Genomic DNA, 70,927 nt, shown 5'->3' on the forward strand with positions numbered 1-70,927 from the left:
GAAAGAGCTTGTTTCCTTCACTTCCACTAAGTTACAAAACTTGTTTTTCTCTTCTGAGAATCATCAGCACAAAGGGACCATAAAAAGTTTTAAAGGACTTCCCTTGGCTCACTTGGAAGGAAGCTCTTTGTGGTGAACTGGCAAATACCTGCTGGTGGCTGGCTGGGCTCCTCCCAGAGCTGGAGCAGGATCAGGTGAAGGTTTCCAGACCCCTTACCTGGTGTAAGAATTACTTTAGGGTGGTAATTTTCCTGGTCCTGACTTCCAGGATGAACAAACCCATGGGGACTTAGTGATCTTAAAGATCTTTTCCAACCTCAATGATTCTATGGCAGGCTTTGAGAACCACACAGACTTACAAGACACTGTAAAATGTTTTGGTTTTTTGTCCAAATGGGAGACTCTTACCCAAAAGGAATGACACCAAATAGTTACTTGCTCAAGAAGGTATGCTCAGAGTTGAACAGGCTAGACATGAATTACTGCTCTAAAGCAACCTCTTCTGCTACCCTTCACTCTCATGGAGCCTGACTGTGGCTTGTTGTGACAGTTTTGCTTATTCTTCATCCTCAGAAATGGCATTTTTATATGGATACATCCACAGATGATACGTTATGAAAAGAATTCCGCAGTGATAGCTCAGTGTTCTTTCTGCTTCTGATGGGGAAATTGCAGAGGGTGTTTTTGGCTGTAATTCCAGGAGATCAACACGTTAATGAAGTAGCCAATGAACTTTGGGTCGGATGTTGCAATGTCCTCGGGCTGTAGCACTTATCTGGATTACTCTTCAGAGGACCCATGTCCTGTCTGCTCCACAGGGAGGTTCACAGAACAGTCCATAAATCCTCTGCAATGCACACAATGGATTTTGTTTTAATTTATTATCCACCCCAAGCCACAGTTCGCTGCTAACTTGTTGTGGTGCCTGCTGTACTGACATAATCTGAGTGCAATGGACACTGGGACCTCTCCAGGCAATTGTGCTTCCCCTTCAACCTGAGCCCCTTCCCAGCAGCACAGCATCACAGCCTGACATGCCCAAGGACTGGAAATATTCGTGTTACAAGGACTCCTGGGCTGAGTGTGGCTGGTGTTTGTCCCTGTGTTTTGCACACCCTGCAACAGCAACAAACCAGGAATTTCAGGAGTGTCAATTCTGGGAGGAATCTGCAACCCTTCTGTTAACAAGCAAACTTCCACAATCACACTGACCCACTTTGTTCAGGGGGTTGCATTCTTTCTCTGAGGTGCTTTGGAGGCTCAGGGATAAGGAGCACTTGGCACTACAGCCAGAAGCTTGGGGGAGAACAGTGCTGGGAGGCCTGGATGAGAGCAAAGAGTTAACTTGCACCTCTGGTTGCATGACAGCCCCCAGCTGTCTGTGCCTTCCCCTCCAGCACTTTTCTCCATTATTTCATCAAAGCAACAGGCATGGTTTTAATTTTCCATGACTTGCTTATGAAATATGAGCCCCGCTGTAATAAAGCAATGATTTGGTTTGTAATGGATACATAAGAAATCAATTTCCTATTTTTAAATTAGGTGGGATTAACAATGAAGCAAACAATAAGTAGAGCAATGGGGGGAGAAGGATGGGAGCAGCCCCCAGTCAAGGACTGGCTGCACTTGGATGTGTTAAACTGCATTTGTTAATGGCTTCACCAAGGCAGTCACAGCTGTAAGGGTTCTTGCAGTGTATATTCACTTTATGCTTTAAAATAATGATGTTGGGAATATTGCTGGAGATTCATTACTTCCCTTCTGCCTGGTAGTGACATTTAGGGTGCAACATGATTTCTGTTCAAATTCATAGTTAAAAAAAACCTGGCAGCATCATAAATGTCTTGGGAGCAGGGCCCTCCTGCTGTGCAGCAGGGACAGCATCCAGCAAACACCCTCACCTGGAGCAGGAGATGGGAGATGCTCTCCAGCAACTGGAACCCAAGAAGCTCCCAGCTTCCACTGTCTGAGGTGCAGCTGTATGTGAGAGCTGCTCGTTTGGAGATGGAGCAGCGATGTGACACAGCCTGCAGGGAGGTTTGTAGCTGTCATTGCCAGAAACCATCTGGTCCCCCTCCTTTACCTTCCTCCTCCCAGGCCAGGCACTTGCCAGCAGTCCCACAGCCCTGCACAAGACTAATCAGTCCAGTCACCTTCCTGGCAGCTCTGTGCAAGTGCCCCTGGAAAGAAAGCACTTTCCAGTCCTTGCAGTAGAGAATACTCCCAGTGCCATGTGTGCCATGTGCTCCACCTCTGCTGGCAGAGCAGCCCAGCTGGTGAGGGCCACTGGAGGGTCTGAGGGGCACAGGGATTAACCTTCAGCCTCTGTGTTGTTCTATTCCCTGGGAAATTCACCTCCTGTGTAGCACAAAGCGGGCACAGTGACTGCAGGCCATGTGCAGGGAGCCTTTGGGCTGCCCAGTCACAGATATTTGCCCCAGGACAGAGATCCTTGGAGCTGCAGGAGTCTTGGAAGGCAGCTTGCCCTTTAGACCTTGGACTGCAGACGGCTGATCCAGCTCCTGCCAAGCCGCAGCGAGCGCTGCCGGCGTGTTCCCGTGCTGCTGACAGATGTGCTGTTCCTCTGCTTTCCTACAGTGCAGGGAGCTCAGGGATCACCGTGTCCCTGGAGCTGCCAGCTTGGGGGGTTTTGGGGGTGGGGAGTGGTCCTGAGGGTACTGAGCCTGTCTGAGTCTGTCCCCCTCAGCAGATCACCAAATTGCAGCGGGGACTTGCCAGAACTGCTCTTCTGGTGCCAGCGACTTCTCCTGGCCCAGCTCCACACTTGTGCTAAGTGGCTTTGGAGCTGCCCCAGGGGTCTGTCACGGGTTGGAATTAAGAGTTGCATTTGGCTGGCTGGTCTGTCTTTCCTTCCTGGATGCAGTTGCTTTTTTTAGCTTATCTTGGTTCTGCATGGGTTTGTGAGTTCCTGCTGAAGTCTCTAACAAGATTTGTATGGTGGCTTCTTTTTCCTCCAAGCAATCATAATTTGGCCAGAAATAAACGTCTGCAGAAATCTTTTTAAAGTCTCTCCCTCATGTAGGTTTCTGCAGCCTTCTTGAGAGACAAGCCGTAAAAACTGATGGGACTTTTGGAAATGCTTGGTGGGACTTCTAGGACTGGGCAGAAGTCCAAACAATTTCTTGTAATCTTCTCCACATAGATCTGTTATTGCTGGGGCAGGTACCAGATGCATTATCACTACTAATCTCCTTCAAGGGTGGAGGGGTGCCTGAGTGTAGATAACTATGATGAAATAGAGCCAGATTTCTGTCTTTATAGAATAAAGACTAAGAAAACACCACAGAATCCAAGGCTTGCTTCTACTTATTAGTGTCAGAAGGCTATTGTTTTAGTACTCTAAGACCACCACTCAACCCACGGTTCTCAAAGAGCCCTCCCTTTCCCAACTCTTGTCCTAGTTTAAATTATAGCTAATTTATAGGTTTTTTCCCCCCTGTTGGTTACCTCTGGAGCTTGACATAGCTGCTGGTAGTATCACTTTAATAGGCAAAACCAGGCTGAATGTGGGGTTTTTGATGGGGTTTGTTTTTGTGTAGGTTCTTTTAGTCACCACCAAAGCCAGCAGGAGTTCTGCTGTCCAGCTCCACTGTCCTGGCCATGGGGCTCTCCAGTTGTGATTTAAAGCAATCCAGGGATTGAAGAGCAACAAAAAGCCAGGCACATTTACCTTAGCCTGGGCAGACCCAAATGAGCTACAGGAAAAGAAACAGGGGAGTCAGGGTGCTCAGTGAGGGTCAAGCCAGAGGCTCCCCATGGGTCTCACCACCCTTCTGGCTCCTGCCAGCAGGAATAACTCCTGGGAGAGTTGTACCTCTCATGATCCCACATCATTCTAAGTCACCCCACTTCCACAGCATTACTGGACATGGATGGTGATGTGATGTTGTTCACCCCGTAGATGAGAATTTATCTCCCTGCCCCTTGCAAGGCTCTGCTGGGTTCCTAGACAGCTGAACTGCCATCATCTTGAAGCTTTAGGTTTCGGTCTCTTTCCAACCTTGGATAAATTTAAAGCCGCTATTCATAGCTGCTCTCAGGATCTGGAGCTCCAGAACACCACGGGAAGTTTCTCATCTGTTCAGGAAGACACAGATAAATATAGTGATGGTTTCCAGTGGGTAAAATGAGGTTTTGTTGTTCTATTCACGTTCAGAGCTGGCATTTCTGTTGTTGCTGTGCCAGCCTCCACCATGGTGACAGGCCCTTTCTAGGATTTCTGATGAGATGGGGAAGGATGACAAGTTCAGACTATCAGTTTAGTTTAAAGCCCACAAATCTATACACAGCAGGAGTAGGATCTATTTATTGTGAGCCTAGGAGCTATTTTCCATGGAGGATGAGCTTAGTTTGTGCTGGAAAACAGCTGTTTATCAGGATTAAATTTCTGGAAGGGATTGTTCCTTGGCCATCCCAAGCTGGGAAATGGCCTTGTGATGCTTTACAAGAAAAGGAACAAAATCCACATTCTTGGTTCAAAAAAGAACAAAACCAACAAAAATGAAATGCAACAGTTTACAAAGGGATTTTTTAGATGAATAAAAGGCATTAAGGCTGCATAAAAAACACCACAAAAACTTTGATATGGTCCTTCAGGAGGATTAAACCAGATGTTTTCCCTTTTCCAATGGCCAGCATCTGACATTTCCAAAGAAGACACAAAGAACATTTCTGAGATGTGTATTAGAAAAAGTTCTGCTTGCAGCTTATCAGCTTGAAGGAAAGCTGAAGGCAGAATCATCTCAGAACCTATGTCTGGTCACATTTACACTGGAGAAAAGGCAGGGCAAGAAGCACCAGTGTGAGGAGGAGCAAAACAAATTTCAAGGTGATTATCACTGATGGCATCAAAGGCAGAACAAAGCTCTCCACACTGGGAAAGGACAACTCAGAGGTCTTTTGATGACCATGTTTTTGTTCACAAGGATTAGACACAGCCTGAATTTTGCATATTAATATATGTGGATTTCTGCAATTCGCTCACAAAATCCTTCTCTGGTAAAGTTTTGCAGCCAACATATCTGGTGGCTGCAGAATGCAGTAAAGGAATACAATAGCAATTAGGGTTTTTTCTCTCTTGTTCTCCCCACCTAGCAGTTTTGCATAAGGACACACAGATGGGGCAGGACGTGGTTTGGAATATCGGTGAGGGGGATTTGCCAATCCTCATTTGACCAACGTGCCCTTTTGTACTACTGAGGTTAAACCTCTGCCAGAAACGTCCTCCACGATCAACACTAACAATTACTAATTTGGAGTTTAGAGTGCTCTGCTCTGCCATCCATAGCAGCATTCCCACAGTCTTCCAGCCAGGTACATCTCTAGTTACAATAATTGTCTTTCTGTTGGGGAGCTGAGTGACTATACTGCCGCAAGTATGGAATAAATCATGTTACTATGGTAGCCAAGGTTTTTGGAAAACAGCATTTCCCAGAGCACAAATGCCATTTCTCTGAATTTTGCTTCCTCTCCTGAAAATATCATCCCAAAATTGTAAGAGGTTTGAAGTTGGGTTTCACTGTTTTCCAACACGAGTTCTGCAGCAAGCTGGACACTGCTTTTCAGGTTTATTTATTTATTTGGTTTAACCTTCATGATGTTGACAGAATCCAGGTGCATGGATATCTTATATACTCAAGCTAATTACTGCTGAGACTGACATCTGAGAAGGGGATTTGAAGGAACAAGACAAAACACAGTCAAAACTTGACCTTGAAACATGAGAAATGAGTCCAAAGGAGAGCATCGGGCTTGGAGGCTTCTCAACCTGTTCAAGGGTTGGGCCAAGGTCTAGGTCTGAGCTCTGGATTTATCTGTGCTAACAGGAGCACTTGGCTCTGAGGCCAGACTTTTTACCCGAGGGACTGTGCTAAATTTCAGGTAGTTGAGCACAGCCTTCCTAGATGTGGTGCATCCATCTCAATGTTCTTGTCCAGTGAATCATGGCACAAACAAGGTACCAGAGATCTTATCCTCAAAACCAGTAATGGTTAAACTGTGATTTTCATTTTGTCTCTCTTCTTCTAAGCCACCGGTACATCCACAAGTGTTTTAATAAAGTATTTTGTTTCTCACTTCCCAGAATGCCAAGTGCATTTCATAACACAGCTGTTGCAAATGTTATGGCTCTGTACCCTTCATGTGTTAGTCTTGCCTGTGCTTCCCTTCTCTGAATCACTTTTAATAGGCCACATTTTATATTTCTCTACTAATTTGTTGAAATTTATTGCATTTGTTGCCTTCCCCTCTTTCTTTTGAAAATCAGGGGAACTTCCAAATTTCAATTTAAAAGCATTTTGTTTTTATGGAGCATATTATTTGTTGGAGGGAGAAGAGTTGAGATCATAATCTGGCACAGTTGACTAAGTTTCTAAATTTTAAACCACCACCTTCTCCCTTTTTAAACATTTTCTCTGCCAACACTAAACATTTTGATCATTCAAAATGTAAATTGTGCTCCCCATAGATGCTGATGGGTTGAGGATATATTTACATACAAAGGAGCTGTTGAATGACTCACACAAAAACTAATTTTCTTGTTCTCATTCTTAACAGTACAGCAGGTTTTTCCCCCCATTTTCTGGTTTCTGGAATGATCTGTGTGTCTGAGCAGTGTTTGAAAAGGTGCATGTGGTTAAAATGTGTGCAGTGGGAGAACTACAAATGGTTTAATTTTTTTTTTTTTTCCAGAGGAGCTCATGATAGGCACTGTCCATGTGTTTTGTTGTGTTATGTGTTAAAAAACACCCAGAACAGAACCTGAGGGCAGTGGTGGTCAAAGGGAGGGAAATTCCCTGATTTCTTGGGGTGAGGAGGAGAAAGCAGGGGTTTAGTCAGTGTGAGAGCCAGTGTTTTGGGCTGGGTAGGATGTTCTCAAGGGAGCCAGCACTTTATAACACCAGTGTTGCTAGAGCTGGGCGTGTGCTGTAGGACCTCAGTGATGGTTCTGTATCTCCTCACGGAGCAGCATTTTATGGGAGAAGTGTCACTTGGTTTTCCCATGCCCAGATGCCTGCTGGGCTTGGGCTCCTGGCACAGACCCCCCTGGCAGGAAGAAGGAGCCATTTCTTTGGAACACTCCTTTGAGCCTGGTTGTGCTTGGGAAGGCAGAGCAGCACACTGGAGTGCTCAGAGAGCTCTGGAGAGCCCCAAGCTTCTGTACATCTCCTGGGCAGCATTTCAAGCTGTGTCTGGAACACATTTGCACTGCTCAGGGCTGGGATCCTCTCAAGGCCCATAAGAAACCCTGAGGCTGTAACTGGCCATAACTCTCTGAGATCACCATGACAGATTTTCTCAGCTCTTCTTGCTTTTCCTTAGACACATCCAAATACCAGCACAGTACTGTCACACCAGTTGTGAATGGTCCAGGCTGTTCATCAGCTATTTATAGAATTGCTTTATTAACAGCTTTATTTTATACACTTGCTAGTAATGTTTGACTCTGAGGTGTGTGTATTCTAGTTTTACTTGACTCACTTCCTCTGACTTATTTACTGACTCCCACCTTGATTTTTCTGTTAATCTGGAGCCCACTTACAGGACACATATAGGTCACCCTATAGGAAATGCAGATGTGATTTTGATCATCTCCACAGAGGCTGCACCACTCTTCTCCACTTCCATCACAGCTTTCCATTGCCTGTTCTTTGTGTGACCTATGCATTGACTTGGGCTCTGTGATTCACTTCAGAACAGATAATGTTTGTGTTAAGTCTTAAACATGGGGTCGGGGGTTGTTTAAAGCCTCTTCAGATTATGTGACCTCTCCTAGCAAACTTTGAAGGGCAGTTGTTGACCAGCTCTGGCACTGTTTGCTCTGCAAGGAAGCAAGTCTGTAAAAAGGCTTATTACACAATGTAAGTGATTTTCTTTTTGCTAAGCAAATATTTGCAATATGTTTTGGGAGATCAAGCATTCAAAGTGAAAAAGCAGGATACCTGCCAGGGATGTGGGAAGCACATAAATGACACCTCTAATTGGGAGAACATGGGCTGGTTTTAGTGTCTTGGCTCTTCAAGGAGCCCGACACAGGTTCCTGCCCTGATTTTCATTGAGCTCTAAGGCTTTAGGCATCCTGACAAATCTGGAAAACTTCTCCCCAAATTGTCCTTACTTCAACAGCTTTGCTCATTATTCTTGCAAAAGCCAAGGTGCTGTGGAACAGGGACAAATCCTATGACTTTAACAAATGATCAAGGTCCTAATATGGGGCTTTCCTAGAGGGTAGTTTATTTTATAAATGCCTGCAGTAACTAACAATGCCCAGTTATGGAGAGTGTGTCACCATCTGGATGACTGCTCACAGCTGGTATCATAATTTTTGGATCATTCTTTTGGCTTGAATTGAAGTTGCAAAGATGTGGCTTAAACCAGTTGGCTCAGGAGTAGCAGATCAACTCCAGTCAACATCTAACTTCCACATGTGCATCTCTTCCTGTGCTGTGGTATTGACAGGAGCCTCAATTTATGTGCATGCAGTTTATAAACAGCAAGAATACTGGAAATGAGGTAATATTTTGTATAAACATTTATTTTATAGTTTAAGAACAAGCCATTCAAAACATCTGGAAATCACAGGAACATGAGTAATATATAATAGCAATATCTTAAATATGCATTAGTAATATAAAGTCATCTTTCACTCTGATAGAAGTTACAACTTCATTTTTCTAAAAAGTATTTAAGACATGAAATATGTTTAGGTAATACATATATACAGCATCTAATTTTCTCTTCTCTTTCGAGTGGAGTCTGAGACTCCAGAGGTTTCTGTGATGGAAACAATGTGCTACAACTTGAAGGCTGGATTGGTTTGGATTGTATATGCAGAACGAGGCAAATAATTTACACCCATCATGGCTCTGTGTGCATGTAAGTGACAGAACAGGGGTTTCAGACCCTGTGCACGTGCACTCCCACAGCTGCTCAGCTATTCACAACAACCGATGTAGTTATAAATCATTAGGTCTGGAGTTATTTCTAGAATGTGTCTATATCCTAACTAAGCTATGACCTACTTTCATTATAACCCCCTGCCCATCAGTGTGCTGTTAAGCTTCCAGTGGTGATTTGGTAAAATGTGTTTGCCTTGTCTTAGTATGTGCAAAATGATAATTGTGGGTTTGATCAGCTTACAGCTGTTTTATCCTCATCTCTAAGGCAAGCAATTCCCTTTCTATTTCATAGGGAAGGTCAGCATTAACTTGCACTTCAAAGTATTGCTTGATTTCTTCTACCTCCTTTTCCCAGAACTCTTTAGAGATCTCAAACAGTTTGGTCAGGTTGACATCTTCTAAACCCTTCAAGTTCAAAGCAGCATCAGTGGGGATGTAACCTATGGCAGTTGGTTTGGCAGAGGCTTTCCCTTCGATTCTGTTGAACATCCACTCCAGCACACGGGAATTCTCTCCGAAGCCAGGCCACAGGAATTTCCCTTGGCTGTCTTTCCGGAACCAATTAACGTGAAAGATCCTGGGTAGTTTTGCAGCTGGACGATGGGCCATGCTCAGCCAGTGGGCCAAGTATTTGCCAAAGTTGTAGCCAAAGAAAGGCCTCATGGCAAATGGATCGTGCATAATGATTTTGCCTGTTTGAAATACAGATGGAGAAGGTAAGGGAATAAATAGCACATTTATTCTAAAGCACAAAGATTCAGATCCTCCCAGGGTTTACCCATGATCCCTTCACCACCCTTGTGAGCTTTTAAGAAACTGCACAAGCATTATCCTTGATGCACAAAAGGTACAAATGAAATTAATTGTTGTTATTAAGTTTCTTAAATCTCAGGTCAAGCAGCTTAAATGAAGATTATCTAGCAACACATTTATGCTGAGCTCCAGCAGAAGAGAAAATTTAAATTTGTTTATCCCAGACTGTAACAAGAACTCCCTGTCAAGGCTTCTGGCAACCCTGTGCCTGCATCCTGTTCTGCATGCTTGCCACCTAAGGGATTATTTTTCTTAATTTGACTTTTACAGAGAATTTGGCTGTTAATTCCAGTACAAATATTTTCTATTGTGAAAATGCACAGGTTGCAAAATTAGCTGCCAAGACTGAAATGTGAAAGAGCAGGGGGAAGGAGAGGGCAGGCAGTCCAGAGGGGCCTCCTTTTAATGCAGGTAGGCAGATTAAATTTTGATTTACCTTTGTGCTCAGCAGCTGCTGTTGCTTCAGATCTCATGGCTGCTCCTACAAATACTCCATGCTTCCAGTTAAAGGCCTCATATACAAGAGGGACACCTATAAATAACAAAATGACTTTAGTAATTAGAGGTCCAGAAACATTTTTATGACAGGTTTTGCTATCTGAGGTAGTGCTGAATGCACGTTACTGGGTAATGTATTCTAAATTTTCCTGTTTTTTTCTTTTCTTTTTTTTTTTTATCAGTTCGTTTCCTGCTCTCTTACAGCAAAGAAGTTTAAATGAATGTTTTCAAAACTGGCTACTGATTACTGAACACATCTAGTGGGAGATATCTGGGACATCAGAATCTCCAGCAGATTTTAATGGAAATAGAATCTGGTCCTGTAGCCATATTAGACTCAGATCTAGCATTACTTCTATTTCTTTTCCAACTTTAGGTGACCTTTAGCAGACTAATTAATTTTACTTCCTTTTCTTTAAACTATCTAAAACTGATTCATTTCTCTAACCATTTGCTAACTGAACTACTTAAACTACAGGAAAATTGAGACCAATGCAGCAATTTTCTATGTGTCTGCTGCCCATATTAGTGGGTCCTGCTCTCCCTCCAGCCCTTTATTATTATTATTATCTGTTTTGTGTTAACATCAAACTATTCAGACACTGAAACTCCAGTGGCTGGAAGCGTGTGTGCCAAAGGCTAACACAGAGACATTGGACTAACGTGGTTATTTCCTTGCTTTTGCAGCTGTGCAAGCAAAACCTGTGGCTATGGCCAGCTGTGTGTCAACCCTTCTGTGGCCAACACTTCAGCCTGGAAAGGTGGCTGCTGCATCTCTTACCAGCTGGTCTGCGGCCTCCAAAAATGATCCCTTCGATGGGAACGCCTTCGGGTGATTCCCACGCAGGATCCATGATGGGGCACTGCCTGGCTGGGGAGCAGAACCTGGAGTTGGGGTGAGCACAAGGTTCTCCTGCACAGAACACAGCATAAAGGTTATGACGGCAGAGTTAACTTGAATTTGTTCATTAATTTCAAAGAAAGCCAAAGAGAGGGCTGTTGTGTGGGTCAGGTACCGTTGTCTGGGGTCCAATCCTTGTTCTTCCACGAGGTCACTGTCACTCCAGCTGGCAGGGGCTCATCAATGCCTTCCCAGTAAACCCCTCCATCACTGGTTTCTGCCACGTTGGTAAAGATGGTGTTCTTGAATATGGTTTTAATAGCATTGGGGTTTGTTTTGACTGAAGTTCCAGGGGCGACACCAAAAAAGCCATTTTCAGGATTGATTGCCCTTAAGTTGCCTGGAAGTTAAATGATAAAATATAAGTAAACCATACTGATTTAATTTTATCCAGAAGTTTGTAGCACATCTTACTGCACCTACAGCAACCTGCAAAACATTCCAATTTAATTTCCATACCTTGTTCATCAAATTTCATCCAGGCAATATCGTCACCCACACACTCAACTTTCCATCCTGGCAGGCTTGGATTCATCATAGCCAAGTTAGTTTTTCCACATGCACTAGGGAATGCTGCAGCAAAGTACTTCTTTTTACCTTCTGGGTTGGTAATTCCCAGGATCTATAGAAAAATTAATGCAACTGTTAAACACAGTCTTTTTTTCTTGCACTTTTCATTTAGGAGATTGTCTCCCAGCAAGTGGAAATGATAAAATATTTAATTATGCACATTTGTTCCTACAGAAGAAGTACTGCATAATATTGTTGACAAATAACTCAAGCTGTATTTTTAAAATCAGAGTCAACTCATCTTGCCATTAGAATATCTCTAAGAAATTATTCTATTTTTTTTTAATGTTAGGTCTGCATATAATAAACATTTATTTTTATTTTGCTGATTTATTTTGCTATGTTTCTCTCTCAATACAGAAGAAAAGCAGGAAATATTATTTTGGCTGTATATGAGTGGAATGAAAGCACTTTGTGCATGGATACTCCTGCTCTTCTCAACAACCACAGATATTTTTTTTCTAAGGCTGTTCTCCCATGCCCTTTGAAATTCTTTGTTTCAGTAGTATTTTATGGTGGTAGAATGTTTAAAGGATAGCAGAAATTAAAGCCAGGAAGGTTACACAGCAGAACACCCTTAGAAAATCTGGTATTTGCAGGTTTTTGAGTGCATAGACCCCTTTATAATTTGGCCCAGTGATGATGTTCAGGCTCTGCTCAAGTACACAAAGCTGCCTATAAGAAGTCACCCTCAGAATTTCCAAACCTTGCTTGTTCTATGCCATGACAGGTCCTATTTTCAATGTTTAGTACTTGGCCTTGCAAGCAGTTTTCTGTTCCTCAGGAGCCTGGCATGTGGCAGATTCCTATCTAAAGTTACAGGACTATCCATATGAGACTAATTCCATTGATGGCCAGACGGGTGACGGATTTATGTGGCTCTAATTTGAGGTTTTAAAGGCTGTTCAAACACACAAGATTTAACAGCATAGATTTTTACCAGCATGTGCTCTGCGAGCCAGCCCTCCTCCTTGGCCAGTCTGCTGGCAATCCGGAGAGCAAAGCATTTCTTCCCCAGCAAGGAGTTTCCTCCGTAGCCGCTGCCAAAGGAAATGATCTCCCTGCGATCCGGGAGATGAGCAATCAGCGTCAGCTCCGGGTTGCACGGCCAGTTGTTGATTAATGGCTCTGCAGAACAGAATGTTGCAGTCATGAATGCAGCAATTTCCATGCTTGATCACGCTGTTGTTTCATCAGCATCGAGCTTCTGACAGCAACCCAGAGCATATGCTTCAAGGAAATCCCTGGTAAGTACTAGGGATAATGATCTCCTTTCCATCAAACTCTCACTGAGCTTTGATTCTTTTAACTGAGTTTTGAACCTAGTGCTGTTACAGAATCAGCCTAGTCTTCTGTGGTGAGGGTGTCCCACATGCAGAGGACATGCACTCATCTCCAAAACACAGCCCTGGGAATTTCCTGGGGTTTTTAATGGCTTCTGGGGTTTTTAATGGCTCTTACCTTTTAGCGGCAGAGGGCATCCAACTGAGTGAAGGCATTTTACAAACTCCCCACTGCCCAGGGCTTTCAAAACATCTGTTCCTATCCGTGTCATGATCCTCATGCTGGCCACTACGTAGGGTGAATCTGTCAGCTCGATCCCAATCTTGGACAAAGGTGACCCAATAGGCCCCATGCTGAAGGGGATGACATACATCGTACGTCCTGGAAAACAGGGAGTAGCAAGATGTGACTAAGAGCAAAACAAGGAACATTTGAAGTAACCTTTATAAACATGGAGGCTGTTTCTCAGTTATTTAAAAGCTGTTTGTCTTGTGAGATGATGTTTAAAGAGCTGCAGCTTTCTGTTTGTCTAATTGTGTAGCAAGAAGTTCTATCTTAAATGATGAAAGCAGCAGTTCAGACAGATTGTCTAGCCAGGAGTAAGGGGAGGTGAAGGCCAAGTTCCCTGTTAGTGTAAATCCCTGAACCTGGAATTATTGCTATGGATGGGAGGCCCTTCATCCTCATCTCACTTCTTATCTGCTCCTCACTTGCTGTGTGACTTCCTGAACCAAGTCACACGAATTTTTGTACTTTGTCACTTTAGGAAAACAAGAGTGCTGGAAAGAAACTGAGGACTTTCCTTGCCCAGGTATTTGGGTCTATGGGAAAGATCTGCATGAAACCTGTGGAGTGACTATTGGGGGCGTAAAGCTAAATCTTCAGCTCAAATTGTCCCTTAAAGATTACAGTAACTTGCAGCAGTAAGTGTCTCAGCATTGCTGAAAGTTCAGTGTCAATTATCTTCTTCTTGCCTACCTTGCATGCAGCCTGGGAACCTGGTGTTGAAGGCTTTCTCAAAATCTTCCTCAGACATCCAGCGCCCCAGTTGGCTTGCTCCAGTTTTAGGAATTGGAATGGTATCTCTCTGCTCTTGAGTGATGATGACAGTTTTGCTCTCAATTCTTGCCACATCTCTTGGATCAGTGAGAGCCAACCAGCTGCATTTCACCAAAAATCAGGAAATTAGACTTTTATTATCAATATAGCCTTTTTACCCTTCTGTGGGTCCACTTTAGCACAAAAAGCTACTAAAACAATGCTTTGTAAGACAAAAATTAGTGAAAAAGCAGTATAACAGATAATCTCAAAAATCAGTCAGATATATTATCTCAAAAAATTGCTTTAAGACTTTCCAGAAATCATAAAAAATTATATGGCCAAGGAAATTTTTGTTACATGTTTAATACTTCTTTGCTTCTTATCTCAGCCTTATTGTCTGTTGTTAACTTTCAGGGAAAAGTTAATCTTGTTTAATTTTCATTCTCATCAGTGTGAAGTTGTTTTGTATGGGGACCACAAAATGATGCTTCAAGCTAAGTGGATGCCAAGGAAAGTAGTTTAAGTGTTGGTATAAGTGCCAAAGGGATCAGAACCCAGCTTAGTGGATTGGCATAGTCCCTTAAATTAGAGGCATCACAAAGCAAATACTGAGTATAAGCACGATCATTAAAAGTGAAGGAGTTCATTAAAGGGGATTCTTTTTCCCCTCAGAGGAATTTTTTGCCATCTATTTACGATAGAGGGGATTGTTTTACATTTTCACCTCTCTGCATCGAAATTTTCCACGAGTATAAAAATGTTCTAGTTGTGCTGTCATAACCATCATCACTACAGCTAAGCATATAATTAACAATGAATAATTTATCTGGTGAATCTTGCCCTTTTCTCTCCCAAATAGTCTGCAAACAGATTGCCAAATTCCTGCACTTAGTTATTCAAAAGTCTTTGCAGATTTCTCCCATGAAGATCTCGTGGTTGGCAAGTAATTCTCGAGTATGCACTTGTTGTTAATATTCTCTTTTCATGTTCAGTTTGTTGGGAGAAATTATGAAATATTTGAAAAAAGTATTTGCAGAATACATTAGAGTCAAAGCTCATTGGCACGATATGAATAATGCCTGTACTGAATAATATTTGAACACCCACAGACCTATTTGAATGCCACAAAAAAGATGTGATGAATAAACTAATTGGCTAAAATAGTAGAATTCTTCAAAAGAAGATTTGCTCAATAATATTTAGCCATTGTTAATGATAAGTTGCGTAAGTCTCATGACATTATTCCAGTTCCCTGATGTAACTAATCAACAGAGAAAATGTACAGTTGATAGTCCAACTGAATAATATGCTTTATGCTAATTTTTAGAGGAAAAAGTTTGCTTTTCCTGAGTATTTCACTATGTAAGCAAAAGTTCCAAAATGTTCATGGAAAGCAAATATTGGAGAGTTATAAGAAGTTTTTTAAGTAAACAGGATAGAAAATGAATTTTCCAATTCTGAGATGATACTTGACTTCGTTTAGGCTACTCACCAGTTCTCATACTTTCTCAGCTTCTTGATCATGCCTTGTTGTACCATGATGTCCAGAAGTTTTCTGTTCTCTTCTTCTGAGCCATCACAGATGTGAATGCACTCAGGCTGGCACAGCTTGGCACTGGTCTCGATGAAATCCCTCGCTTCTGGAGGCAGACTCTCCCAATCCCCCTGGACAACCTTGGGCATGACGCTCATGTCAGTTTTCAACTGTGGGGGCATTATTGAAGCTGTTGTGGATCTCGTTGATGGCTGTAAAATACTGATCACAATCAAAAATCAAATAGATTAGGTGTGTTAGCTTACTGTACGAAATCAAATAATTAGGTGTGTTAGCTTACTGTACGTTCTAACCAGCATCACAAAGCCTAACAGCATATAACTCGAAGAATTTGCAATGGACTTGATTATGTACTGCTTTAAAATCAAGGTAGGGAATTTGCTAATTTCAACGTGGAAAAAATAGAGGCCATTCTACTAATTTAACATGGGAAAAATAGAGACCATTCTACTAATTTAACATGGGAAAAATAGAGGCCATTCTACTTACTGTCTATGGAAGCTGGAGCTGGATGCCAGAGAGAATTTTGCTGTAGCTTTCAGTTGAGCCCGTTTCGCTTGCTTTGGAGCTCTCTTGCAATTGCTGGTTCCAAGGATGGACCTCCTCCCTTAAATATTCTTCATGGTAGTGTCCATCCCACCAGTTGGGGTGAAGGAGGCTTGTCCTTTACATCATCACTGCATGTGTCTTGGGACAGTGCCACTGACATTGTCATCATGCAGAGTTGTCAACAAAGCAGCCCTGGCGGGGTAATCATTTAACAGGCTTGATTAATGAATGTTGAAAGCGGAGGTTCTTAGCCCCTGGATTTGCTGTTTTGAAGCACTTACAAAATTTAGCAGTTTAACCAAACTTTGATCCATTTTGGCTTTGAAATCAAAGACGTCATAACTTCTTGGTGTGTGTGGGAAAGGTTGAGTACAAAGAGTTTCTGGAACCAGGAACACGGAGGTCATGCACAGAGGCAAAGTACAGCTGGCACATTTTGTAGGCAGATGGTCACTAGCTGGCTGTGAAGTGGAGGCTCGTCCAAGAAGTGTTTACTCACATTGGGAACATTACCTGATCTGGGTATAAAGTTCATCAGTGAGCACCGACAGGCCTGAATAACCACTACATAGGGCCCACAGCTCTTATTTGTGTCTATGCAGTTCTAAAAAAATCCCTAGCAACATAAATCTAAGTGTTGGGGTTCCTTCAGTGCAGGCAAGGAAGTTTTTCTTTATGGCTTGTTTTAGGCTCTTGCAAACGGAACAGTTATTTCCTATTGCTACAACTGCAGAAGAGGCAGAACAGCAATAATTAACCTCCTCTTTCAAATATTGTGCTTTATTTTACCTGGAGTTTTATGGGGGGAAGTATCATAAAATATAAACCCATCCCTAAATTAGTACTCGGAGCAAAAACACAGACCTGCTGTGGAGTGGGGCTGCACACTGTTGTTCTGTGGGTGAAGGTGCACATACACAGAGCTGAGTCTGTATCTGTGTCAGTCGTGGCAGTATCTGATATCAACAGCCACTACTACTCATAATTCTGAATTCTCAGTGTGATATCAGACACTTGAGTGTGATCTCAGACACTTTGAGCTCTTGTCTCTGTTTCTGCAGGCCTGTCTTTAGCTTCCCCTATTCCATTTTAGACAATTGTTTGTCCATGCAGTCTGGGTGTGTGAAGACTGAAGTATTTCAGACAAACAGAACTGTAGAAATAACCCTGCTGCCATTTCCTCTCCTTCTATTTAGACCCAGGCTTAGCAAAGCATCTGGAGCCTGGATAAGGTGATGCTTTTGTGCCAACTTGTCACTTTTTTGTATTGATGGGGTTTTTACCATGCTTGTCATTGGTAGTTTGCAGAAGAGGGAAATCTGGGATTCCCAGCTAAGTTTAAGGAAGCTCTGAAAAGCAACAAAATTGACTTATCTTGTATAAAGGGTGTTCACAACGCTGCTGTTGCTCAGGTTTGTGAGGCAGTTGGATGTTCCCAGCAAGGTTCTTGATGGGGCAGCCAGCAGTGACTTACAACCCACAAAAGGCCAGGCTGGCAGAGCAGCAGGGATCAGGATTGTAGCTCACCTTCCCACCTGCAAGTCTAAAATACTGCAGATCTGACTCTCCTACTGCAGGGACATCCCCTGGGACTGTACCCTCTATCTTCCCTGCAAAGCCTTTTATTATGTTTTGTAAATAAGGGAAGAAAATAGTGAAGTAAGAGGGGCTGTCCTTGCTGCATGGCAAGACCAAACATTCCTGAAAAGGAAAACAAAAATCTGGTGGGATTAGAGCTGTTAAAGCCTGCTTCAGATAGGGCTGTGATATAAGCAAAGATAAAATCCAAAGCCAATTTAATAATGGCAAAGCTGGTGTTCGTCTTCAGAGTCCACATACTGTGTCACTGGTGGAGCTGATGAGAAATATTTTCCTTTTAAAACATGTCATAAAGTACCTTCATTAAAAATATAATGGAGCATTATCTTTAATAATACTAGGCAGAGCTCTTTTTTAGAGAAGTAAAAAAAAATGGAATGCTTTTTGCTGGCTAGGTAAGTCAGTGTACATATAAATAACTGAGAGTAAGCCAGCAATGCCCAGTTGTCAGGAAGACAGTAGAGCAGGAAATTATCATATTGCAGCACAAATAAAATCAGAAGAAAAGCTTACATACAACAGTGTAATACAGCAGAATTAGTCCTAGTGTCTCTAGGTTTTGAGAGAAGGAAAAAATTCCCAAACCCAGAGCATTAATTTCTGCCAATTAAATTACAGTCAGGCAGGTGTTGTGCAAATTTTCTAACACTGCAATCCTAACCTCCCACAATCTTGCTATACAAACTGTGGGCTTCTCTTGAGAAGACACTAAACATGCCAAATTGGTGGCACTGTGTTATGAACATATGTCCATTAAAAATCACATTAAGGATTCCAAATGTTTTTCATTTGTGATGGCAGCAGGGCTCGAGTACAGATGTCCACTGGGAATTCTAGACACTTCAGCATCAAATTACTTGTATTTAGGTAACACCTCCCATCAGAGGATCTCAAAGCATATCACAAACACACAGTAAGCCTCAAGCCCCTATATAAAACACACATAGTATTTGGTGCAATGAAATAACTGGAGCATATGCAAATCAAGGCCAGGATATTTTTTCAAGAATCTTCTCATTTAGCGATTCAGCTTTTCGAAAGCCAACAGAAGGCATTAAAGGTTTTATGTGAAGATAGTGAATTCTCATAACACCCACTGTTTCCCACATAAAAACCCAGATGTAGCACTTCCAATGGCTCAGTTACAGTGGTCTTGAGGTGTCACCCAGTACCAGTGGGTGCTGCTGTCTGGATTCAGTTTCTGGAAGATTTCACAAATGGCAAACGTGAGAGGTAGTATGGGGAAATGTAAAGCCTTTAAAAAAAGAGTTTACTTTAATGTAAAGTTTATTTTCCATTTAAATGAGAAGCCTTTTTTAGTAATAACTGCATTATAATGCTCATCTAATAGCTGATACGATTTCTTCTGATTGAACTTTTTTTGGCACTTTTTCTCTGTGCTTCTTGACACTTGAATGTGATGCTTATCAGGTGCCTTCTTGGAAGCTGTCAAATCATTTAAATGTGTGTGAATCTGACATTTCAAGATGACAGCGTTCAACAAGTGCCTTGAAAGGAGGGGGTTTAGGATGTTTGCTTTGATGGACACTATTCAGGTTGCTCAAAACAAGTTTTTGAGCACTTCAGGTTTCACATATTTACTAGGACTCAAAAAATGTAAAGGTTTTAAATGCTCAGAAAAAGTGTCATTAGGAAGCTTAACTCATCACTACAAAGCAAAGTGCAACAAAGCTCTCACAGTGAGATCTGAAAGTTGTTAATGGCATATAATAATACTCAGAAATTCTACTTCCCTCCCATTGCTAATTCTAGTACATATTGTCACCTCCAAGGAGTTTGTCACTTGGGTATTTTGCTATAAAATTGTAGGTTTTTTAAAGATTCTCTGAGCTGCTCTACTAACGGAAGAGCACTGCCTCTGGATTGCTATTTCTGTGGTGTTTTGCTCAGATGACACCGAGCACCCTCTGACAGCTGCTGGACTGGATGCCACAGAGTCCAGACCCAAGGGCAGCCCTTGCAATCTCAGAGAGAGCAGGGCAGGGATCATTCTCTCAACTTCCAAAAGAAAACGTGAACCGTGCAAATTGTCTGCAGTTGCAAAAGAGTCTGTGAGCGAGCCAAGTGCTTGTTCCAGACCCTGCGCAGCGCCGGGCGATATTTCCGCCCCACAGCCCCGCTCCTGCAGGCGGCTCTGAGGCACTGACCCACTGCAGTGGGCAGGGGGCCCTGGGCATTGACCCACTGCAGCGGGCTGGGGGCCCTGGGCACTGACCCACTGCAGGAGGGCTGGGAGCCCTGGGCACTGACCCACTGCAGTGGGCTGGGGGCCCTGGGCATTGACCCACTGCAGTGGGCTGGGGGCCCTGGGCATTGACCCACTGCAGGAGGGCTGGGGGCCCTGGGCACTGACCCACTGCAGTGGGCTGGGGGCCCTGGGCACTGACCCACTGCAGGAGGGCTGGGGGCCCTGGGCACTGACCCACTGCAGTGGGCTGAGGGCCCTGGGCATTGACCCACTGCAGTGGGCTGGGGGCCCTGGGCATTGACCCACTGCAGTGGGCTGGGGGCCCTGGGCACTGACCCACTGCAGGAGGGCTGGGGGCCCTGGGCATTGACCCACTGCAGTGGGCTGGGGGCCCTGGGCACTGACCCACTGCAGTGGGCTGGGGGCCCTGGGCACTGACCCACTGCAGGAGGGCTGGGGGCCCTGGGCACTGACCCACTGCAGCGGGCTGGGGGCCTGCTGCATGTGCTGTGCACTCTTCTCCACATGTGCTGTGCACTCTTCTCCACATGTGCTGTGCACCCTTCTTCACATGTGCTGTGCACTCTTCTCCACATGTGCTGTGCACTCTTCTTCACATGTGCTGTGCACCCTTCTCCACATGTGCTGTGCACCCTTCTTCACATGTGCTGTGCACTCTTCTCCACATGTGCTGTGCACTCTTCTCCACATGTGCTGTGCACCCTTCTCCACATGTGCTGTACACTCTTCTCCACATGTGCTGTGCACTCCACGTGTGCTGTGCACTCTTCTCCACATGTGCTGTGCACCCTTCTTCACATGTACTGTGCACTCTTCTCCACGTGTGCTGCGTGAACCGTGAGACCGAGCCCCTGCCACCAGCCACAACAGGTAGCAGCAAACTGGGGACACAGTGCTTCACCTCCTGCTCACCTCCGTTCCAGCCCTAACCCACACAGGATTGGGCAGATTGTAAGCTATGCTGTTTGTGGATCCCTACAAAATGTCATTTTTTTTGCACATGTTCAAAATGAAGTGGCTTGTTCTGATGGTGGAGGAGTGGGAAAAAATACACAGATTTATCACGATTAGACTGTACTTCCATTAACCTGCCCAACATTTTCAGCTTGACAACAGACATTTCTCAAAATACATGGAAGCAAATTTCAGCAGCCAGGAAGATGCACTGGTGCATTTTAAAGTCTCTAAACAAAGTCACCAACCTTTGATGCTTCATTTAGTAACAGCTCAAGTGCTCAATCCTGAGTTATATTTTAGGGAAAGTCCTGATTGTGACACAGTGCATGCCAAGGCTGACATTACACCATGGGCACACTGGTTTCTTGTTTGTTGTTCTTCTTTGGCAGATGAAATAGTTATTATTGTTATTATTATTACTTTATTTTTAAACTCACTTTTACAGGTTCAGCTCTGGAGATGGGATTGAGACATGTAATTTCAATTTTGATAAGCCGTCATCCCTCTAGAACTATTTCTTGAGGTGTGAATCTAATCTGGGGACTCTTCCTAAAGGAACATTGTCATAAAAAAAACCAAAAAAAAACCCCTGTCAAGTTTCAGTGTGACTATGTGAGTAATGGGCTCTGTAGCCACTGGTACCTGACCAGTGGCCAGGTATGTGTAATTCTGTTCACTTAGGAGCTCTTCTCATCTGCTTTAGGTCTCAGTCATTTCGAGAGTTTGGGCCCACCAAGTCTTTGATTGATTTTACCCAAGCCACAACAGAATTATGATTTTTGCATGGTTACTGCAGGGTTTTTTTGCTGGATGAACAGCAGAACCACAGCCAGGAGAGAAGGGGACAAACTGTACTACCCAGAGTGAAAACCAGTCAGCAAAAGATTAGTGTTTCCCTTTGCCTTTCAGCACCTGCTCTGCTCAGTGCCACAAAGCCCAGATGGCTCCAAATCCAGTTTGCAAATAAAAATGGTTACCCTTTCTGGAGTGAAATCCCTTTACCACAGAGGTGTGTGTTTGCAGCTGTCAAGGACTTCCTGCTTCCTACTTGGGTAGGGAACAGACAAATCCTTGTACATGAGTTCAAGTGCCTCTTGTTCAAGAGTGTCTGCTTCCTGTGGATGACTGGTGCTCTGCTAACTGTGCCCTTTTGCAGAGACTTCACCTCCTCAGGCCTAAAGAAATGACATGGAAGCACCTTTTTACATTCTAAATTTGTTTTTTTTCTCTAGGATGGGACAATCCTGGCTCCCCTGGCTCCTTTCTCTTGCATGCTGTTCATTGTTTCTCTGTGGTGCTTTGTCTGCTGGCAGCACTGTACTGGCAGTTGTCCTTTCAGGGTTACCCAGCTCTACCTGTGCAATGGACTTTTTCTCTTTTCTTTAAATTCTCCCATATACCTTTGCTCTCCTTTTTCTTTTTACTTCAGTCCCTTTTTACATGCAGTCTGACCCACTGGTCACAGTTCTGTACATCCTTCTTGAGTCGACTCCTTTGAAGAAGGATGACTTTAGCCATTAAGAGTGGGGCAGATTTTGAAGGTTTAGGTTCTGTTTCTTCCTCTGCTATGGGTTTCCCATTTGACTTTGGACATGTAACTACATCCCCAAGCCTTTATTATTCCTAGGAAGGGGGTTGGGAGGTGACAATTCCAATTTATCCCTGCTATGAATTCTGCTAGTTTGGTTGATACTTCCCAGCTAGAGAAGTTTAAAACCTAATTAAACATGATCATTATCTCTTCTCATTTTTGTCTGTGCCACAGACAGTCCCTGCTGGGTTCTCTCTAGGTTACTGTAATGCAAATAGTAAGTTCTTACTTGAAACTAAAAGCATTTACTATAAACTGTTTTCTCATTCAATAGCAAAAAGCAACAACTTGGGTTAAACCATGTTTTTCTGTTTCAAGTGAGATTTGTTCCATACTTTTTCCCCAGGAAAACAGCTTTGATTAATATTTCAAGCATTTTAGAACACTAAAAGCCAAACAACAGGATAGAAAAGCTGATTATGCAGAAATGAAAACCAAGCTACATCTAAAGGTCAGAAGGCAAATATGCCTATGTCAAGCACTACATGCCTTTTGGTTCTTGAACCTGGCAGCTGGAGGAAAATCAACATTGCACAAAAACCAATAATCCTTGTAACAAATCTTCTGTTTACTGGAAAACTCTTATGTAAGTGTTAACAGGTCAGGTGAAATCCTATATACTGTACACTTCTGCTTAGCACCATTCTAAGAGGCAGAAGACAACACCAGTGGACAACAATGGGATTTTTTCAATGTAAAAGGCACTTTTGTTTGGTCAGTGTAAATGGTTCCTACCAGACAAATGCCACAATTATGATTATTTCTACAAACACTCAGTAAGGAGACCAGGAGATCAACTGGACCCTGGAAATCATGCTTTTTTTCCTTATGCTTTTAGGAAGACAGAAGTCTAACTGCTATATGTGCATCTTTGACTGACCATCTGTAACTGTCTCTAAATTTACTGATTCAGGATGATATACGTGCATATGAATATTGTTTATGTAAAGAGAAGTTTCTTGCATGTGTGCTTAAACCACGATGTACAAATGAATGGCAATCAACTTGCATTCTACAAATAAAATCAAAAACCCCGTGCACTTGCTAACCTTGCAGAGTTCAGTTATTTGCTCTTAATAGCACTAAGTACCTTTTTATTTTAGGTGGAGCATAGATGTTCTCTGCCCAGAAAACCTTAAACAAAAGGCAGATATGAATGACAGATCAAGAGAGTTTCAGTTTGTAGAGGCAGCTCTGAATGGAGTAATAACCATGATTCACAAAACGTGTCACCCAGGTATTCTCATCTGCTTTCTAGACACTGCCTTGTCTTGATGTTTTAAGTTACAAGAACGATAAAATTGACTTTGTTTCTTACAGGAGCAGAAAAGATGTACAACTTAGCCTACTATACCATATTTCTATTACCAATTTCTGATGGAGAGGACCGGGGCTATCAGGTTGTGGACTTTAAGTGATGGTTTAAGACTGTAGCAGTGCTGAAAACTAAGATTTAAGGTATTTCTGTGGATAAATATCATGGACTACACTGCCTGCTGTTCAGTGACATGACACACTAATATACAAGTTGTTAAATACACCCTTAAATTTTCTTGATTTCTTTAGATTTTTGAATTAAGAAGTTGATTTGGAGTCCTCAGGAAGTTTAATGCCCAAGAGGATTTGTCAACTGAGCTGGAAAAATGTGCACAGGAGCCCACTGCTCTTCTGAATGCACCACCTGCCTCCTTACTGCTGATTTTGCAAGGTTTAACGTGTACTTGGTGCACTTGGAAGCAGAATTTGAACTCCTCTGGGTTTCTACATCTCACTCACAGATTTATTAGAACAATCATTTAATAGTCTCATTCTTCAGTGATCCTATTAACTTCCAAGTTTTGGTGTCTGTTCAGCTGTGCACAAAGAGCTGTTCTCAGAACTGTTTTCCTGATTAAAGATTAACAGTGTGATAAAAGAAGGAAACATGGGCATCCTTGGAGTTTGTTTCTTACATCAGCAGGGTTAAACCTTTACTATCTTTTCTCACTGTGTATCTTCTATCTGTGTTTGGCAATCAAATTCTGCACAGCTCCAGCACGTTTCCCCCAGTTTAGTCAAAACAAGAGGAAAACTTTCTGCCTTTTCAACTTTTAACTCTTCCACCCCTGCACAAAGAGCAACAGAAACCTGTAATAACTAACTAAGGCGAGTTGTATTAAAAACTTTCTTTGCTCTCTGTTGGATTAAAGAGTATTCTGTAAAAACAGTGGAAATCACTGAGGTGTAGTTAACTGTATAACCACACTAATGTCTTTTGAAATGGAATAAGTGATCTGCTTCTCAACAAACATCCTTCTTCCAAACAGATCCAGGCACGCAGCTCTGCTGTTTGCCACAAGGAGCAAATTGTGTATTAGTGGATGGCAGGATTGTTTCTAAATATATCATAATGTTAGATGAAACAGTTAATAGACAAATTGCAATTATGGTTAATAATTTTTAGACCACTTCCCTGACTTGTGTCTAGGCAATCAATCATCCCTGGTACTTTCAGGGCCAATAAGCTTATGTTAAATACTTTCCCATTTATATATCCCACATTTGTACTCTATTAGGTCTTGTTTTTTTGTCATGCTATATAATTATAATAATTTACAGTATGGAGCAGGATTTTAAAAGCATAGACAATACTTGAAATCATTAAGTCTTTTAACTTAATAGGAGTTGCTTTTGTACTGCTGAAAGAATCACTCATATTTGCAGAAATTATTTGTCTCCTCCAAGTCAAGATGAGCACTGGAGAGAGAAAAGCCTGGCTTTCCCCATGCCTTAGGCACAACCCAAATTTAGCTGATCCTGCATGAACAGCACAGTCCAAGCACTGTGCCCTGAGACAGCTCTGCAGCTCTGCTCACCCTCCTCTTTGCATGAGAAGTGGTAATTTATAGCCTGCCTAGACACTAGTCAATCAATACCCTCCAGCATGATTTCCATCTGGCTTTGCTTTGCTGTGCTCCCATCTTCTCTCTGCTTCAGGGATTCAGCAAGGAAACAAGGAGGACTGTATGTTCTGATGTTCTTGGGTCTGAAGTCTAACTAGTTTTTTTATATGACTGTAGCAATAGGGAGCAGAGAATTGTGTTCTTTGGGGCAGGCAAGAAATCCAAATCAGATTTAAATCCTAAGTGATGTCTGCTAAAACAAACTGTAGCTTTCACCTCTGGACCAGAGGTCTGGAGAAAAAAATAAAAATTAATAATATTCTTCTTTGAGTGATCAAACTCTATATTTTCTCCTGAGAATATTCCAGGCCAGCACTGAAGCGCTGACTTAATTCTGAATCTGCAAGATTCAGTTGCTTAGAACAGCATCAAAAAGAACATAACTTTTTATCTCACTCATTAGCTGATAGGCTTCCTTTTTTTTTTTTTAAATTAAGGTTTTTGGTGGTCTCTGAAGAAATGCTTCCTATTTGTGAAAGTGGGACACTAAAGGAACAAGGAGCACCAGAAAATACAGCAAAAAGACTTCAACAACTTAGTGATAGCTTCAAGACCTGGGCAACATTTAAAGGAGCCAGATGAATTAGAAGATTGTAGAAGTATCTCCGCTCTCTCTGAAGCAGGTGACGGTGCTGAAGGAGGTTATCTGGTGCTGTCATTATTAAGAGGGGCAATATCTCACTGCAAAAGAGGTGCTGAAGGTAGCGATTGTCCCCGGGGTAGGAGGACAGGGAAGGCGTGCACGCTTGCAGCCCGGCGCTAAGGCGCACACACCGCTGACAGGTGCGGTGTGAACGCGACACTTACTTGGAAACAAAAGTGAGACATTGGTGGAAAGTGAAAATGGAAAACGTTCCAGATGCCAAGTGGAAAATGATATTAAAGCTGTCAAAATAAGTCACAACAAAGACTGGGTTTTCTTCTAGACTAACAGGAGTCATGTTCTGGAGAAGAATGGAGGTTTCAGCTACAAGGTGGAGTGTCAAACAATTATGAGCATTGGAGGTTAAATGTGAACCTATTTGTTTTGGGGTTTTATGCTTTGGTCTCTTTATTTTTCCTTTTTCTCTTTCAAGTGCACTGCAGCATTCCTGATTTACTCTACAGTTTGTGGACAGGTCAAAAATGTGTGAATAAATCCTACTGTCACTGTGTCACATAGTTATCTATTCTGGGCCTAATTCCAAGCCCTGTTAAGTTGATGGCAATCCTTCCATTGGCATCAGAGTACTGCAGTTTAGAACCTGTGATGGAGGTGCAAAGCATCACTAGAGATAGCCTCTGCAGTCATCCAAAGTGAGTTTCTGAAACACAGTAAGGGAAGCAAACCTTGAACTACATTCAAGGTCAAATATGCTTTATGTGTATGGTAATGGAGCTTTTAAAATAGACAGCTCCACCTAGCATGCATTAAATATCTTAAATATTATAAAAGACATTATTCAGATTTAAGACTGACAATCTGAACAGATAACCCAGTATTTTACTTTAAAAAATCAGCTGCACTGTTTATACTTGGGTGGAAAACCACAGATCAGAATAAAGTTTGCTGTGTTTCCTTAGTGCAGCCAAGGAAATTTATTCTGCTGATTGAGGATTTTACTTGTCCATGTATTCACTTCCATGCACTGGTAGATTCTTATCAGCAATTTATCTGCAATTTTTGTGGCTTTATGTAATGTTACTTAAGCACAAGAAAATGTGCCTACATTAAATTCCTTATGCTCCTTATGAAATACTCCTAACAAACAATAATTCATTTTGAGTGTTTACCCCCCAAAGTATAATTATTACTTAAAATATAAAATACATCTGTATTCTTTCGTGATAGACTTTTCATGCAGGCTGTTGATGTGTTAGAAAGAACCAGACTCCCAGAGGAGTGGATAGAAGCTTGATTGCAGCTAGAGATAGACAATGCAGCAGCAGCAGTAACTGGAGACTGTTCACACAACACACCATAATGGCCATTATGGATCTGTTAACCTCTAGTGTGTCAAAACCTACTCAGAAACTGGCTGAATTCGTAAATTGCTGATCCAAGTGGTTCCTTTAAATTCAGCAAAAACTGAACTGAAGGGCTGTTCTGCATTTGAGCTATAAATCCTTGGAAATATCGGTTAATAATGGAAATAATGACAGACCTTTACTGTAGCTGCATGGATGGTGCTGGTATTAATAATGCAGAAGTTCAAGGCAGGACAACTCTTAGAAGTTGATGACTGCTGAAGTGCAGAAAACCTCATTAAAGCAACCTAAATGATGGTGTATTATTATAAAAACTTTTTTCCTACAGTGCCCTTCAACTATCATAATTGCACAGTATATGGAGCAACTTGAAAAGATTTAGAAATCTGTAAGAAGTAAAATCTCTGGCCACAGTTACTGGCAGCCTAATTATGTAAATACATTGTGTACTCTGCATCCTGTTCTTTAGTTTTGAGAGCCCGTGCATTTGTGGATGATGAATAATGTGGTGTCTAACCAAAATATCAGCACTAAATTGCTGGAATAGATATTCAGCCTTAAATAATTGCTTTGGATTTGTGTTGATTTCAAGCAGTAGAATAGTTATGACTAACTTGCAGTTGTTAAATGTAAACATGTTTTATTATTTTTGCATTTAAGATTTTACAGAACTGTGGATAGGAGTGGTTGTTGTCAAGGATTTGGGATTTTCACTTGATGTCTCTGAGGATGAGGTCTAATTACTCCACCTCATCTGAGGGTACTGTTCAAAGTCCAGTGGAGTGGGTTGCCATTTGTGCTACAGATATTTCATAAATACCAGTTGTACTGGGTTACTTCCACAGACAAGGAAAGCCACCACTTGGTTTGGGGGTTTGGTTAGTGTTTGATAATTCAGTTTAACAGGATCCAGACCACACTGGGCTGCAGTCCCTGTGCAATGTACTGTACCCTGCAATGCAACGAGCTAATATTTAGAGGTAAAGCTCCAAATTTAACGTCTGCACTGGCATGTAATAGAGTATTCAAAGTAAGTGGGTTTTATAAAACATTTGATGGCTGGAAATTACTAGTCTAGAAGGGTACACAAGATTAAATGTTAAGTCACTCAAACAGTGCAAGTTTACCTCAAAGACATTTTCACAATGCCTTTGGAGAAAGAAGTATTTCAGCTTGTTCTCACTGAATAACCAATCCTGGCCTAAGGTACAGTGTAATGATGCTTATACATCGCTCCACTGCCTCTGCAAAGCCACTTGAGCCAATTTTGTACAACACTTGTGTGGCGGCAGCATCAGGCGGCCCTTCAGTGGCACTCCAGCACAGGGCTCCCGGCTGGAGGCTTTCCGTCGCAGACACACAGCGAGTGCTTCAGACATTTCCCAAGTGGAGAAACCAATTGAGCTCAGCCCCGTGGTCTCCAGCCAAGTGGGAGCAGAAGGTTAAGAGCCTACAATTAAGGCCGAGAGATCTTCGTCTTCGCTCAGGGGGTGAGAAAACGGCAGATGCTCTGACAGGGCTTGCCATGCGTGGAGACCGAGGAGCGCCTGGTGCATTTGGAGGGAAACCTGCGCAGGTTCGGGGCTTTGTGTTTTGTAGGGAATTAACAGGTGAGAAGCAGCTGTTCCCCAAAAGCTGCTACCCACGAGTGGGCTCCCACAGCAGCACAGGGAGGCAGAGGACGGCCGTGCCGAGGTGCACGGCAGGCGCTGAGCCCCTTCCCTGCCACCTCCCCTTGCGGGCAGCACGGGCCTGGCCCAACAGCCCGGGGGACCGGCCAGGAGCAGGGCTGGGGCTGCTCCTGAATGCCTGTGGTGTGCCCTCGTGTTTGACCTCGAACAGCATGGCTCCACAGGCTGCGGGGCCTTAGGGCTGCAGGAGAACCAAGGCACGAAAGGGTCACATTTAACCTCGAACAGCATGGCTCCACAGCCTGTGGGGCCTTAGGGCTGCAGGAGAGCCAAGGCACAAAAGGGTCACGTTTAACCTCAAACAGCATGGCTCCGCAGCCTGTGGAGCCTTAGGGCTGCAGGAGAGCCAAGGCACGAAAGGGTCACATTTAACCTCGAACAGCATGGCTCCGCAGCCTGTGGAGCCTTAGGGCTGCAGGAGAGCCAAGGCACGAAAGGGTCACGTTTAACCTCAAACAGCATGGCTCCACAGCCTGTGGAGCCTTAGGGCTGCAGGAGAGCCAAGGCACGAAAGGGAGGCGAGGCCAGGCTGACCCGAGCGGGCCGGGAGCGCAGTGTGGACGGACATGCAGGAGTGGCCCTGTGTGCCCAGGAGGGGAAGAACACCGAGCCCACAGCCGGGTGTGTGTGCAGGGAGCCTGCAGGGCCTTGAGCTGTGTCCCTGTGTGTGCAGGGAACCCTGATCTGTGTCCCTGTGTGTAAAAGGAACCTGCAGAGCCCTGATCCGTGTCCCTGTGTGTGCAGGGAGCCCTGATCCGTGTCCCTGTGTGTGAAAGGAGCCTGCAGAGCCCTGATCCATGTCCCTGTGTGTGCAGGGAACCCTGATCCGTGTCCCTGTATGTGCAGGGAGCCCTGATCTGGTCCCTGTGTGTGCAGGGAGCCCTGATCCATGTCCCTGTGTGTAAAAGGAACCTGCAGACCCCTGATCCATGTCCCTGCATGTGCAGGGAACCCTGATCCGTGTCCCTGTGTGTGCAGGGAGCCCTGATCCGTGTCCCTGTGTGTGCAGGGAACCTGCAGACCCCTGATCCGTGTCCCTGTGTGTGTGCAGGGAGCCCTGATCCATGTCCCTGTGTGTGAAAGGAACCTGCAGAGCCCTGATCCATGTCCCTGTGTGTGCAGGGAACCCTGATCCGTGTCCCTGTGTGTGCAGAGAACCCTGATCCATGTCCCTGTGTGTGCATGGAGCCCTGATCCGTGTCCCTGTGTGTGCAGGGAGCCCTGATCCATGTCCCTGTGTGTGAAAGGAACCTGCAGACCCCTGATCCATGTCCCTGCATGTGCAGGGAACCCGCAGAGCCCTGATCCGTGTCCATGTATGTGCAAGGAGCCAGCAGGGTCCTGATCCGTGTTCCTGTGTGTGCAGGGAGCCTGCAGGGCCCTGCCCAGGCCGGGGCACTGCCCGGGCTCAGCCCGGTACCATGACATGCATGGCGTTCCATGACTGGGAGCTGCTGCAGATCTGTCTATTGCAAAAAGAAGGACAAGAAATGAGTGCAGGAAGCCAGGCGACAGAGAAACCACCAGACACGCTCCTGATGGAGGTACAAGTTCTGGATAAGGTGGAATTAGAGATATGTTGTTCCCTGGTAGCTTCTACTATCACACTGATTTGTTCTGGTTTAAGCATTAATATTATTTTTTGTGATTAAGTATCCAGTCCCCTGTACATATTTTTAGAATTTAATCTCATTTTTAAAAGGACAAACTAGAAGTTTAGACTTTCTAATTTCAGAGAATATTCTAAATTGGAAGACCCAGATTATCAAGAAGATACTGAGATGATATTTAACTGTTGAAATTCAGACAAGTTTTTAATTTAATTCGTCATATTGGCACTATTTGTTTGATAGCCTCCGTCTCTTAAGTGGCATTACAGGATTTCCCTTTTTCTCCTTAATTCAATTAAGTTCAATCCTTCAGTCATTGTTAAAGCTGGTTATGTAATACAGTCCAATTTGAAATTAATTTTATTAAAAAGGACATGCAACACTTCTCTTTTGTTCTGTGCTAGCTATTATATTGGTTTTACAATTAAATGCTACATTTTTTTCTTATAAAATTCATGCATCACTAGATAATTTCTGAGGTAGGTCATATTGCCATATTTGAGTCAAGCTAATGCAAGAAGTATCACAACCTGGTTAATTGCTATATGACAAAGAAGGCATTACAATTAGCCTGCAGAAGTCCTAAATTTGTTAAAAACTGGGGTATACACCTCATTTTCTTTTAAGTACTGAAATGAAATTTAAAATCTTTTCAAATATAAAGATATGTGTTTCTGTGTTCTTAGTGCTGCAGTCTTAAAATGATTCTCTGAAATTTTATATAAAATTTTGAAGAGGGAGAGCATAATTTTAGTAATTATTCTTACTTAATTGTAACTTGCCAGTTAGGCTGCTGTATGCTAAATGCAAATTTTGTCCATCACATGTAAGACTGAAAATCAGAACGAATTGGTGGCTTGCATTTTGTTGACTGCTCAGTTGATTTGCCGCTAGCAATTGCCTTTAATTGAGAAAGTTGTAAAACATATTCCTTTTTAAAATAGATTGACAGAGATAATGATGCCATTGCATTTGAAAATAACATCCAGCAACTGAGCCCATCTGAAGAGGGGGAAGGAAAGGAATTTTTTTCCACTGTTGAGGAAACAGAGAGTCAGAGCTGCAAAGGGGGTGATGATTTGTCAGACTTATTCAATGAAAGTGAAGAGCAGGAATATCCAACTGCATCAGAACAAACAGTTGTAATAAATCTCAGGAATCTAAAATTTGAGGCTTGTGCTCCAAATCAGGAAAAAGGTAAAAAGTTAATAATCTTTGTAGTTAAGTTTTAGATAAGCCATGTTAAATAAGATATTGAACTGAGGTTGAAGTTTTGCATTAAATACTCACAGTGGTAATTGTTTAGATTAGGTTAAGTCTTAACATTCTGTGGAAAATTGAAGAAGATACCTTCATCCCTAAGTGCTCAAAGATCTTGTTCAGGCTGATGTCATCTGCCCTGTGTTCAGGAGAGACATTTTGGATGGCATTTAGAAATTAATGGTCTTTTGAACAGCGTGCGGTATTTGAAACCTCCAGGGAGATTTCAAAGTTAATATTGTATAAATGCCTTTGAATAAACCTAGTAATTTATTTAGTGTCTTGATCCACTCATTCAGCTTCAAAATGTGCTTGTTTGAGGGTTTATGGTTGAGCTTAGAGTGATTCCACATTGCTAGCAGAGGGTGGTGGGCACTTACCAATCAATCAATACCTGTCAGCAAAGCCTTTCCCAGAGCCTAAATAAGAGTAACAGAAAATGGCTGATTTAAGATGTTAGAAATCTGAAAGTATGTTACAGAAGTTAAGGACTGACTCAGAAGAGAACAGATAAGCATCTGTTTCCCTAGAAACTGTGTGTGTACTGTAAAAATTGGATGACATCAATGATGTTGAGTCTGTAAATGTGTGTGTTGTATCTGGAAGTTAAGGTATCTTGGCTGGGGTTCTCTATGGATACTGTACAAATTGCTAATGTCCCCTGTTTCAGTTACAGCTTTTAGAGGAAGAACATTTGAGCAGTTTTAACAAAGCTAACAATGTTCCTTTGTGTGGGCATGAATCCGTAATGAGTAAATGACAATAAAGTGGTTTTGTTTGCTTTTACTGAAGTGAAGTGTTATCTGCACATCTCTGTGTGGTATAAAGCATTGTATAAAATGCATTTTGGTCTCAGCATGAAAATCATTACAGAGAGCACACTTGGGAGCTGAGACAACTGTTCTGGAAAGACTCTTCAAATATGACGTATTTGCCATTTCACAGTTTCAAATCTTCTTCATAACTGGAAGTGTTGCACGTTTAATCTTAACTTGTTAGTCTCGAAAGAAATTCATTACTCTTGTGCCCCGAACTTTATCCTATGATTTCTCCAAAGAACTGATTTTTTCCTTTCAAATTCAACCCGTAATCTTAAAGAGGCTTTCCCATCACGATTTTTTTATATGCACTTTATAGATTCAGGAGCACCAGAAAGCTGGGAATAGCTTAACCTGCCATTTCCAAATCTTTGCATAAACTTACTTAGTGCTAATTATACAGTTGTTATCAAGAAATTTGTTGCACAGGTTGTAAGTCTTAAAGATGGTACTGAGAGAGGAAATCTCATCCTGTCATGGTGGTGAGGGCAAGGGTAGGAGTTAGTTTTCCTGGGATTAGATTCTAAACTGTATCACTAACAATTAATACAATTTTGGGGGCAAATCACTTAAGTCTTAATGAATCCTTTGATGCAGAATTTTGAAATAGTTTTACCCAGGCTAAAGGGACTCTTTGGAAATCATTACCATTTTTTGAAAAAGTAAAGTCATTGTTTTGTGGCACGTACAGTGTAAATGTATCTTTGTTTCAACTGTTTTTTCTGCACATTTTCTGCACATACCTCAGCCAAGCTATCAAGGTGTCATTTGAGAACCCATTCGGATGAGAAACGTCACGTGTGTCACCTCTGCCCGAAGGCCTTCCAAAGAGCAGCTCTGCTGCATAACCATGTGAATGCACATACAGGTACCTGAGGCTTGAAAATACTTTGTGCTACTTACTGTCTTCAAAACTGAATTAGGAGGCAAGTGGCTTTGCCTTAGAGCTGTGTTCTTTGATCATTTTATGCTCAGAATTTCCTCTGATTTTCTGTGGTGTTCCACACTGAAAAGACATGGTCTGTAGTTAGGAACTCTGTGTGTGTATTTGTTTATTTTGTTAAGTACCATTCTTACAATTCTTGTCAGCTGTGCTTCAGTACTACATGCAGAATAGAATTTTCTGTGATGTTTTCATTTGCTATATAAACATATGAAGCAAAGTGATAAATTGTGTTTATAATAAATTTACTGTGTACATATATATGGAAGAAATTCTTTACTGGGAGGGTGGTGAGGCACTGGCACAAGTTGCCCAGAGAATCTGTGGTTGCCCCATTCTTGGAAGAGTCCAGGGCCATGCTGGCCAGGGCTTGAAGCAACCTGGCATAGAGGAAGGTGTACCTGCCCATGGCAGGGGGTGGAAAAAAATGAGCTTTAAGGCCCCTTCCAACCCAAATCATTCTATGATTTTTTGTATGTAAAAAATCAGAATATCAGAAAATGTTCTATTAAAAAATTCTGCATGTTGATGTAAGGCAGGCAAATCACATTGCTGTAGTGTTGAATAAAAGTCTCATGTGTATTGTTGCAGGGAACAAGCCCCATAAATGCAGTGAGTGTGACGCAGCCTTTGTGACCCGAGGGGAGCTTTCAAGACACAGGAGGTACAAACACACTTTGGAGAAGCCTTTCAAGTGCACAATATGTGAATACTCTAGTGTAGAAGTAAGTACAGCCTTACTGAAACTTTTGGGAGGGTGTGAAGGTTTTCATGTGCCAAGATTTTGATGTACATACAATTTTTTGCCCAGATTTTTAACCATGAGAAGTCCAGGCTCTGCTGATGGCCTTGGACACCCTGATGGATTGTGTTTATCTGTTATGGTGCTGCAGCATTACTGCTAGGTGGCTGATGGCTACAACTGTGTGGTGCCATGCATTTATTTCATTACATTACATTTAATTTAATTTAATTTAATTTAATTTCATTACATTATATTACATTGCATTACATTTAATTTGTGTGCACATCTTTTCAACCCCATCATCCTACAAAAAAGGAACAAGTAACCTGAATTCCTGGAACCCTTACTTTGTCCATGTAGTATTTGCAAATGTTCCAAATTAATATTCATACAATTATTTAAGGGTTTTTTTAACTAGTTGCATTAGAAGAGATTTTTCCTCTTTTGTTATTCTAAAATTGCTGCTGGACAATGTGTTTGTGTGATTTTGGTCCCACAAAAGCAATTTTGGTCCCCATTTACACTAAGTTCCATGTCCTGTAGGACAATACTAGCTAATGCCTAAAAAGAAGTTCATGAATTGTGTTTATATACTTGATGATGTATGGGTTTTTCCAGGGCTAGAATTTTCTTCATCAAGAATAAAATATCTTAGAGCCTGCTTAAGGGTGCACTTGGAAATTGCAATTGAATTGGGTGCACAGGCTTTCATAAATTCACCTGTGATTGAATCACTGTCACAGTTTAGTGGGTGTTCAGTATCTGAATTTGTGCTGTGTCCAGATCTAAAGCTGTAAGCAATCCTGAACTTTATTCCATGCACCTTATCTTAATAATTAGATTTTTGATAGCTTGCATCTTTAAAAAGCCTGACAGCTGATAGTAAATTACCTTATTCTTTCCCTTGTTTCAATAAGGAGCTATTCAGCATTCACTGCTCTTACAGAACTCACAGTTCTGTAAGTTTTACCTGAATGAAGACAGCTGAAAGAGCTCTCCAGTGCTGCCATGCAAATTACTTGACTTTTTTGTATCAAAGGTTGGCAGTCATATTTAATTTTATATAAGTGAATAGTAGTGTAGATTTAAAGGAATCTAGCAGTGAATTCATTAATTGCGTCCATAAATGGAGGAACTGAACACTTGATAACTCCTAATCACATACCTACAATATTTATGTAGAATGTATCTGAAAAACAGCATTAAAAAAGTAGAATTGAATTAAACTTTGTAACTAAGGTACTTCATTGGTACTTGAAGGTGAATAGACTCTGAATAATGAGTTTGGTCTTCCATTTCTTTTCCTGAGTATTTTCAAATAATTTTATGTTTGGTATATCCAAGTAGCCTGACAGTAGTAGGCATCCTCTTTTTAAAATTTTATCTTTTTTGTTTCTATTATAAAATTTCCTGTTTTGCTAATGTGGACACTAAATATGAAAGTAAGATAATATGGGAAAAGAGTGCAGAAGTGTCCTAAAACCACAACAGGCTGATAGTGCAGGGAAAAACACGGACGTGAGAGTGCTAATTCTGGGATTCATGCAATGTTTTCAATTGCAGTAGGCACAGTATGTAAAATTGCTTACCTTTTAATGAAATATATGGCTAATGTAGATGTTACTTTAGAAAATCTCTCATTCTTGTCTGAGGCCAGCAAGATGAGGCGCCACGTTCGCTCGCACACGGGAGAGCGGCCCTACCCCTGTCACCTGTGCAGCTATGCCAGCAAAGATGCCTACAAGCTGAAAAGGCACATGTTAACTCACACAGGTAGGATTCTGGGCTAATGATCAGGTCCAGGGCCTCAGCTCCTTAATATTCATAGGGTTAGAGCAATCTCATTTCAGCCTCAAAATTAGCCCTTTTTTAATTGGTGATTTGGAGTAAAAACGTGTTCTCTTTCAGTGTTCTAGATTTGGCTGTTGGAATCACATGAGTTAGTCTTGATGTTCCTCCTAAATTTCTTTTACATTAGAAAAAGATTTCATTTTCTTTGGGTCAAGTTGTCACTTAATTCTCAATTAGTTGATTTTACATGGAGAGGTATCTATGAGAGATTTTAAAATATATGTTCAGAACATGGATATTGTTGTGACTCCAGATTGCCAGCAACTGATCTGGTCAACAAAGAATTAAATTGCTTTAATGTTGAAAGCAGTGTGTTCTTGTCATAACTCTGTAACAAGGAAGTCATCTCAGAGGCAGTGGGTATCAATCCTGTACTTCAGGGTTTTATTTGGCTTAATTATGATATGTAATTTGTGCTCTCATTAATATTTTAGGTTAAATCAGAGTGTGACAGCATGGTTTGAATCAAATTTTCCAAATATCCCCACTTGTCATGCATTGGTTCATATCTTGAGACAGTTTGCTGCAATTAAACGGAATTATTTTTTATGAGAATCAACCACAAGAGTCCAACTGGAAGAATTCAAGAGTGTTACCCACTCCTGGCAGGGACTTCTTTCACAGAACCAGTCTGGAGTTGGTTCAAAGCTGTACCAGTTTCCAATTTTTAATGCTAGTCACATCTGATGTGACTTTTTGGGGAAAAATGCAGGAAAATAACTTCCTAATTTCTGTTACCACCAATATCAATGGCTGATGGTGTGTCACTCTTATCATGATATTTTACTGCTGTTGACTTTCTTTCCTTGCAAATTTGAAGATAATTCTGCATTTGTGTACATGAAGTGTTCAAGGAAGAATAGATGATAATTTAAAATAATCCCTGATTCCTAGTTTAGAATTACATGGATGGCTTTATGCTTCAGCAGTTTGACTTGTGGACTCAGAAAGCCAAGATTTTGTATTGCAATCAGTTATGTAAAATTCTGGAGACTTGTTTGGCCTTTTGTGCACCATCAACCAATATTAACTTTTGGTTGATCTGGAGACTGTTGCTGTTAGAACATGGATGTTGAACCCCGTATGAATTTGAATTTATGTCAAATAAGTAGAATTTCTAAGCATATGTTGTTTTAATTTCTTTTTAATAGGTGAAAAACGCTATGAATGTTACATTTGCCAAGCCAGATTCACTCAAAGTGGTACAATGAAAATCCATGTGTTACAGAAGCATGGAGAAAATGTGCCAAAACACCAATGTCCACATTGTAGTACTTTACTTTCCCGAAAAAGTGATTTGGGTGAGTTTAAAGGAAAACACTGAAAACAAAATGTAAAGATAAGTAGTAGTGAAATCTATAATTTTCAGAAAATTTCACCAAATATGTTGTAGCTGACTTCATATTATCACAGAATACATTTCAAGTAAAATGCATTTGTAGTTTTACAGGTAAATTCCTCCTGCAAGGAGATGTGGTGACACCTTGTGGTTGATGTTTTAATTTGTTTAAAATGCAAACTAGCAAACATTTAGCTTTTTCTTTTTTATTATTTGCTTGATACCTGTGGCACTGTGACCTTCTCTTTTATCAGAAGTGTTGGTGGCAGTAGAGCTGATCAGTAACAAAAAAAACCTATATAGAATTTTAAGTTTCCAGAAATACATGAAAATTCTTTGTTAAAACTGGATATTTTTTTTTAAGTATTTGATTTGTTAAGCGCTTTCCACTGAAGCCAGTAAGATTCAGGCTTATAACTGCTTGATTTCTTTGGGAAGATACAGCATCTTGCTGCAGCTTTTGTTTAATCTTAAACTAATTTTTCTATTTTAGACAACTAAAATCAGACACTGCAGAGGGCATGGAAGGTTATTTTTTGCTTTCCTCTGCAAGATCTACATTACTCAGGGCTAAACACTATTGTAAATGCAGGCAAACCCAGTGGGAAGAAATGACGATGTCTGACTCAATTCAGAAGGCTCAATGATTTCTGTATTATAACTATAAAATATATTAATATACTACATAAAAGGAAGATACTAAACTACATACTACTTTCTCTGACTCTAACTCTCCCACGACTCGTGACCCTCTCTGAGAGCCCAGCCCAAGGTGGGTTGGGTTGGATTGGCCATCAGGCTCAAACAATCCTCACCAGAATCCAACCAAGCTGTCACCCCAGGGAAACAATTCTCCAAACACATTCCACATAGGAAAAAACAAGGAGCAGAAATAGAATTTTTTTTCTCTTTCATTTCTCTCTGTGCACCTCTATGAAAAATCCTGAGAGTGTGAGAAATGTGCTGCCACAACACACAGCCCGACTCTTGTTCAAAACTCCGAAAATAAAAACCTTGCCATTAAAATGAGTTGTTTTGAATAACTGTCCAGGTGTCCACCTGAGGAATCTGCATTCCTACATGGAAGAGGCAGTGAAGTGCAGGGACTGTGGGGCAGCTTTCCACGAGCGCTACGCTTTCCTTCAGCACAGGAAGAGTCACAGGAGTGAGGAAAGATTCAGGTGTGCTCAGTGCAGCTGCACGTGTAACCAGGTATTTCAGTTCCTGGGAGAACACTGCTCGCTCTGGTGGTGATGTTGTGAGACACAGTTGGCTTTGGGGTTATATTTATATTAAGAAAATAAAAATTTTTGTGACTGTAGTCCAACTAAAATAGCGCAGATGTGCTTATTTCCAGGGTAAATCTTTCACAAATGGAAATTTATACTCTGGAAAGATGAGTCTATCTTCTTGATAAATCTTTTGTACATGGACTGCTTGGAAGTGTGAAGTAAGAGCAGTCACTTTCAGGGATGTTGTGATAAAGAACAAAATGTGGCATTTGAGCCTGAAATGTGATTTTCAGTAGTGATGCAGAATAAATTCAGTCTGAAGTGAAAAATTTATTTTAAAGAGTACTTTCAGGATAAATAGGACCTGTTCAGCAAGGAAAGTAAGAAATTATTGCTCGCTCCAAAACCATATGAAATGAGAAAATATTCTCTTTTTGGGTTACCCGTGCACACTTAAAAGTAAATGTGACCCTTTTTCTACGTACAGATTTTACATGTGAGACTTTATTGCTTATCCAGGAACCAGAAGATGATAAATTTTATTTTATACCCACCAAATGGCATTGTTCTTTTAAAGCAGAATTTTAATATATATTCTGGAAAATCTTCAGGAGTTTTATGGAAGTTGTTAACTAAGTCAGTCTTCCACTAAGTGTTCCAGAATTTGTCTGTCAGAGCCATATTTGCTTTGTGTCTGTTAAATTGCTTACATAGATTAATATTTGATTGATATATTTGTTCTTCATTATGCTAACAGAGTAATATGTGTAAGCGTGCTGAAAATTGTGGATTGGTGAGGGCAAAAACTGCTACACCCAGAAAAGGAAGCAAAGGCAAAAATAAAATCCCTGAGAACCCGAAGCATGCTAAACCAGAAGGTAATCAGTGACTAAGTTAGAATTTAATCATGTAAATTAGAATCAAGACTAAAAGGCTAAGGCATTGAATCTTCCCTGCTGCTTAATTGCTGTTTCAGAGTGAAGCTAATAATGGAAGAATACTTGTGAATAGGCTTTACTGTGTGTCAGAAATTCTTGTCATGTGAGTTGGGTCTCTGCACAGGTACCAACCTGGGCTATTCCCTGCTCGAGTTCCTAAATCCCTTTTTTAGCAATGCTTTCAGATTATTTTTGTGGAGTGAGAGACAAGAATGGAGATACACCTTAGGCCTAGGTGTCCCTAAACCTCACACTTTGTATTAGATTGTATCTGCACTGAGAAAATTTGATGTGGTGAGAGGAAAAAATGTTGGAGCTTTTCTGAATCTAATGAATATATATCAGCAGCTGAGTTTACATTAGCATTGACACTTCTGTTTTCACTGGTGAGGCTGTAATGGTATGGTTAGACAGAAGTGTTACAGCTGCAGTGTTTATGTTCTTGCAGTAATTAGATTTTGCTGCTTATTAATGTTTTCCTACATGCAAACAATTTCTTTTTGGTATCTTGTAAATACCTTCATCTGAAAGCTTGATTTTCTAGAGCTGTGCTTATGTATCTTCAGATGTTGTTCATTCAAATATTCAATTATTAATTGACTCACACAAAACCTAGAAATTTCTGTGTTGTTCCAAAACTTTTTTTGCAAGTATTTATACATCACTGTCCATTTCTTGCACAACTTGAAGAGGCCTGTGGGATCCTCAGTGTGGCTTTGCAGATGATGACTTTTGAGACTGGGGGCTGTCAGTGATTTGCTGTTGCTAATAATTAAAAAAGAAAAAGGATGCATATGATAATTAAATTTCCAGTAGAAAAATGCTTAGTTTTCCTCTGATGAGAATACCAAACTCAGTAACATGGCTTGTAATGTAATATTCAACAGAAGATATATTAATTTCCCCAAGTAAAGTTCAAGATAAAAGATGTGCTGTAGTTGCATATTGGCAGCATTTTCTCCACTAAATTAAATTGCATACTTGTTCAATTTATTGAAATATTTACTTGTCTTTCTGGTTAATCCTCCCAATATTTAACATTTTTTTTTTCAAAGTTACCCTGAAATTATTCCCAGATGACTCTACTGTGAAAAATGAACATTGTGCCAGTGAGATCATTCCTGGTTTAGATGGGACAGAAACAGCCACGCCGAGAGAACACAGAACAGAAACAACTCATTAAATGGATCCTCAACATGATGGACAAATAATGCACAAACAGACTGGTCTTCCTTGTTCTCAGTAGCTGTAACTGGGCAGTTAAAAGTGTGGGACTACCTCCAATTGGAAAGGTTGAAAAGATGCTGGTTGGAAGCTGTTGGAGCCCTTCTGTGCTCACGTTTCTTCTTGCTGCAGTTTCTACTGTGTAACCTAAATACCACAGCAAAGGGTGAAAGTTACAGGCAACTTTCACCTGATTTATTACATACAGGTAATAACAGAGTGGCAAAAATCAGCTAATTTCAGAGTTATTTATTAAAGAATGGATGTCTTGTTTCCCCTTGCATTTGTTTTTTCCAGCTTTACTCACAGAATTGCAGACTGATCTGAGGCAAGTTTATCCCTCAGTATCACTGAGAGCTGCCTGAATTTCAGTGTTTATAATTTGCTGAGGTGAGCAGATGAAAGGCAATGATTTTTTAGGACAAGGTACATAGACTAAATCTCCTTTCTGCAAACACTTTAGTTTCTAATCAAATTCATGATGCAATAGAAAGCATGACGCAATTTGGTGGAAAAGCACAAATTTTTATGCCTCATACTACTGGTAATTAGAAACTGATTTTTTGTCTGAGTTTTTCTCAGCTCAGTTAGCTGGGCAGACAGAACAGCATGACAAGAATGAAGCAGGAGCAGGGTGGCAGAGAAGTGTGAAGGACCCCACCTTCTGACAATGTAAAACCTTCTGTGACCTTAAGCTGATTCTTTTTTGAATGCTGGTGGGATCTGTTTTCTTTAACCAGCTTTGCAGGTGTTCCCATGGAAGTTTGTGATCCTCCATTTAGCACCACATCCAAGCTACACTCACGACTTGGATTTTATTTAGATCTTCAATAAAGCACAACTTAGGAAAGTTCATGTTTGTAGAGTACTTAAAAATCAGAAAAAAATTAACTGTCAAACACATTTCTCTTAACTTTCCTTAGGTTATAAGAACTATTTGGCTTAATTCTTAATAATTACTAGAGTCATTACAGTAAGTACTATTAATTTTTATGATTCATTACAATGATCACAGTTGCCATTTATGCACTGCTCACACTTTTTTTGTCATTTATAATTAATACTTGGAAGCCTCATAAAAACTTAAATACTTTTAAAATATTTATCTTTAATGCAGCTATTCTTTTGTTACATTTCATTATAAATAAGTACCAGCTTAACTAACAAATATTAATAATATTTGGCCATCTAAGAACTGAATTTAATTGAAATGCCAAACCCTCATCCCAATTTCAAGATTAACATTTGACCAGTATTAAATGGTTTGGGTTTGCAGGTTGGGCAGGCTGCAGTTGCAGGTTCTGCTGATGTGGTCAGGGACAGAGAATTCCTGTGCTGTGCACCCCAGCCGAGCTGCAGGCTCACAGTAACTTCTAACCTTTTTTACTTTGAAAAATGAAAAAAAATGGAACTTTAAGTTTTTGCCAGTCAGTTTATTAGCACAGCATCTTTATCCTGTACTTGGTAACATGTCTGCATGCCTGTTCTAGGGTAACTTGTTTAATTCAGCAGCTGTTCTGTGACCCAGAGCAGTGCCAGGAGCTTTGTGCCACGCAGTGTCCCCAGTATCTCCCTGCTCACGGTGAGCAGATAAGGGAGGATTAGCAGGGGATAATTGCAGTCCTACAGTAAATAATCCCATTTATAGAGACCACACCAAAGGCCTTCATCAGTCATCTCAGTCAAACACATGAACAGGAATTACCACTTTGGTAACAGAAACCTGCTTCAGTTTTGTAGCAAATCCTGAAAAGTCAGAGGGCTTGAGTTAATTTAGATTCCTTACTGATTTTGTCCCTCCATTACAGATCTGTTACTTCTATAAAGTTTCATATTGATTGCTCTGTGTCTGTTTTCATGCAGGTAAAATTTTAGGAAGTTAATTTGTTCTTGCAAGTGACAGGACTTAAGAATACTTTTGTTCATTATAATTGCTTAAATAATATTGTTAACTTCGTTCTTGTTGAGCTGTTTCCCTTTGTGTTATAAATTCTAAGCAGCAGATTGCTTGGTTAAAATTAATTTTAGAAGTTGTTTACATTCCTTGATCAATTTGCTGAATATATATTGTGCATTTGAATTGTTAATAACAAAGCTGACTCATTCTGTGCTGACATCTAAAAATCAGACTACATAGAGTGGAATGTGAATATAATAATAAAAGATATTTTTATCTCTGAACTTTCAAATGATTATTTCAGTACTTAGAAGCGATAAATGTGTCATTTTGGAAATCAAGAAAGAATGATTTGACCTCCTCAGGAGCCATTCCTAGTGGCCTCATGCTTTTTAACAGCAGTGATTGTTCTTCATGATTAAGAGTTTGCATAACTATGCAAATGCAAATATTTGCATCACTATTCTGATTTATATTGTACAAAGATAATTTAATTTCATTATGCTACTCACATATTTTAGACCCGCAGATATGTATTAATATATTTTAAAGCAATACGTATTCTGAACAGATGCCAAATTTAAAATATTTTAATTTACTAATTGTGGAGGAGTTATTAAATGCACAGGGATTATTCATATCTGAAACAGGCAATACTGGAGCATTCTGTAACATTATGTAACAATGTTCTGAGATAATTCAGTTATTTGGGAAAGAAGAGAAAACTTGCATTCTGACCTTCCTCTGCAAGCTGAAATTGTCTATGCTTTAAATAGTTAATGTGTGGGGAAATACAGTTTTGCACAGACCCAGCTGATAAAATGCAGAGAAAGACTAAAACCAGGCCTTTGGATGCATTTTTTTTACTATTTAGGCCCTGTAATAAAACAGACTTGACACAGGAGTAGCTTCAATGATGCTAAAATGTGATGTGACCTTGTGGAAGCGATGGGTCAATTAGAATGAATGGCATGCTGAAATTTGGAAGAATTGACCTCAAAAGAATCCTGGACTCTGCCAAAGGGATGAGAAGAAGGAGCCGAGACTGGAAATTGGCTCTGGTGTTCCTGCAGGAGCTCCTGCAGGATTTCAGGGCAGTGCTGGTCCGGGAGCGGTCACTGCTGGCCATGCTCATTCCTGGTGCTGGTGCTGGAGTGGTCACTCCTGGCTGTGGTCATTCCTGGTGGGGGTCTGACAGTGGTCACTCCTGACCACGATCATTCCTGGTGTTGGATCTGGTATCGGTCATTCCCGGCCGTGGTCATTCCCGGTGTTGGATCCGGTATTGGTCATTCCTGGCCGTGGTCATTCCCGGTGTTGGATCCGGTATTGGTCATTCCTGGCTGTGGACATTCCCGGTGTTGGATCCGGTATCGGTCATTCCTGGCCATGGTCATTCCCGGTGTTGGAACCGGTATTGGTCATTCCTGGCTGTGGTCATTCCTGGTGTTGGATCTGGTATTGGTCATTCCTGGCCGTGGACATTCCCGGTGTTGGATCCGGTACCGGTCATTCCCGGTGTTGGATCATTCCCGGTGTTGTATCATTCCCGGTGTCGGATCATTCCCGGTTGGATCATTCCCAGTGTTGTATCATTCCCGGTGTCGGATCATTCCCGGTTGGATCATTCCCGGTGTTGTATCATTCCCGGTGTTGTATCATTCCCGGTGTCGGATCATTCCCAGTTGGATCATTCCCGGTTGGATCATTCCCGGTGTTGGATCATTCCCTGTTGGATCATTCCCGGTTGGATCATTCCCGGTGTCGGATCATTCCCGGTTGGATCATTCCCGGTGTTGGATCATTCCCGGTTGGATCATTACCAGCCGTGGCCATTCCCGGTTGGATCATTCCCGGTGTCGGATCATTCCCGGTGTCGGATCATTCCCGGTTGGATCATTCCCGGTTGGATCATTCCCGGTGTTGGATCATTCCCGGTTGGATCATTACCGGCCGTGGCCATTCCCGGTTGGATCATTCCCGGTGTCGGATCATTCCCGGTGTCGGATCATTTCCGGTGTTGGATCATTCCCAGTTGGATCATTCCCGGTTGGATCATTCCCGGTTGGATCATTCCCAGCCACGGCCATTCCCTGTTGGATCATTCCCGGTTGGATCATTCCCGGTGTCGGATCATTCCCAGCTGGATCATTCCCGGTGTCGGATCATTCCCGGTTGGATCATTCCCGGCGCTGCCCGCAGGTGGCAGCACGGGGCCGCCGCCGCGGGAGCTCCGGAGGATCCGGAGGTGCTGGAATTGCTGCCTCAGTTTCCCTCGGCCCGTCCCTCCGTGGCTTTGGCCGTGTCCAGGCGATACACAAAGAGCTCTTCATTCCCCTTAGCACGTTCCCGAGCCCTGATGTCCCCACAAAGTGTTGTCACCCCAGCCAGGAGAGAGGATGGGGAGTGCACTGCTGCCTTGTCTGGGATGGGCTGGAGCTGCTTTGTTGTGCCTGGAATGGGAATTTTCTGCCGGTCCCTGCACCTTCATGGGCTGTGACAGCTCCTCAGCCCTGCTCGTGCCTTTGTTTGTGTTTCCCTTTGGCTGAGTTGGCTCCATGGCAGCTCAGGTCAGTGGCACCAGTGCAAGGCAGGTGCAGGGAGCCTGCTCTAGACCATGTTAATATATTTTCTGTTGCTGATAAATCTTTTTAACATACCAAGAAAGTTACTGTTTGTTGATAATTTAAGCAGCTTATCTAAGAAATCTTTACTTAAAGAGATGCTAGAACTTTTAACAAGCAACACATTTGTTAGGTGAATTTTAGAAAGTCCTTTAAGGAGAGATGAAGTGGGCAGGGGCCATCAGGAGTGACCTGGCTCTTTGATAAAGGAGGAACTTGTCAAGTCCAGTAGATTTCTTTTAAACGTTCTCCGAGGTAAGTGTTGACACAACGATGTGGAAATGGTGCACAGTCAGCATCACCACAAGGACTGGGACTTCTTATGCTGTGATGTAAAATTTTACCATGAAATGGTCTTTACTCACTGTCTAAGCATTATTCTTGTACAGTATACAAGGAAATGATGGATTTCCAGCTGATTTCCATTTTTGTGACCGTTCCAAGAAATTTTCTTGAATTGTCATCTTAACGTTCCTGCCATCCTCTCCTTTGTATCCAAACTAATCTCTTTCCTGTCTTTCAAATCTTTTTGCTGACTGCTGAGTCTGGATCAGGGAAAGATGTCTGCTGTGTGTCGGCACGTTCCTGGAGATCTTTGCCATGATTACTTTTTTATTAGTTACACGAATTTGGTTATTTAACAATCTCACAACTATACTGCAAAGAGAACTGACAAAAAATTAACAGATGGGAGTGTAATTGTTGTTGTGAGGAAGCCTCTCTGTCTCTCAGCCATAGCTGTGTTGTCTCCATTGTACAGATGAGAAAGATGACACACGGAACAAAATGAATCTCTGATTTAATCCTCTTGCTTTCAGGAGCAATGAAACCCACAGTGTGCTCTGCTTATTACTACTTCAGTCTCACTGAACCAGAAATAGAAACCTGGGGTGCTGCAGCATGTGATGATTAAGTTACATTAGCAGAAGGTGGTGAGCAAATAGGCAAGGACCTAAAGACATAATGCTAGTGCTGTTAATCACTTCCAGAGACATTAAAATCAGAATATTAAAGCTGAAATAACATTTATAACTTCTTAAAGGTCAGTGCTTAAGCTGGTAGGAAGGCACTGTGGCAGCATGGCTAACAGCATGGACACAAGTGGTGTGCAGCATCCTGGACAAGCAATCTGGTGGTAATTGGAAGGCCCAAAAAGGAGACACAGACTCTAATCTCAAGGCCTTTCTGAAGTAGGAAGAGGAAATGAAAAACATTTTCCTTTGATACAAACCTTAGAGGCCCCTTTTGCTGTGTTTCTCCCTGAATGCAAGCTCTCTCCTAAAGGGTGACTGAATTATGGCTGGCAGGTTGTGTATGGCTCCAGCAGGAACTTCCACTCGGTTTAAAATCTCGGGTTTGTTTTGCTTTAGAAACTGGATGTGCATTTGAAAGCAATTTGCATTAATAAAGTATGTCTTCAGGCAAACATCATTCCCTGTTTTAAACAGCTTTTAAACTTTTAAACAGCCCAGCTATTGTTTGAAGTCAGTCTCAGAAACAGCTGGGCTCTGTCTGGCGTTAGGGGTGTGAGCATTACAAAATGGGAAAGCATTTTTGGACAGTTTTGGTTCAATCTGTTTTCACTTTGAATTGGCACTTGGCAATGAAGAATTTAGTTTCTATCTCCTTTGGTAGCTGACTGTTTGAGTTGCCTCTCTAAATTATTTTATTTTTTACTTTTGGGGTTGGTTTTTTTTTTTTCCCAAATTGAACTATTATTTGTTCTATCCCTGTCCTGTCCACATAACAACATTTGCAGGTAATGGGAGAAATGCAAAGGAGTGACACTGCTGGTTGCTTTGATAAGAAAGAGACTTGCTTTTGTTACCAACTAATTAAATGGTAGGTAGCAGCTAATGGTGATTATAATTAAGCCTGGAACTGACATCTTTTTCTGGAAGAGCTGTAAGCTGAGAGAACTAAAGTCCCTTTATGGAAAAGGTGATTTTTTGTTCTGTTATAGGAGCTCATCAGCTGTTTCACTGCAAAGTGAAAGTTGTGAAGCTGTTTATAGTTGGTATTTGCCAATCCCATTTTAAAAGTCCTGCTGCTTGAAGGGAGTTGTTTATTCTTTCATCATTTAGCTTTACTGACTGTGAATTGAAATAGTTTAATTTTACATGAGCTGTACCCTCCAGGCCATGTCCTCTGACAAAATTTTGCAGTTTTGCTCCAGTAAAATTTGTGGGGGTAATAAATGTCACAATAGTGTTAGGGTAAGACTGTGCTCCATTTTTGCAGAGGTGTAAGTTTATAGTAAATTCAGATAGTAAATTCATTCTTGTTTGGTGCAAAGTGAGACAGCTGTGTGTTCTTTTGGGACAAACTTCCAAGAAGTGATGCACAGCCAACAAACCCCACCTTTCAACATTAGGCAGTGCCCCTGTACTTTGGACACAGGGTGATAATTCTGTGTTTTCCTCGCTATATCTGAGGGATGCAGGAGTGCAGGGCTCACCCTGCCAGGAGGGAGCTGCAGCTCCTGCCAGGGCTGCCCCAGTGCAGGGCTGTGCCTCGGGCTGCAGGAGCAGCTGATGGTGGAAACTATAAAACTGCTTTGCCCATCTGTGATGAAGAATGATGGTTCCGTTCTAGGGGATGAGTCAAAGGTCGCTGATGAGAAGATCCATCCAGCTAATTGCTGTAATTGCACCCTGAGGACGCAGCTCCTCTCGTGGAGAATCAGGCAGTGACTGCTGGTGAATCTGTACTTGGCAGTGAACTTCATCCTATGCCTTAAATCAAAAAAGTTCCTTCAAGAGATAGAAATGGAGAAAGATATTTTGATTTTTTTCCCCCTCAATCCAACCATGTTTTCTCCTGTTGGCAGGTGATTAGGAAATTGTTGCATTCTGAAACAGGGAAGTAATTGTGATTTAAACATAAAATTGCCATTTAGTGTTAAACTCTTTGATGAATACACAAGCTGTTGTTACTTCACAACAAATATCAATAAGCAGCATGAATGAGTATACATAATTCATAATATTTAACTTGAAAGTGTATTTTTTCTTATTCATTTTATTCATTTTTTCTAGAGTTTGTCCAGTGACTTTATCACAGTTTAATACAAAAAGCTTTTCTGTTGGAGAGTGAACAGTAACAGGACACAAGCAACAACCCTGCCACAAAATCAGCTTTTTTCATACCCCTTCACAAGGCCTAGAAATCCAAAAGCTTTGTGGTTGCATTGCTGAATGAAACTAGGGAAATAGCACCATTATCAATCAGTCAGCCCTTAGCACTTAGGGGACTTTATTATGTGAAGAATAAGAAATATTCAATAGAGGTTATGCTCAGTAAGAAGGAATTGAAAAGGCAGGAACTACCTCAAACACAACAAACAGATTGTGTTTTTTACCTCAAACTGTTTGAATGTTGTGTATAACACACAACACTTCCTATTTTAATCGACTGTTTCTTTGCCCATAGGGGAATTTTTCTTTTACCAAGGGATGAGAAGCGAAATATTTGTTTTTGCAAGAAGCTGCAGAGGTTTTCTGACCAAGCTGCACAAAGGGTGGCGATTACCCAGCTGCTGCTGGGGAAGGTGGGTGAGCACCCAGCACTGCAGGAGCAGCATCTCCACTGCCACGCCAGGCTCTGCGTGCCCTGATCAGCTTTCTGTGCTTCCAGGAGCTGACAGGATGAAGAAGGGCAGGGGCAGCCCGGCGCTGCTCTGAACAAAGGCTGGTTCCCCTCTGATGCTCCCTGGGGCCACTCTGCAGGTGCAGGCATGTCCCTTAGACCCACGCTGACACAAAGGCAGGGGCAGAAGAACATTTGCTGGAAGCTGCTTTAGTGGTTTTTAATCTGCTGTTATTTCCTCCTTCCTGGATTTTTTTTTTCTGTCACGATTCCAAGCAAGTGTGATAGGGAAGAGCTGTCTCTAAACTACACCCCAGTGTAGGGATAGCAACAGAGCTTTGCTCTCCTGTTTCAATTTATCCACTCAGGTTTCTTTTTTATTCAGTGAAATTGCTGGGATTTTCCACACTGATGAAAGTGCTGTCAGAGACATAATGGTTTTACATCATATACCTCTCCTACAAGTATTAATTTAAACTTGGCTTTACTCTTATGAAATAAGTAGGTAGCAGCATGGTCTTGTGCCAACACAAATTAGTGCATTTATAATTAGATTAGTACATATTGTTTATAGGTTTCAGACTCCACTTAGCCCAGCAGAATATGCATGAAGTTTGAAAAATTGCTTTCTTTGTTGGAAATTCCTTGGAAATAACAAATGTGTGGTTCAGAATAGAATTTTACATTTTTTACATTAGTTCAATAACAACTATAGTCTGATACTATGGTCGTGCGGTTTATGACTTTTGCCACTTATTCATCAAAACAGAAAACAGTATTTTGTGCCTCCCAGAGATCTTGGTATTTATCTATGATTCATTCAGTGTCTATAATTCAAATATACTCTTGAATTTCCCCCAAAGCTTTTGCTCGTGGGAAACCAACAGGCTTACACCAAACATATCTGTCACTACTAAAAGCTATTTGATAAGGGACTTGGGAAAAAAATCTTCTTAAAATACAGCAGAAGAGAACTGCAAAAAACAGAGTTCTTGAGTCAACTGCTGCACAGGAGCTCTCTCAGCTATTTTTGCTGGGAGTGCTTTGGGTGGAAGACAAACATGGTCAAATTAGCTAAAATGCTGGAAGTTCAGTCAAGGATACTGCTTGAAATAGTTCACCCAGAAAGGCTTTCTTAGGGCAGCCCCTTCAGAATTCCAATGGCAGTTGCAATTTCTAATAAGTAAATATCAAATATAGTAATTTTTATGTGAATTTGTTTTAGGAGGGATTATTGGAATGTTTCAAGGTCAATTTCAGCCCTCCTAACTATGAAATACTCACTAGGAAAAATATATATCTGAGAGTAGACATTGATTAATATTGTTGTTTTCCTATTCTTGGCTTTAATATTTTTTTTGCCATTCATGGCTATAGGTCACAGAGCTGGAGTTAAAAATGTATGGTAACAAGATGCTAAAATTTAAAGGAAAATGTATTCACTATCAACCTCCTTTTACTGTGCAGTAGTTTTTACTTCTTGCCAAATATCTGCTATTTGACCTCTCTGGGCTATGCTAATATTGACCTAAAGAGCACAGGAGATTATCTTTCAATGTAGGATAAATTCAATATTTACTCATAAATATTTTTCAGAGAGCCATAGAATACCAGGTTGGAAAGGACCTCAGGGATCAAATGACTGAACCTTTCCAGGCAAAATCACAGCCTTGATAGGATGGCCCAGCATCCAGTGCAGCTGAATCTTAAAAGTGTCCAGCACTGGGGAGTCCCCTGGGGAGATTCCCTGTAAAAAGGGAATTTCCATCTTCTCTGTAGCCTGGACCATGGTGAGAAGGTCTCCCTAAGCCTTCTTTTCTCGAGGCTGAACAACCCCAGTTCTCTCAACCTTTCCTCAAGGGGCATCTTGATCACCTTTGTGGTCCTTCTCTGAACTATCTCCAGCCTTTCCACATCTTTTTTTTATGCACAGCAGGGACCAAAACTGACCCCAGCATTCCAGGTGAGGCCTGACAAGTGCTGGATTGAGTGGGATGATGATTTTATCCCTGCTGGTGATGCCCTTGCTGGAGCAGCCCAGCATCCTGTTGGCTCTCTGCCACAGCAGCTCCCTGGTCACTCATCCTGAGCTTTTGGCCTCATTTCTGCAGGAAATGGCTCAGTTTCTGCCTTATCCCTGGTCTCACATCCACCTTTGGTGCTGCAGCAGCTTATGCACACCTGGCACTGAAGACTGATCCTCCCCTTTCCTGATCATCCCCTTCTCTCATCTCAATTCCCTTCCGCTGCCACAAAAGCTTTGTGGAAGTTCCAGTCCCTCCCCAAATGCCATATGTGTGGGTGCAACCCCCATCTGTTAATTAACATTTGCAAGTGCAGACCAGCTCCTGATCATGTGGGTAGAGGGTGGCTGTACTCATCCCACTTCTAGGAAAAAATCATTCCCAAATGCCAAAATAATGGAGATGATCACTGTGGGCTGTGGGGTTGTGGTGGTCTCAGCAAAGGGTTAACAGGGGCTGTGCACAGCCAGCCCTCACTGCCTGTGCTGAGGGAACATTAATTATACAGAGCCCGAAGGATTCAGAGCTAAAAAGCCTAAAAAGCCTGAGTAGTATTTAAAACCAAGACAGTCAAATAACCAGTTGGATTTGATCTCTAATAAATTACCATGTTCTGATGGTGAAATTCAGCAAGAGGGTGACAGTCAGATGGGGAGGTTGGCAGCAAAAGTTTTAAAAATAAATAGTCTTAAATTGCAGGAAATTACAGCAAGCAGCTCCTTGGAGTTATTTTTCTGCTCGCATTGTGTGTCTGAGGAGGCAGGCAGCCTGCTGGCAAGCTTTTGACCTTTTGTGTGAGAAATAAAATATGCAGGTGCAATAGTGGGAGTGCACAACGGGGGACAGGGACTTTCTGCTGTGGGTTTGAGCTCTGGGGCCCTGCAGGGCAGCCAGGAGTGCTCCACATCAGCTCCATTACACCTGAGAGCAGCACAGGAGAGGCTGTGGCTGGAAAGGATTGCAGAAATCCTTTGTGGTTCCTACAAATTGTGTGTTTCCTACAAATACCCTTGTGCTCCAAATCTGTAAAATGATCTTGCTGAGAAGTGATCTGCTTCTTGTGTTGCCCTGTTTATATTTCAGTCTGGAGTAACTCTTGGAGCAGTTGAGTTGAGTTTGGTGACATTGCTGCACCATGCTCTAACTCCCAGTTCCTTTGAAAGGAAATCCATACCTGCACTCCAGGGATTTCCTCCCACTGTATTTGTATTCCAAATTCCTAAACCCTCTAAGTAAATGTGAATGAGAATTGCTCATGAAGGTGCTGTAGATAAAAAGGTAATGTTGGGAATGTCAGCTCTGCAGAGGCTGGAGGAAGAAATCCTCTCAATTCTCCCTCTGCAACAGAAGTGATGAATCCTGGACCTCTGTGGACAAAAGGAGTTGCTCCACTCAGATATTCAGTGTTCATACACACAAACCCGAGGAGTTCCAGTCATTCAGTTCTCACAGTTTAATGCTGCTGTTACTGCTCCAATGTTTGTCAGTTGTTTGGGCATAAAAAATCACCAGGTTTTGCTGTGGGAAAAACCCCCCGTGCCGCCCCAAACTCTTCCCCATCTTTATAAATCATAGAACAGCTTACACTCAGGATTATTAATCTGAAGTTTTATCTACTGGTAGTTCACATTTAGAATGAATTTTTAGCTTCATGTTTTTACCAAAATATTGTTTTTAAAAATTAAAGGATATGTTCTTGGAAGCTTAAATAACCTCCACAGAGAAATTTGTATCCATGTAGGTTTTACAACTAAACCCAGTTCTGACTATTATCTGCTGGTGGCACCATTACACCAGAGGAATTTATTATCCAAGTCTTAAATGAAAAACTGCTATGGACTACACCTCTCAATCTGATTTAATGGCTTTTTTTTTTTTTTTTAATTTCTTCATAGTTTGGTGTCAGTTAAACCAAGTCATTTTATTGCCATAGGGTCTTTGTGGGTGAGTTTTAAAGAAATAATCTTAGCCTAATGGTGATGGACCAGGGAAGAAAATTGCCTGACATTGTCACCTAATGTAAGTGATCCTTTATGCAATCACACCCTGTTTCTTTTCTCTGCATTAGAGGCAGCTCCATACTGAGTTTTATTTCCCCCTCCTTTATTTTTCCTTTCAGAAATTTTGACTAAATAAATTTAAAAGCCAGATTAGATTATTTCATCCTTCAGAAGCTGAGGAATAATCTTTAAACTTGATTTTTCTAATTATAAGTGGGTAGAAACAGGTACATTCGTTTTTTCTGTGGGTTAACCACACAGACAAACCCTTTTTTTTCAGTTGGCAGCTAAATACAGCTTATTCTGTTTTCTTCAGCCTTGTCCTAATCTTTCATGTAATTTCCTAGACCTCTCCATTATTGATATATATTACTACATAACTGTGTGAGGCTCTTATATACCACAGAACATAGTACATTTTGATTTTTCCTGTAGCTAGAACAGCAATCACTTCCAACAGTGTTTTTCCACACAGATTTCTACTTTAGTTTTTAGCTTAAAGTTACGAAGACTGAAAATTTTGAGTAGTTACCTACATTAATCTTTGTCCTCCCTGGGAGACACAAACACTTCTAATTAAATATGTAATTGATTCTATTAATTCTGTTTTTCTTGCAAGGAACTAATTGCTTCAGTCTTCTTTACTCAAAAATGGGAGAGTCACACTACACTTCAGTCCATTGTGAATGCCTTTATCCGTGGCCCATGATCCTGTGAAATTCAGTTCAAAAATCCTCTTGTAAAACCTGGTGCTCTTCTGTTTTTCCCAGTTTTAGAAAGCACAAATTCCCCCCCATGCTCCCCACTCCCTCCCCTGGGTAATGTTGCTTTATATCTGGGCAGAAGTAATTTGTGCAAGACACATTACTTATAGGACAGTGCCTAAAAATACATCAAAAGGTCACTGCACAGCAGACAGAAGGCAGCACTTGTTCCAGCCACTCGCACTGGGAGCGACAGCTCTTTGTTAATATTAATTGTGCATATTTTAAACAGTGCCTGCTTTAAAAATACACGGCACAAACACGCAGCAAGGAGAATTTTGTGAGCCCTGGGACTGGATAACAACGGGGGTCAGCTCTTCACTGAAGATTTTAATCATAAGTGTTTGCTGCTCTTATTAGCTTCCAGGTTTGTGAATTGTGCATCTGCTTCCAGGAAAGCGGGCTGTATTTCCAGAAATGCCAATGAAATTAAGAATAGGAGCAGAGATGTATAAAGTACCAAGATTCGGAGCTGGTGGTTTGCACAAACCCTCACCAAGATTGTGCTTAGAATAGTAAGTGTGTACAGAGAACATGGGAAAAGCTCTGCTGGGAGGGCAAGGCCAGATTCCCTCCGAGCCCAGGAGAAGCTGAGCTGCCTTCCCCCAGCTCCTGGCCCAGGGATGCTTTGCTCTTTCCTGGAAATGTTCCTCCAAAGGCAGCTCTGGCAGCTGCTCCATGGGCTGAGCACAGGATCCACCCAGGGATTGTCCCCAGGGGCATCTTTGTCCTTCCAGCTGCTGAGGTGGCACTGAAAAGCAGCTCCCAACACACAACACACCCACAGTCACCTTTTCTGCCATCCCTTCTTCTGAGCCCAGGCAAAATCAAAAGGGGGGATTCTCTCCTCAGGTGAACATTATCCAGGAATGATGTTCTTACTAAAATTGGGGATTCTGAGTCTTTGCTTGTCCCCAGAGGAAAGGCTGCAGTGCTTGAAAGGCTCTGTCAACATCTAACAAAGAAACCCTGGCACCTGGACACTGCTCCATCAAGGCTCTCTCACTCGAGCACGCTCGGTTTGTTTTGTAATTTATCCTTAATAAGAAAATGTTGAAAAGATCCAATTCTGGCTGGGCATCAAAGGCAGTGGAGCTGTACATGGACAGTGTTGTTTATAATGTGACTGTGCTTTGTGGCAATTTACAACCTAAATTTATGTGGCTATTGAGTATGGCCTTTTTTTTTCTTTTGAAAACTAGTGTATAAGTGTGTTTACAATGGTAATTGTTCACACAGAGAAGCAAAAAGAGAGTGCAAGTGTGGTGAAAGCAACATAAGGAAAATAATGCTGTGCAGGTAAACTCATTTCAGAACTTCCTCAAATGTTAGGCTGATGAATATTAACATTAATTCTCTTTTGGAAGAAAGACTGAGGTAGGACAGATGGGCTGGTTGCCAAGAAAATGGTTTGAAAGGAAGTAATGTGCACATTGACATTTCCTGCTTTTACATAATTATTTTTTAAATAACTTATGTAATTGCCTTGAGTGGAATCATTGTGTTCATTAGTGGGTATAAAGACAAGCATTTCCAGCATCTCAGAAGGGCTGGCTTGTACCTCTATTCTTTTGCATTTCACCATCCCAACACTTGCATTTATTTTGGTTTTGACAAAGCAATGTGCCATGACTTGAGCAAAACTCGAGCAGCATCTTTTTCTTGCTGTGTGTGCAACTTGTTTAACCCATTTTGGAGGGGTTGAACGTGAGCAGGACTTTCTTCAGATTCCCATGGCTGCCCACTTGAGGTAGAAAATCATGGACCTTGCCCACCCAGTGCACAGGGTTCATCTCCCTCTTCCTCTGAGCACAATTTCAATTTGTTGGTCCATCCCCCTCTCCCTCCCTGAGAATCAAATCCACGAGGCAGGTCCTGGAGCAGAAGATGTTGGTAGGTTGAAGGCCAAGGAATATTTTCCTCCCTGGCCCCTCTCACTATCTATCCACGCCCTGGTGTGCTGGGTATCTTCCTTCTGCTCCCAGATTTTCCCTGTGAAAATCCCAGTTTCCTCCCTGAGCACAACCCCCTCTCCCTATCCCAAGCATCCTCTGTGAACAATGTTCTGCTGCCTGCTTTTGGAGTTCCACCTGGACATTTGCTCAGTGTGTGTGCCCCGATTTGGAGGGTGATTACTGCCAGCTGTGCCCTGTGCTTGCCCACTCTCTGCTCCTGTCAGCTCTTCCCCTTCCACAAGCTGCCCATTTGGTGCTGGTAATTAAATCTGCCCTGCACCAGGCAGGTCTGGGCAGTGCAGGAAGAGCCCTCCTTGTCCCTCCTCATGCTGCTGTGATCACCTGCCAGCTCCACAATGCCTGGCACCACCTATTTGTTCCCAACCAGCTCTTTCAGCAGCTGTCAGCTGCTAATGAAATAACTTCAGCTGCTGAATCAACCTGTGCCCTGTGCAAACCAGGGGGCACAGCATGGAAATGGGCATAAATATTCATAACTATTCATAATGGCACCAACAAAACCAAAAGTGTGAGTGTGGTTATCAGAGCTCCTGTGTGGAGACGTTGTGATGGGTTTAGAGTGATGAATGCAGCGTGAATGTTTTGGAATAATGCTGTTATTTTTGCAGTTGTGAGAAAAAAACCCCACTGAAGGTAGTGGGATTGCAGGGCCATGTGGGTAAGAGTAGGATTTGTGGCCCTGGATGATGTGGGCAGTTTTGGAATTGGCCAATGCTGTCTCTTGTGGGTGATGCACTGAAACTTGTTCCTGAAAGAAAGGAGTTACTGTCTTTGCTCATTCTGTTTGCATCTCTGCTCTGAACCTGCTCGTGAAGAGCTGAAAGTTTCTCTCCAGATCTGTGCTAGATGCTCATAGAACACAAATCCCACAAATTGGGTTCAGTACTTTGTTTTCTAAAGTAATTAATGTCAAGGATAGAAATGTATCTGATTTGGTCAAGAGTGGCTAATTTCCCACCTTTCAGCATCCTGAAGCTTAAAATCTTTGACATCAGAATACAAATGTGAGTCAGTCTCTTTAGACAGAGTACTTTACAGATTAACTCTGTTAATGTGTCTGCATTGGGTTTTTTAAAGAATTATTTTGTTTGTAATGTGCTTTTACTTTTTTTCTTCAGGTTCAGGATAGCCCTGCTGAGAGGGGACAAGGATGATGTTCCCCTTGAAAGCCTTTGTTGGTAGATCCCCTCAAGGAATATCAGAAGCCAGTGTTACCTATTTGCTCATGTTTCTCTGCCATATCAATAACTTGCATTAACTTTCAAAATCTGTTGATTTTGGGGAGTCTGATAATGTGTCTTTATACACCCCTCTTCTGCCCAGAGTGACGTTTACCAGTAAAATTCACTGAAAGGCTGCTCTTTTAGGATTGCATAAAAAGGTGCAGAGATGGGCAGGGATGAAAAGTTCAGTCTTGAAAACTTGATTTTACTTATGAGAGCTTCAGTGGGAAAAATCCCCACTGTGGTCTGATTTTATATGCAATGACTCTAATAAATACAGCTAGAAACAAATAGGATTCAATTTTGAGTGAGTTTGACCATATCAGGAATATTTCTTGGCTATGTGGGAGCAGGCTCTATGAAGGTATCCAGCTAATTAAGCTTTATCTGAATCTGAAAATAATCATAAATTTGTGGTGGTACCTTCATTGTCTTGAACTATTATCCATATAGCCCGAGTATGTTTATTTTCCTGTGGAAGAAGTCTTGTGAAAATTAAGTTAATTCAGTGTCTCAGATAAAGAATGATATTTTAGTTGGAAATTGTTGTCATAATAGTTGCACAAAAGGATTCAAAGATACTGCAGCTTGGTACAAATAAAATGTTCAAAGATACAGGTGTTGTTCCTGAGCCATCAAAGAGTTTTCCACTGCCACCGCAGTGTTTTATTAAAATGAAAAGAAGAGAGAAGATACAAACAAAAGCTCTGTGCTAATCTTTTGCTTTGTTGCTTAAGGGACGTTTCAGTATAAAGTAGCAATTTCCATATCATTTGAATAGCAGTTGCAACCCATTGATGTTTAAAGTAAAATGTGCAACTCCTGTAATCAGCAGAACAGATGCAAATGTCTTGTCTGTCTCCAAGTGCAGCTCCCTGCTTGCTGCCTCCATTAGATTTAGAGTGGGAAACAGGATCAGATCATGAAAATCACAGGAGCTCCTCCTTCATCTCTTGGCTGCAGTGGGGAGAGCCTGGCTGGCTGCACCTGAGGGTCCCTGCAGCATCCCAAAATCCCACAGAAATCCCACAGAGCCTTGGAGGAGGGAAAGGGACACATCTCCCTCCTCTGCCCTCTTCCCTGCCCCTTCCCCTGGGGACAGGAGTGGCCTTTTAATTCTGTTTATGCCCGGTGCCATCCCAGTGCGAGCCTCTGCACTTATTTTTCTGTAAATAAGCAATCACAAAAATAAATGACATTTAGCATTTGGATCCCGGGCCAGTGGGAAGCAGTGCAGCAGGTTGGGTAAAACCCCACTGAGCTCCCCGAGTTCTGCCATCCCAGCTTTGGGTGGCTGGAGCTGTTCCTCAGAGGGTTTTTTAACTCTAAAAATAACCTGCTGTGCTATGAGGAAAGAGTTTACTTTATGCTTCACATTTCCAAATGTGCCAGTGAACACTTCCATGGTGCTCTCCTGTGCCTGCTGTGTCTGAGCTGCTGGCCCAGATTAGAGAGGGGTTCCCATCAGAATGATTTCTGAGTGGAACTGCCCTCCTGGGAAAGGAAAAACTTCCCAGGAAAAGGCTTGGGTTTGATCAAATTAAAATCGATGCAGCCTCCAAAGGAGGTTGCTGGTGGGACGAAAATCCTCCTTTGCTTCCTCTAAAACATTTTCCTGGAAAGAGGCTGTATTTTTTTTATTTTTTTTTTTTAATCATTAGTACTTTTCCTAATCAGGAGACATCTTATGGAAAAGGATTTCCATCTTGTGGTCAGCTGTGGTAATAAAACACTCCAGATAGACTTTTTTTCATAGGAAACCAAACTGGTTTCAATAAGAAATAATGCAAATGAAGGTAAATGCTGGAGACCTCACAAAGTCTGTTTGTACAGAAGGGGACTGTGACCCTTCATCTTTAGAACTAAAATACTTGGGAAAGATAGAAATGATCCATGATGGAATATTTAATTTTGACACATTATACAGCACGTTGGCCTCAGGAGCCATGCACAGGAGCCCAGGCAGAATTACTTGGAATTTTAACAGAAAGGAGGCAATTGCTCCTGAACTTCCGGGAAAGTTTCTATCCAGAGCCAAATATTGTTGCTTGGATTGTTTTCTATTCCAGGATGACTCTGAGTCTCAGTACAACGTCATCATAACTTCATGCAGATATTTGTTATTCAGGACAAATTTTGAAACTCATGCTTTAATCTTGAAATAGCAAAATGCTGTAGGGTTAAGTGCTGGAGTTCACTGGAAAATCTACCCACTTCAGTGGGAAAGACTTTTTAATATATGAAAAACAAAACGGATTTGGAAAGGTCATTTTAAATACTAAGGACTGTGGCTGAAGGGCAGGGCTGTGTGTGCTGGAGAGGTTCAGAGCTTAAATCTTGAGGAGGTGCTCTGTACATGACCACAGTGGTGCAACCCTGCAAGGAAAAGTGAGGCTGGTAAAAGGAATAATTAATTTCTTAAGTTTAATTACTACCTTCTCCAGTTGTGCACTGTGATGCTCACGCAGATTGCACCGAAAATCTTCTGACTTCAGCAAGAGCTGGACCAGCCCTGAATATTTACAAGGAGAGTTAAATAACATCTCAGATCAAATTCTCAGAGATAAATGTAAGAACTTTGTAAGTATTTTTATTTTGAGGGCTTGTAACTAAAGGAGATGTTCAGTGTGTTCCTTAGTGGGTGCCAAAGAGTTTATTTTCAGAAGTGTCTGAATTTCAGGGAAAGTCAATAATTGCTATATTTAATCTGAAGTCACTGTAACTGCTGCTGAAATCAATCCATATTCTTTTTGTAGAAATAATAAGGAAAAAAATACAGCATGGATATGAAAAATCAGGTAAAGTGCTCATGACTTACATGACATAGCAATGTAGATTTCAAAAAACCAGTTCAACAACGTCTAAGGTTGTGCTGTAAGTGTCACTGAAAGGAAAATAGAAAATGAGAAGATATTTGTGAACTTTTTGCAGTATTTGGTAAATAGTTTCAGAAAATCTTATATCCAAAGTTTGTACATGGGCCTTGTTCTGTTGGTAACTGCAGCTAGTGGGAGTTTTTGCCATGGTCTCTATTGAAACAGGATCCAATTTATTTCTTTATTTCTTATGTGGAGGTATAAATTTTGGGCCTTAATTGCACGAACACTTAAGGAAGAAAACATTTTCTCTTTTTATTTAAAAAAAAGAAAAGTAATCTAACAGCTAATTCATTAGAAACATTTAAAAATACTTGAGGACAGGCTTCCTTTAATCAAACAAATCTCTCATTTTGCTCTTAGACTTTCCTGGGGAGTGCTGTGTTTATCCTGTTTATTTGGGGTGTGAGAACTTTGTCAGATAAAGCCATTGGCAACTCCTGGGGCAGCAAACAGCAAAGCACAGCTGGGTGCTGCTCTGGAGAAATGCAGCTTCCACATTTCCACATTTCCCCAGAGGAGGTGAGGAGAAATCAGTCAGAGTGGAGAGAGGAGATGAGAGGAGCAGCTGAGCCTGCCAGGGGGTCCTGGGCAGGGCTGGGGATGCTGTGCTGGGCTCTGGGAGCATCCCTGACCTCCCAACGTGTGATGGGAATTCTGCACCAGCAGCCCAGGCTGGCTCAGCCCCTGGAGATCCCAACCTGGATTATTCTGTGAGCTGGATTATGTACATGGATGGGCATTTCCCCTTGCAAAGGTTTGGGAGCTCATGCAGGTGGTCCCTTGCCCACAGTAACTCCAAAGAGAGGGGCTTTGAGCCTGCTGAGGATGATGGTTGAGGGATGAACAACTTCTTTAATTTATGGATAGTGCTTCCTTTCTCTGCTTCAAACTGCTGAGTAATTCCATCCTTTACAAAGGATTTTCATCCATTTAGTTTCATTTATTTAATTCTTTGGACTTACGATGTTACCCGCTGCACTGTTGGTGAAAAAAAGTTTTATTTGTCTGAAATGTTGTTGATAAATGTCCCCTTACTTGCATGGAGCTCTTCATTTCAAAGCAATTGCTCTGTGCAAGCAACACCTCTGTAAGCTCTGGTGTCATCCTGACAACAGTGAGTGGGCACCATCCTCCCTGCTCCTGCTGTTCCCAGCCATGGAAAGGACAATTTTGTGCAAGTTTTGGTTCCCACATCCTCAACTCTTCAAACTGTGAGGAGGAAAGTAAGTACAGGTGCTTTAGGGAGAGCTGGCTAGGATTTGTTTTTTTTATTATTATTTTTATCACCAGTTGCTAAGAAATGCCTGCAGGAAGCTGCCAAGCACACTCCTGGGGGGTTGCTTTCCATCTAAACGACTGCCAGGGTCACCAAGTGTGGCCTCAGAGGAGAGAGGAGCAGAGGGAGGTTCCCTGGCAGGGACAGGGACACTGTCCTGGGCATGGTCTGTGCTGGGACACATCGTGGGGAAAGCCCCTGCTCCCCCTGGTTCCACCTGGGCTTGGGAAGAGCCAAGTTTTGCCATCCCATCAGGATGAAATGAGGAATCTGGATGAGAGATGGAGCTGGCGGTGCCTCAGAGCAGCCTCTGAAACTCTGGCAGTTTCTGTGGCCCAGATCCAGTGTGGTTTTTCATTTGGTTTTGGTTTTTCTGCAGTTCCCAAGCCCTGGGCGAGTGCTGTGACACCAGGCTGCAGCTTTCAGCAGCAGCAGCAGCCCAGAAATGCTGGTTAATCACTAGTTTATTAGCTCGTGGCCTTAGGCAAACCTGAAATCATTAACAGCCCATTTGCTGGGCTAATGACTCTTTTTTACTAGATGTATAATTTAATATATGGTAGCTTTCATGCTTAATTATGATCTTCAAAGTTTCTTTTGAAGGAATTTATTTTTCTGTGTGCATGTATATGAGAGGGTTGGGAGCTGGCTGGCTTTGCTTGCGTGCTGCTGTGTTAAAATCTGGATAGTTTATGTAAGAAGATTTTAATTTAGATATGGGTATTTCCCCTGTTGCTTGTTCTTTCAATATTTTTATCTTTGAGCACTTGAAAAATAAATAATGATGGATTACCAACAGGTTTAAAATAGCATCATTTCATGCCCCACTGTAGGTTGCCACATTGTTTTGGACAAGACGTAAACCCAAAGTCCTGATCAATAGGGCCATTGTGCCAGCAGCTTCCAAATGAATGCAAGTCTTGATCTCAGTGTCCTGGCTGCTTTCCAGCCTGGTTCACATTTTACTCAACAGCAAGTCCCACTTCTATTCCCTCTAACCTCAGTGGGAGCAGAGGCAGGCCACTGCAAAGTGCTGCTAATCCCACGTGCCATTTGCATGCAGCACTTGTAAAGCATCCTGGGATCAGTTGGGATGAAAAAAGGCAGAGCATGTAAGATGTTTGTCACTGCCATCCCAAATCTGCTGCTCTATCAGTAAAAGGAGGTTATGACTTTGTCAATCGGGAATTTTTTTAAATTTTTTTTTCTTTTTTTTTTTTTTAGCAAGGTAGCTGATTGAGAAGGATAATAAAGATGAATTTGATTTTTTTTTTTTTTTTTTTGAGCTCTAGTGTCCCCTTCATGGAGATTAAAAATGTCCCGGTGCTGTTTTCAGCTCCACGGAGCAAGCAAAAGCTGATCTCCTGCCTGGCTATGCCCACACCACTGCCATCCACTAATAGGATCACCACGCAGTTGTGACTTAGCAGGCACTGGGAGAGCATAATCCTGTTTATTCGGTCATCCAAAGCACGGATGATCTGAGATAATCAGGGGCTGGGAGCAGGGCAGGAGGAGGGATGAGCTTTGCTTTGCCCTGTGGATGCCTGGGCAGGCACAGAGTGCCAGGGAAGGGCTGGATCTCCTCACAGAGCAGGGGAGGGACCAAAAACCTCCCCCCAGTGGAGAGCCAGCCTGATAAAACAACAGCCTTGGCAGTGTCTGATCCAGATGCTGTGCTTAACAATTCTAAATTGTTCTTCTTGTGACCGATTTAATATAGAAATACTCGGTGTCTGAGTGGCCACATGAGGCACTTTGTGCAGAATGCTTTGGCTGTCAGGAGGCAGAGACTGTGTGGGGGTCATCTCCCCATGTTCACTCACATTTGGAAGCCTACACCCACCCTGTACTTGGATCTAAATTTACTAAAATTACGACTATTATTACAGTTTTGCTAGGCATGAGGCACAGCTTTTCACAAGACATCAAATATCTGTGAGCAGCCCCTGGGTCTGTGGGGATGTAGGAGCACATTCTGCAGAGCCCCTCCCAAGAAATATAATCTGTGAGACCTTCCCCAGTGACCTAGAGCCTTGAAACTGGGCTGTATAAAATCTCTGTAGTAGTAGTGAGCTTTCAAATGACTTTATTTTCTTGTTCTTGTGATCATTTAGGCTCTCACACTTCATATTCTATCCCATTAACTCATTGGCTCGGGTTTCAGTTTCATCTTCACTTTGATTTTATCTCAGTCCATGTGTGCTTAGCAGCCAATGCTTCCCTCTTGCAGATATTCCAGTGTTTGTAACCTTCACTTTTACAGCTGGCATGAGCTGTGGGTTAACCTCAAACAGCGATGCTGATTTTGAAGTCTCATTTTATGTTGTCTGAGCTGTCCTAGCCCAGATGACAGGTTTATAGTTTGGGAAGCCAGTAGCAATGGCTGAGCTCACTGGTCTTTATAACTAAAACAGTGTCGTTAGGTGCAGCTCCTCACCATGGTGACACTGCAAATATTGAACACAAAGTGATTCATGGGACCCAATATAATGCTTACTTTAATTAATATTTTACAAGATAACTTGCTTTATTTAACTTTTCAAACGTGAGTGGGTTGGGAAGGACAGAATGTTGCCATGTATAATTTATGGGAACTAATATTTGTGTGCTTGTTTTAAAAATTAAATTATAAAAGTATTGTTTGTTTTCTCCTCTCCCTGCTGGCAGATGTTCAGGCCCTTGCAGGGCTCCAGGGGATTTTCTGAGAGTGGGTGTCGAATGATGGGCTCTGAAAATGATGTTCTTGCTCCTGCCTCCCTTTGTATTCCTGTGCAGTCAGTGTGGCAGGGCTGGAAGTGCTTTGGGATACCCTGAGCAGAGAGCAGCTGCTGTGACCCCACTGCTGCACCCTGACCATCAGACCCCTCAGACCTGAGGTTCAGCCTGATTTCCCTGAAGAAATGATGTTTTGGGTAAGTAACACCAGATTCTTCCCTAGAGCTGGCAGGAAGTAAAGGAATAAGGCAGTTGCAGAGCTTTGGGGCAATAGAGGAAATTAGTGATTAGGAAATTAGCCCCAGGGTTGTACTTCTGAAGTGGAATGTTGTGATGGGCACATTCCAGATTTTCATGCATTTTACCTGGAATTTATTGCACCTAAAAATCAATCTATAGAATTAGAGAGAGGATGCAGCAACCCACCTATGTAAGTGGTGGCTACACCATCCTCAGAAGTGATGAAAAACAGGGTCCTTCCCTCTGGGTGTGTCCTGATGCTCTGAGAGATCTCAGCCCTGGCCTCTGACAGCAACATGGGGGAGGTTTGTGAGACAACCTTCTGAAAAAAACTTTCTCAATGCTTAGGTTTTTCTATAAATTTTCTTCTTACAACTAAGTTTTCCTCTTGTATTTTTTACAACTATAACTGTAAATAAGCAAACATTATAAAATCTGTTAAATTCACCATCATTCTTCTCCAAGCAGGGAGAAAAATGCCCATTATTAACTCCTGTTTGCCACAGAGAAGTGCCCATTAGAGTGTGTCCAACCCCTTTATATAACACTGAGAGCAATGAAGTCACTGACAGGGCTTTTATTTGTCTATGTTGAGTCCTGCAGGGATGGCAGAGAAAAAAAAAATCCTGCATTAATAAAAGAATAAATTCCTCTTCACATTAACATAAAATGCTTCTACAGTGATGAAAAGATTTGGGCTTGCTCCAGTGTGGTTTTCCCCGTGTGGTTGGTTTTTGCATTTCTTTTAACTTGCTCTTTGTAATCCATTTCCAGTTGGGTTTTTTTTCCCCCCCTTTCCATTCGGATATATAGCATGATGTTACAAATTCTGGCCTGTGACAGCTTGAGGAATATTTATGTGTTTGGACAAAATATCTTCCCTTCCAAATCAATTTTAAATGCCATGGAAACGTTTTACTCCCGAGGTTTTGTTTGTCATTGTTGGTTATTAAAACCCTCTCCCCAAGGTCAGCAGTGAGACAATCCTTTGCAGGAGGCATTTCCAGGGGTTTTGCATGGATAGCTTCAGGAAGTCAGGAGAGGGTGATGGAGAGGAGAGGAAGATGGAGCTAGGACCTTTTTCTACACTATTTAAAAGCTTTCTTTTTCTTTGCATAGTGTGCAACCAGAAGTGACCATGAGGCAGGAGCTGGAACTGCTCACAAGCCTGGTCCAGCCTGATGTCAGGGGACAACCTCTGTGAGCTTGTTTTCTTTCCCTGTCCTCAGAGCTGGGAATTTGCCATGATTTAAAACCAGTGGGGCATTAACTGCCCCATTACACACAGCAGAAAGCCGAGGGACTGACCTCATCTGCCAGAACAAGTGTTTTAATGCTGCCCAAAGTTCAAATCAATCAAAAGGTCAAACTTGTTTAAGGCAGGGAGTGATAAGAGGGGCAATGGAAGCTCGTTCCCACTTGTTGGAATTAAGCCAGCCTGGCTTCAGGAAAATCTCCAGATAGGATGAACCCAGAGAACAGTGACAGATGAGAAACTTAGGGCTGAACCTCCCCTTACTCGAGACAGAGAATTCCTATTAAATGCAACAGAAGAAAAGCAGATGCTGGTGAATGGGACTTCAGGTCATTCTCCTGGTGAAGCCTGCTCAGGAGACAAGTCACAGCGCCTTGATGCTGGTGGAGTTTTTGGTCAGCTGATGGAATGGGAGAGGGAAAGGGCATTTTCAGCCTGAAAGGTTTGTCCCTGTGGAGGAGGAAAGACCAAGGTTGCTTTTGTAGTGCAGAGAGCTCAGAGCAGCTGAGCTGGTCCTGGGGGCATCTGTGCCAGCAGGGGTGTGGTGGGATGTGCAAAACTTTTGGTCAGGTTTGAGGGAAGTGGCATCTTCAGTTTATCCCCTTTGGGGAGGAAGATGGAGCTCACACCTTGCTCAGCTGAGACTGGAACAGAAATTTTTCCCTTTCCAAAGGCAGAGTTTTTTCCCCTCTCAGTGTTTTTTTCTGTGCAGGGGAGAACATGGAAAACTTCTCAGTAGAAAACTCTCCTTCTGGTTCTGCGGGGGGCTGCTCAGCACCCTCAGCAGCTGTTTGGAAAACTCTTCTCACAGTTTGTAATGGCTGCTTTTTCAAGGGTCTAATGACTTTATTTAAAACAAACAAAACCAAAAAAAGAGAGAGAAGAGAGAGTGGGGAACTTAGAGTCTGCTCCTGCCATTTGAATTATGGTGGGGGACATTGCTGGGGAGCCCATTAACCTCCGTGGCACATGGCCATGCTTTCATAAGCTTGCAAGAGATGGAGTTTTTCTAGATAGTTTTTTTTTTTTTTTTTGGTCAAAGAAAGCATTCTCCAAGGGCTGACTACAGACAAAATCCCTGGTCTTTTTGGCAGAATTCCCTGGTACTTACACAGCCAGGTTTTCTGTGCTCCAGCTCTGGTGTGTGATCCATGCTTTCAACACATTCAGGGCCAAATGAGGACCTTTTGGCTCAGGGCTGAATCTGACCATTTTTCTTCTACAGAAAAGATGTAAATAATTCTATAGGTGGGAGTAGAAAGGTGATAATCAGGATGAGGGAAGGTGGCCAAGACTGCTGAGCTGTCTCTAAGAGGAAGGATGAGGACCAAGCCATATACCTGCTGTATCAAAAGTGCAGCTCAGACTGCTCAGCCCAGGAGGGCACCTGCCCATCCTGTCCCTGCAGCCTCTGGGGGCAGCTCCGTGCTGCTTTTCTCTGTTGGCCAAGCCAGCAGCACTGCAACTGAGAATGGGGATTTTTCCGAGCTCTTGTTCATGACACCAGATGTGCCTGTGAGCTTTTTTTCAAGCTCATTTGAATGTATGTAATGGACTTCTGGCTTTGAAAAGTCATCAGTTACCAGATGTCTTTTAAATGGTCTACCTTGCAGAATTGTCCGTTACCAGATGTCTTTTAAATTGTAAACCCCTCTAGTCAGAGGTTAAAGCTGTGTCAAAACAGTCACTGATGTGAATTCATACTACATTTTAAATGCACTATGATTTCCTCCAACTCCTTCCCCTTAAAATCCTCTCATGGAAATGTTATGGCTCACCCAAGATTTGCCACCCGCCCATCACTTGAGATGCAGTGATAAATGCTTTTAATAATTAACAATGGCAGGGGCTTTGTACCTCTGTGCCACGGGTATCTCACCTCTCAGACAGCAGAAATAAAAGCCTGTTGTAACAGGAAGAGTAATGAATGATCTGGATGCTGGTGGAAGGTTCCTGCAGCTGCACCATCAGTGCAGATCTTCTACAACTGGAGCTGTTTGCCAGCAGGATTTTGATTTTGTCCTGGGCCCAGTTTGGAGCTCAAGGCAGCTGGAGAAGCAGTGATGCTCACAGTTCCTAAGGTAAAAGAGGTTTGGGGGCTGTGTGGGGCTGGGAAGGGGCTGTGCCAGTCAAAAGGACAAGTGGGTTGGGTGCCAGTTTCCTTCTTAATCCGACTCTCCAGGGTCTCATCCAGCCTCTGTGCTGGCTGCCAAAAGCTCAGACTGAGCAGCTATTTTGGGATACAGCAACACCAAGTGTTACTTCAGAGATGTTTGGAGAGAGATTTAATAAAATCAACTAATAAGGTTTGACGTGCTGAAGATTAGGAAAAGTCATTCCGAGCGTCTGAGCTGACCTCAGGGGTGGGAGGCTCAGGGAGTCGTGTGTTATCCTGGGGATGGAATCCCTCCTGGGAGGGCTGGTGGGACAACAGCAGCTCACCTCTCTGTGAAACCATCTCTGAGCTGTGAGGGCAAACCAGCAGGGCAGCCTGGCACTGGATGTATGTGCCTTAAAATTCCAAAAAAAAATAAGGAAGGGAAGAGGCAGCTGGAAGCTGCTGCGTGCCCTGGGGCTGGGAGCAGCCCCATCCTGCAGCAGGCAGCTGGGGTGGCTGCAGCAGCTGTCCCCGTGTAAATCACCCTGTCCCCAGCCAGGGCTGGCACTGGGCAGAGGGGTCACCACCCACAGCCGGGCACTGCCCCCACCCTTGGTGCCAACTGCCCGGGGCTGTCAGCTTCTGGTTTTGTTTTGATGATTTAGGGTTTTTTTTTTTTTTGTTTCCTTTTTTGTCGCAGGACCAGCCCAGAATAGGATCACGAGATCAATGTTTATTACTTTCCAAATAATCTATAGCCTGGTTTTAGTGCTGACACTGTTTGAAAGGCAATGTCACTGCTGCACTCATGTTTCCATGTGACACCACTGCTCGCTGGCTTTTCCCATTTCATAACTAATAAGTGAAGTGAGCTTGACAGCCTTGGTTTCAGCTTCAGCCTGTTGGTTCCCATGTCACAGATAGGCTCTGTTAGCAGCAAATTCTTGTCAGGAGAAGAGAATTGCAGCTGAAGCTTGAAATGTGCTGGTGTTCAGTGCAAAGCTTTAAATTCTTGACCAAAGTTAGACAAAGCCAGCTGAAATGCACTATCTACTATTTATCTTTTCCTCCTGACCAAAAAAACTGACCATACTTCCTAGAGTGGAAGTATGTGTCTTTGCATCCAAGCTGAGAACTGTTGAGCTCCTCTAAAAAAATAGTATAAATACAGCTTTTTAAATATTCTGGGTTTTAAAATCTGTGCGACTGTCCCTCTCCCTAGATATGTGTAGATTATCTGTATTGAAAGATGAAGGTGTGTATGGACATATCTTTAAAGAAAAAGGAGTGGTTAGTTCTCAAGGTGTGGGAAGCTTATTTAACTGGTAATAAGCAAAAAATGTTAGTTCTCCCCCAGTAGTCATTAATAGCTCCAAGCTCCAGCCTGAGTACAGATGGAGCTTTGATATGATCACACTTTTGCAGAGGGAATGTGCTGTATATCCTGCTGCTAATCCTGGGGTGGAAATCAGCTCCTCCTAACACCTGACACAACTGATCTCAGCTGCAGCATTTGCAGCCTCCTGGGCTGGATTTTGGATTTGGGCATATCCCAGCTGGGGAAGTCAGTGCTGGGCACTTTCTTTGCCTGATGTCCTCCTGTAAAACCTCCCTCAGAGCCACCATTCCCTGCTGCCCTCCCCTCCAGCCCATTTCTCCCTGCTGGGTGGGGGCTGCTCCTCCTCTCTGGGCACAGCAGAGGTTTGTGTTCAGACAATGTTTTCAGTTATGGTTTCCAGCAGGATGAGCTGGAAACATCCCAGCCTGTGAAATCCAGCAGCTTCTGGAGTCAGATGAGGAGCAGGTGCCTGTGGAGCTGGGAGCCCCAGGCCCTCAGGCTACAGCTCTGGGCTTTTCCAGGGAATGCTGCTTCCAGAGCCTTCCTGGCTGCCTGCCCTAAAAACTGGAGTCAAACGTGGATCCTGAGGGTTTTGGCCACTTCATTAACGTTTGGCAATCAAATCTTGTTGTTGAAAAGTTTTCTAGAAGCTGAGTGGAAGACTGGAGGGGGTTTTGGAGGGGTTTTATGGGTAGAAAAATGTATGGTTAAATCTGAAGGGACCCTTAGCCTGACCTCTGGTGTGTAACAGACAATATTGAATTTCCTGCACTTCACTCCCACAGTCTATCCAAGAACTGCCTAACCACAGTGCTTTCCTAGGAAAAAAAAAAAAAAAAAAAAAAGCTCTTAAATGCACTCATTTCAGCATGGTAGAAATGTTTCTTATCCCCGACAGGGAGGAATGGGATTTTCCAGAGGGGTCTGGGACAAGGAACTTCTGACCTAGGCTCTCCATGCCTTCCCCCTGACATCATCCCTCTCCCCAGACAGCACCCTGTGATCTGTTTGTGTCCTCTCCTGGTTGTGCTGGATGTTGGGGAGACATTAAATGAGCTAAAGAGGCAGAGTGGGAAGAGGTTTCCATTTGGGAATAAAGAAGGGGCAGGCACGTAACCCAACTCAGCAGGCACAGGGTTAATCTGACCTTGCCCCATTTTTGGGTGGGAAATTTTCAGCTCAAAACAGGTATTTATTATTCCACAGAGATGTTTGCAATGGCATATGAGCCACCACTGCTGCTCTTTTGCCCAAACCCTGCTGGGCCAGGCACAGAGCAACAAGGTGTCCCTGTCCTGAAGAGGTCTCAGACTCACTGGGTAATTACTTCTCTTTGTCCATTGATTTCCTCTCCCAGATTTAAAGTGAGATGACTAATAAATTATTTTAAGTGACCTCTTAAGATAGATGTGCTGCCAGCAGGCACTGACCTGCCTTGGGTAATGGAAGGCTGGGGGATTCACAGATTTGGAAAGCTTTGCTAAAATGACACAGATTAAGATATTCTGGAGATTATCTTCCGAAAACATGGTGGTCAAGGGCTTAATGACTTAAATTGTGGTCAAATGTCTGCTTGTTATCAGTTGTCTATTGCCAGTTAAACTGCATTAATGAAAGTCTCTTGATAAAAGCTGCCTTATCACCCGGAACTGAGATACCCGGGGTAATGTGCTCCAGCAAGGCTGGAGGAAATTCTCTTTTCAGCAGCAAAGGAGCCGAGGTGTCGCTTTCCTGAACTAGGCTGAGTCAAATGGATGGTCAGGCCCTCAGGAAAGAGGCAATTTCTTTCACCTTTTGTGTAAAGGGCTGCTTATCCATGAGTCAGAAAGGATTCTGGCTGTCTTGCAGGAGTTGAGGGTCCAGGCAAACACACCTTGCTGGCCATTTGCAGTGGCTGGGGCTGGAGGCAGCATCACTCCACCTGAAGGGATGGCACAGCACATCCCTCTGCCATAACCA

General features: G+C 42.3%; 2 protein-coding genes and 1 long non-coding RNA gene across 5 annotated transcripts; 2 read left to right on the top strand and 1 right to left on the bottom strand.

Moving 5' to 3' along the window:
• Positions 1-8,528: 8,528 nt before the first annotated feature.
• PCK1 (phosphoenolpyruvate carboxykinase 1) lies at positions 8,529-16,285 on the bottom strand. 2 transcript variants are annotated; one of them, XM_021553531.4, is made up of 10 exons: positions 16,070-16,285; positions 15,518-15,781; positions 13,963-14,144; positions 13,162-13,365; positions 12,641-12,828; positions 11,590-11,752; positions 11,246-11,470; positions 11,011-11,142; positions 10,168-10,263; positions 8,529-9,610 (listed from the first exon to the last, which is right to left on the bottom strand). In XM_021553531.4, exons 2-10 carry the CDS (start codon positions 15,739-15,741, stop codon positions 9,156-9,158), a joined length of 1,869 nt encoding a protein of 622 aa, XP_021409206.1. In that variant the 5' UTR covers positions 15,742-15,781; positions 16,070-16,285; the 3' UTR covers positions 8,529-9,155. The 2 variants fall into 2 exon arrangements, with proteins under 2 accessions (XP_021409206.1, XP_021409207.1); XM_021553532.3 differs by having other exon boundaries at positions 15,518-15,771; positions 16,070-16,200.
• LOC146765743 (uncharacterized) lies at positions 12,803-29,192 on the top strand. 2 transcript variants are annotated; one of them, XR_014949704.1, is made up of 4 exons: positions 12,803-12,947; positions 23,610-23,964; positions 24,073-24,214; positions 25,886-29,192. It is a non-coding gene; the product is annotated as an uncharacterized LOC146765743 (long non-coding RNA). The 2 variants fall into 2 exon arrangements; XR_014949703.1 differs by lacking the exon at positions 12,803-12,947 and having other exon boundaries at positions 20,362-23,964.
• A 1,336-nt stretch (positions 29,193-30,528) lies between these two features.
• Positions 30,529-44,340, top strand: CTCFL (CCCTC-binding factor like). Its single transcript, XM_085558381.1, has 9 exons — positions 30,529-30,651; positions 31,662-31,914; positions 33,544-33,663; positions 34,330-34,463; positions 36,136-36,256; positions 37,486-37,635; positions 38,725-38,885; positions 39,663-39,783; positions 40,899-44,340. The coding sequence occupies exons 1-9, from the start codon at positions 30,529-30,531 to the stop codon at positions 41,024-41,026; spliced, it is 1,311 nt and encodes a 436-aa protein (XP_085414507.1). The 3' UTR covers positions 41,027-44,340.
• Positions 44,341-70,927: the final 26,587 nt, after the last annotated feature.

The sequence above is a fragment of the Lonchura striata genome, chromosome 20 (genome assembly GCF_050655825.1).
Source record: "Lonchura striata isolate lonStrDom1 chromosome 20, ASM5065582v1, whole genome shotgun sequence".
Taxonomy (NCBI): Eukaryota; Metazoa; Chordata; class Aves; order Passeriformes; family Estrildidae; genus Lonchura; species Lonchura striata.

Bases quoted from the DNA above. Each gene is read 5' to 3' on its own strand.
- PCK1 (XM_021553531.4), bottom strand. From the start codon at position 15,741: ATGCCCCCACAGTTGAAAACTGACATGAGCGTCATGCCCAAGGTTGTC. The intron at 14,145-15,517 runs GTGAGTAGCCTA...GGTGAAATGCAG, and splicing joins CTGAGAAAGTATGAGAACTG to CTGGTTGGCTCTCACTGATC. The intron at 11,753-12,640 runs GTAAAAATCTAT...ATTTTTCTATAG, and splicing joins GGCTCGCAGAGCACATGCTG to ATCCTGGGAATTACCAACCC.
- CTCFL (XM_085558381.1), top strand. From the start codon at position 30,529: ATGACATGCATGGCGTTCCATGACTGGGAGCTGCTGCAGATCTGTCTA. The intron at 37,636-38,724 runs GTGAGTTTAAAG...ATAACTGTCCAG, and splicing joins TTCCCGAAAAAGTGATTTGG to GTGTCCACCTGAGGAATCTG. The intron at 39,784-40,898 runs GTAATCAGTGAC...TTTTTTTCAAAG, and splicing joins GAAGCATGCTAAACCAGAAG to TTACCCTGAAATTATTCCCA.